Source organism: Syngnathoides biaculeatus, chromosome 2, assembly GCF_019802595.1.
Source record: "Syngnathoides biaculeatus isolate LvHL_M chromosome 2, ASM1980259v1, whole genome shotgun sequence".
In the NCBI taxonomy this organism is placed as follows: Eukaryota; Metazoa; Chordata; class Actinopteri; order Syngnathiformes; family Syngnathidae; genus Syngnathoides; species Syngnathoides biaculeatus.
Genome location: NC_084641.1, coordinates 867,112 through 925,115, shown reverse-complemented (window position 1 = coordinate 925,115; position 58,004 = coordinate 867,112). Strand labels below are relative to the sequence as shown.

The 58,004-nt window shown below is 41.3% G+C and overlaps 1 protein-coding gene across 1 annotated transcript; it reads right to left on the bottom strand.

Moving 5' to 3' along the window:
* Nucleotides 1-2,619: 2,619 nt before the first annotated feature.
* On the bottom strand, nucleotides 2,620-45,081 carry opn7b (opsin 7, group member b). Its single transcript, XM_061811771.1, has 6 exons — nucleotides 44,619-45,081; nucleotides 23,523-23,610; nucleotides 23,091-23,253; nucleotides 22,539-22,666; nucleotides 9,538-9,872; nucleotides 2,620-8,264 (listed from the first exon to the last, which is right to left on the bottom strand). The coding sequence occupies exons 2-6, from the start codon at nucleotides 23,608-23,610 to the stop codon at nucleotides 7,767-7,769; spliced, it is 1,212 nt and encodes a 403-aa protein (XP_061667755.1). The 5' UTR covers nucleotides 44,619-45,081; the 3' UTR covers nucleotides 2,620-7,766.
* Nucleotides 45,082-58,004: the final 12,923 nt, after the last annotated feature.

Sequence of the window (58,004 nt, the reverse complement as noted above, 5' to 3'; positions counted from 1 at the left end):
CTGTTGGACCAAAAATAAAACTGAGCTAATATCCTGTTTGAGTGTGTGACATGTTCACATTTGAGGAGACAGGATACAAATGTTGAAAAAAATGAAATTATTCATCCTGGCAAAGCTTTGTAACTTGGCTCAACTTTCCATGCAGACTGTTGGGAGCAAAGACAAGGACTGTCGGACTGAATTAACTATTTCTTTTTTCAGTTCGTCTGCCCATGGGCGACAAGTGCCTGGCCTCGGCCTCCTCCAGAAACATTTTCACATTACGAGGGGATCATTAAGATCAGTGGGAAAAGAACATACGGGACTTTATTGGGCTAGACATCAGACCATTTTATCAAGGCAATATCAAGGATGAGACATGTACAGAGAAAGAATATGGCAAATATCATTTTGTCTTTAATCAAAAGAGGTTTTTTTGTTGATTATATCTCATCTTGCCACCAAACAAAGTATTTGCCAATCACTATTTGTGTCTATTATATGTCCTTATGGTAATCTGAAGGGGAAAATAACTCACACATACGGTAGCTGTGAACTAATGACAAACAGATGGCACACCTTATTATGCTCAAATCAAATTCATAAGTGACATAATCAAGGCTAATTAATGTACTGCAATACATAATAGTTTACCTTTTCCCTTATTGTGGAACTGGCAAGGTGTAGTGGCAGATGGTGTTCCGCAGGGTTCTGCTAAGGTGAGGATGCCGGGTGATGTCCAACTATAAAGTAAATCCTCCCGAAGCTGCCAAGTTAATACGTTAGGCTCATTTAGCAAAGGATTTACACCCAGTTACAAATAATGCATCACCTCTGAGTCATAGAAACAGGAAGGATATAAATTAGCGCCGTAAACATCAGCATCAGATGAAATTTCAGTGGGAAAATCCAGGGCAAAGTTGTGAGCTATCTTCAGGGTCACGTAAAAATGGGCTCAAAATGTTTAGTTTAGAAGTGCATCGTATGAACAAGTATGAACATATAATTGTTTCTTTGGTTCTAAATTATGTTATTAATTATTTGTTTCTACAGGCCAGATTAATTGATTACATATCAATTAAACATTATCCTGAGTGATATGTCATGTACACATTGCAGTATTGGCACAAACCAGCACATCCGATTGGCATGAACATGTGAAGAATTAGCTGGAAATAAAAATTATTGGAGGTATGGATTAATTTACTATAACTCAGTAAAACGTTTCTCTGTTTTTTCAACTAACGCTTTCAAACTTCATTTTGTGCTTGCGGTGCATTCCCGAGCATCAGTTACCTAATGTACAAAACTACTTTTTTAAAAAAGTATGTCACTTTGCACCTCTTTTCTGCTTGTTTGCCAAAAGCATGCTCAATCTGTTAAAGTGAGTAAATCCAAATTTTCTTGTATACATGCCATCTTCCATCCACAGTGATGGTTTCTTTTCTTTGATTTTCTTCGTTTCATTTTCTTCGCTAATTGCGTGGAGTCATTGTGCACATGAACCCAAACCTAGCCATTTTAAAGTGTAATTATGCGATCAAATATTGTAACTGACTAAAATATTCTGCAATATTTTTCCAAAGATAATCACAGAATCACAATATCAGAAAAACAATATCTTTCAGCACGTGTTTGTACAGCACTGTGAACCACAAAACCCATAATAATTAAAAGCATTTATTCATTTTCATCTCTCTGCAGTATCAATTAATACTGAGCACTTGTATCTGCTGCTCTTGATACACACTGGGCGGGTGTCAGCAGTTTTTACTCCTATCAGTATTGCAGAAAAGTGATTGGTATTTTTGCCTTGAAGGAAGAAGGTTTATAATTTGTGTATGTTTACATGCATGTGTGTAGTTTGTGCATAATCTCCCTGTATTTGCTCAGGTTATTAAATAATTTCCAGTACGTGTGTTAACAGGATTGTCAAACGTTGTTTGTCTGGATGCGTCGCCACATTACGGACACAATTCACATGCCAGCGGACAAGGTCCCCAACTGTAAGTCTGCCAGGAGAGACCACCATCTTTCCTAGCAGGATAATAGAAAATAGATTAAAGATAATGAACAGATGAACGCATTTACAGATGTGAAAGAAGAGGCATTATTCTGGAACGAGGGCAAAATGGAAAGCTAATTTGGATCATGTAGGTCACATCAGAGCAGCTAAACTGAAATTCGAAAAAGTTCACGTAACGACAAACGGCAAAAAAAGTAGCCTTTGTCCACTGTATGGAAAGAGTAAAAGTACTGCAAGCTTGTATTTTCTCAAACATGTCGAAACTTAATATGCACCACAAGCTGTACATGGCTGCCGTGACAGAGATTTATTTACGATCTCCAGCCATCTATTTTGGATTACACCGGAAGCCTATCCCGGCTGACTTTGGGCCCCATCCAATCACAGCTACATACTGTGCTCTTGATCACTATTGACAGATTCAGCCGGTGAGGTTTTGATATTGTCAAGATAAGACAGACAATACCGCTTCTTGTTGCTAACATGTATTTATGATCATTTTGGCGTGATGACTAAAAGGAAAAAGTCAAGGTTACTTCTATGCAGTCAGACTGCGTTACAATTTACCGCTTTGCTTGTGTCAGGACAAAAGAAAGAAGTCGTGAAATTCATGGTATTCTTTAAGAAATTTATTCACCGTTCAGCTGCACTTGAGACGAATGAGAATTTGTCTTGGCCTTGGATCCTGGCTCATAAATTCACATACCTTGGCAGAATTGGGAAATATGACAAATATCATGCGGATGCCTGAATGGTGACCATTTCATAGTTTTCCTTCTTGGAAAGTTTTCTATATTGATTATGCGACCCCCAAAATGTCATACAGTTTTATTTGAATCCAATGAGATATAATATAAATGTAGGGTATGTAAACTTATGAGCACAGCGCTTTTTCCATCTGTAAATGTTCTTTTAAAAAAAATAAAGTACTAAAAAGATGTTTTTTTTTCACAGTGCAACTGAAACGTCACTGATTCACAACAACAATTTGGATAATCATAATATCATAAACATTTTGTTTCAATATACATTTTTTTTCCCCATATGCAAACAAGGTTCTTACAACACATCACATTCCGCCTTGTTTCCGCCATAAAAATTGAGTACGTGCTTCCAAATATCGGTGTATTTGTATTTACATATACACGTATGATACAATGGAGTACTTTTCCATTTTTTTGGCATATTCACAACACAGTACTGACATAAGGTTGAGGTCTTAAATTGGCTCGATGGCCACTTTTTTTTTTGACAGAAAATTTCAAAGGTAGCATAGAATATTTTTCTTAATACCCTGCTTGTTTGTGCGACAACAGAAGACTTTTTGACAGTGGGCCACATAACTGGATCATGCGTTTTGCACCCTTGACATTTCAGCACAATATCAACGTTACAAAAAGCTCGATTGATAGTCTTGACAACCGATACATTCAATGATAAATGTTAGAGGTAAAAAACAAATCAGGCTAACAAGCGCGGCTAATATGTTTTAGAGAAAATCTCTTCGCATTGTAAGCGGTTGATTTAGGTGATTTGTAGTTTCAGCTTCAAGTTAAACAAACAAAAAATGTTCATGATTATGTTTTGCGGTTTTTATATCCATAAGGCCCAAGTCTTGATATGATTGATGTTAAAGTTGACGTTCACACGTCTCTGGACAAGCCCACCGCTGCCATGTTGGAGGTCGAAAAAATTGGGCTCTATATTTATGTGAATCTGCAAGAGTGGGGGCAGGTTACACTGGATTGTCTTCCCTGCGCCGACGTATTTTTAACAAAGGAACCTGTCATTGTTTTGTTCTAGTGCTTACTGGGAGGGGTAAAAGTCTTACTTCATCATTTACTGGTGCCAATTTGAAATCACGTTAAAACGACTAAAAATTTCTCAGGGAAAATGTCAAGGTTGGGGCTTTCGTTAATCAATCAGAATTACTGATCTCACTTAGGCCAGATAGACTGTCCATTCATCTTTATTTGTTCTGAACACTTAGTTGAAGCTAAGATTTTATGCTCAACAGTGTTACAAATCAAGTTATATATGCCAGAATCACTCTTTTCCTGTTTAGAATTTATTTAAATACTCTCAAGTAATACAATTTTATAAGATCTTTACAATATCTGTACAATGTCTGAATATCATTGCTGTGGATGATATGAAACGTATGACGTCCATTGTAGGATTCCTTTGAGCTGACACCTGCCATGGTAACTTCTATATAGCTTTAGAGCTAATGTTAGGCAAGGTCAATGCGATTATAGCTAAAGTACACCAACATGTCAACTATTCCGCGTCATTAAGTGAAACAGCCTTTGTTTTTATTCTTCTTGCTCAGTTAGACAGTTAGTTTGTTTGATTCGTATCGGTATGGTCGTAGCTTCCGACAGCCATTGTGTCGTGTTGTGGCTTTTGCCATTCAATTCACATTTTCTCTGTACTTTGTTTTAGCTTTTCAGCAAATACAGCACTTATCTTTGCACGTCTAAGGAGATTTGAAAATTAATAACGACTGGGATTCAGTTCAGGGTGTAGTCCGCCTTCCACTCAACGTTAGTTTGTATAGGTTCGAGCATTCCTTCGACCCTTGTGAGGATAAGTGGCTTGGAATAACCCAACTCATATTAACTTTTTAAGGCTGTACGGAAAAAAAAAACAAAGGAACAAAAACAAACACCAGTCAGTCTACTTGTCTTTTCAGTTCAAGACTTTAGCTCCTCCTCCCTATATTGACCCCCAACATAGTGATCACTAAAAAATATCGAGTGTAAGGGTTTAGTCTCGTAACGAAAGTGAGTGTGAGCTTTGGTTGAGTCTTATGATGAGTAGAAAATATATCTTCAATTCCTCTCATCATTTGTGAACATTCCTCCCTTGACATGAAGAATCCTCCTTTCTTTCACACAAAGTACAACCAAGTAGTGTTTCCCAAGATTCAACATGCAGCAGTGTGTGACCTTACATCACATGCTGTCGCAAGCCGCATGATCTCGTGAGAATCTAGTAGGAATTCGTTCAAAAAGAGAGGCACTTTTTCCCCAGGATGAACAGAGTTGGAAAAAAAAATTAATCTTATTCCTAAATAGTAAAATTTTTCCAACAACCTGTGCATTAATTTCCATATGAAATCCTACTATATTCTACTGAGAGCAGGCTCTTGTAAGGTACAAAATAGAACAAATATGGACAAACATTTTGTTTCATCCAACATTCTGGTAAGCATTCACTTCATAGCATAGCAAATATTGCATGATTTTTTTTTTTTATTTGCAATTGTGAACTTATTCACATGCACAGGTGTCAACCAACAGCATAGCTTGATCACACCGCAAACAACACAATCTTGTGATAATGGAGTCTATTTCTCGGATTTGTTGCATTAGATACAACCAAAGTTTTTCATTTTTTCACTGTTAATTCAAACTAATTTACTTTGTAGAATAAATACACATTACACAAAAACCTACCACACGTGTTTCAAGCAAACACAACGGAGGTCAACCAGTTTGAATTAGAAAATAATATAATATAACAGTTTGTCGTTATGGCAAAGGAGAACAAACAATTCATATGTTTAGGTGAAAAAAGTGCTTTATAATAAATGTGCACTGGGTACACACCCGAGCAGGGATGTACAGTACAGTACAGTAGATGAAAAGCCAGAGAACAGTCAATAAAAACAAATGATTAAATGATAAGCAGAGAGAGAAAGATGTCAAGTGGTTCTGAAGTTCAAGTCGAAATGTAGCGGAAACGTCACAAAAGGGCAATCTGTCCTGGAAACAAGAAACAGGCTTTGTGTTAGCAAGTCTTCTTTTCCGCAGCTGATCTTTCTGAGCGCCTGCTATTGAATGACCTTCTCTGGGCATTTTATTGTCTTAAATGGAATTCTGTTGTAATTCTCATATTTCCAATAATTACTTAGGCTAATCCTATCATCAAGGAACAATTCCACTCTTCTCTTTTAGCCATGGGAGATAATAAAGGAAGCAACCTGTATGCATGCATAGAAGCAAAGGCAATATATCTCTTTAGAATATCTTAGAAAAATACTGTATGTAGCCTAAAGTCAGTTTAACTGTGGCCCAAACGAGGATGAATGGCACAGAAAATAAATGGAGTGCATATTTATTGCTCTTGTTTGTGCACTAGATCACAAAAGCAATGATAATGAACGCCTTGAAAGTACAATATATTTCAAACCTCTTTGTAAAAGTTCATGATCCTCTTGTGTTCCTTTCTTACACAAAGTAAAACATAATTTCAAGGTTCGCTCGCTCGGATAGACAGCCAGCAAATCATGTTACTTTTCAATAATTGGCAGAATACATTATTTTAATATTATTACTTTTACTTACCCCTTCTTATTTGTTGTTTTTTTGAATTATGTTTGTCTGAATAATTGGTTCCTGCTTTCTTTCATTGTTTCCACAAGTTCCATCCATCCTTCCATCCATTTTCCATCCCCCTTATCTTCACCTTGGTCACAGGCATGCTGGCAGCTATCCCAGCCGACATTGAGAGGCGGGCTACACCCTGAACTGGTTGCCAGCCAATTGCAGGGAACATACAAACAAACAACCATTTGCACTGACATTCGCACATACCAGCAATTTAGAGTCTTCAATTAACCTACCCTGTGTGTTTTGGGGATGTTGAGGGAAATCGGGAGTACCCAGAGAAAACCCACACATGCACGGGGAGGACATGCAAATTCTTCACAGGTGAGCCCGGATTTCAACCTCGGTCCTCAGACTATGACACAAATGTGCTAACCAGTTGTCCACCATGGCGCCTATTTGAACAAGATGTAATCTAAGTATCAAAATAATAAATAGAATTAAAAAATAAAGCTAATATTGCACAAAACAAGCATGTCCATCCTCAAAACTCTGCACATCTGGTCAGATGTGGTTTTTGAGTGAGATCTGATTTCCTTGATGCAAATATAGCATACTAGCATACTCCTCCCTACCCCCCACCACTCTTATACCTCAACATTGGGCAAAACACTCTCTACGCAAAGCTTAACATAACGTTAAAAAATAAATAAATGCAAATCACAATGGGTGCATTGGGGCCAGAAGAAATATTACTAAGATAATTACTAACTATTCTTCTCCCGTGTATTCATTTCTGTTTCTTCCCAGAAAAGCAAAACACTATTTCTCTTACTGTTAACTACTTTTTGTCACAGTGCAATACAGTTTTCGTACAATTCATGATTTGTAGCTTATTATTATTAAGGAGATGATCTTTAAGAAAATGTCAAATTTGATGACTAAATCTGATTTATGTCCTGAGTTCTTCATACTAACTACATAAAGAATACAAGACACATTTTTTTTCCGGGAGACCTCCTGACAAATAAACACTTGTGGGTGATGGGTGACTCCCCTCAAATGACTTGACATCTTGAAAGAAAAATCCTCTTTTCACTTCAAGACAACCATGTCTTTCAAATTGAGGCATGCATCAATAAATATATAAACAAAACAGCATCAAATACATTATTCATAATAAATATATTAAAGGTAGTTTATCGAGAACTCTTCACTCCCAATCTCATCAACATTTCACAAGTCTTCATTAACTCAATCTATCATCCGATTTGACCTGATTTGACTTTTATCTGCTTGCATGTTGCTGGTTGCATGACGGGAACCGTGTATTATTATATTTGAGGCGTACAAGAAGTTCGTTAAACTTTGCCCTGTTCCCATCCATTGTCTTTTCTTCCCACTTGCTTGCTAATTGGCAGCTTGCTCTAGAGGAAGTCACTCTGCTGCTCATTGGAGAGTTGACTGACAGCCACCTCGCTGTGCTGCGACCCTCTGAGCATTGTGGCAGTCTGCTGAGGGCTGTAGTCGATACAGTTTTCCCTTGTAGTGGTAATCTCCGGGCAAGGACAGTGTCTGCACGTCCCGTGGTTTTCCAGTAGCCCGTTGGACAACCGCGTAGAGTTACACTCTTCTTTGTGGTCAGGTCGCCTGCACATTCCCTTCTGGGTGGAGTTTTGCTGACACGAACACCCGCAGAGCGACCTTCTGCACAGGGCTACGTCGCGGCAAAGGAACTTGCGGAAGTTGGGCTTGAAAACCAGATAGACGATAGGGTTGTAAAGTGTCGAGGACTTGGCGAAGATAGCAGCCATCGCGAAAGCCATGGGCGGCACGTTTGAGGGGTTACCAAATGCCGCCCACATGGACACGATCGCATACGGACTCCACGCTGTCAGGAAACCAATGCAAACTGCCACGGACAGCTAAAATGAAAAACAAAAATCATGCCAATTTCAAGACTTTTCAATAGCAGTCACCAAAAATTTGGGGATGTTATGTTTTGCTTTTGGGTGAATTTCCAGGATGAGCCTTAAATGAACTATAACCCCTATGTTTGAACTTAGTTTGTCTCGAAAGACGTTTCCAGCTGTTAAAGACCACATAAAGTTAATAGATTTGTTTTTGACCCAAGAGAACCCGACACATGTGACCCCATGGGTTCTCTAGGGTTAAATGTATTATCAATTTTTTAGGCACATCTGACAATACCCACCCACCCACAGGAAACAAAAACTTGAGAAAAATATCCAATGAAGTGACGAAAAAATATTTGCTATACAGCCCAGCTTTAAGCGACTAACATTCGGTTATGCTATCTAAAGTAATACATTTGGATAGCTTAGAAATGGAAGGAAAAAAATACTCTACAGCAGAGTGAGGTTTTTTGTCAGATAGGATCGGATTCTGGCTTTGCTTGCTGGAACATGGGGGGATGTGAAGGTTTACGTACGTTTCTCAGCTAAGTAACATCCATTTTGCAGGGCTTGGTAACTCTATTTGATTGACAGTTGAGCGTTACATTTCGATATCTTTTAAGATTGAAGACAGCGATTTTATTTCTCATGTGTGAAGACGTTTTTTTTCATACTTATTTTTTTTATCCTTACAATTCAGCAGGTTTGTTAACAGCACGGTTTTTTGTAGTTTGGCAAATTTACAAGATATATTTATATTTGCATTGTCTCAATGGCATAAATGTTTCAGTACATTTTACACCACTTGCTGTTCTATCGACCGATACATTTCCTGGCTCAATTAGGATTGGTATTTAAACTGTCATCGTCATCATGCTGCTCACATTCTTAGACTAAATGACATCTGAGACTTGATCAACAGTACTTCAAACAGGTCACTATGTTAAGAGTGTCAGACTGCCAGAAGCAGGATGCACGAGAGGTCCAGAGAGACTGGAGAAGTCACAGAAACGCATTGAAGTGGAAAGGTCCTGAGGAAAAAAAAAAAAATCCCCTTTTGAATTTTCAGCTACTTGCTATAGGACAGGTAGTTGTGCAAAAAGTACTGATTAAATAAATAACCCTAACCCTGTGCATTTAATGTTTTCAGGTCAAACTAAGATCTCCTGTAAAGTCCTGAAATTTCACCCAAAAGACCAATACAGCAAAGTTTTTGTGAATAGTGTATGTGTAGAGTGAAAACACACAGCATATCATAATGAATGTTGTGAATGTACAGTACCTTTACAATAAGCGCATGTGCATTTGTGATCTTGTTCTGAGGGGACATGTGCTGTTGCACTGCCTGGCGGGAACTGCGGACTGTCAGCAAGATGAACGCATACGACAGGAAGATGACAGTGCAGGGAACAACGTAGCAGAAGAAGAAAAGGCAGACGATGTAGCTCATAGCCAAGGAGTTCTGGCTGGGTGCGTGCCAGTCTATGCAGCATGCCGTACCGTACGGCTCGGGCCCGTACTTTCCCCAGCCGGACAGGGGCCCCACCGCAAACACCGCCGCGTAGCACCAGACCCCAGCAACCAGCAAGTAGGCATGGCAGTAGGAGAACTTGTTGCCTGAGGGAAAAGCATCACGGGGAGTCTCATTGAAAAACAAGTCTCACGGTCAGGCGAACACAGCGGAGCACCCTGTCTTGTCAGCTGTGTTCTCACAGACATGCTGTACAGGGGAACAGTAAGCGCTTATGGGGACATGGATGACAGGATGTCATCATAGCAAATTCATCAGGCAAAGCTCAGCAAAGCTCAAAGATTTCCTCGTGACAGCATATCAAGCGTTACCATGGGAGTGGTAAGGGACAGAAGAAAAGCAATAAAAATGATACTCATCATATCACATTGGACATAAATAAAACAAATTGAATAAATAAAAAAATACTGAAGAATTCATCTTTGTTAATCAGAGTACACAACACCTCTTATGATTGTCCCAACTCAACTCGCGCAACTTCCGGGTGAAGTTTACTGTCAAACTAAATACAAAATGTGGAAAAGTACTTGGGTATTTAAAACAATGACATAACTTTTCTATCATGACATAGTCGGCTTGCGTAATGCTTCATTGGAAGGGGACAATTTGTAGACGGGCTAACTGATGGCATCGGTGCCCATGTGTCATAACCCTTTAAGCAATGCATTGAAACAGAAACAGTACAACAACACATATAGATATATAATACAGTTATACCCATCCATCCATCCATCCATTTTATTTTGTCACTTATCCTCCTCCTTGGGTCGTGGGGAGTGCTGGAGCCTATCCCAGCTGTCAACGGGCAGAGGCGGGGTACACCCTTAACGGGTTTCCAGCCAATCGCAGGACACATAGAGACAAACAGTCCCACTCACAATCACACCTAGGGGCAATTTAGAGTGTCCAATTAATGTTGCATGTTTTTGACATGTGGGAGGAAACCGTTAACCGAACCAGTAATATTTATAAGCAAATATTCATTCACTTCTTCACTGAAGAATGACTAAGATTGCTGAGGAGCTGAGAGAGTCTCCATAATACAGTCAGTTTAATAAACAAGAATAACATCTGGAGACAAGTGATGAGACAAAAATGACTGATGCCCATGTATCACATTGAGAGGAAGCGTGGAAAGCCACTGAACTTTGATATTTTTTTTAAATTTCGGTTAAAACTTGTTATATATTTGTTTGTACTTTAAGATCATGAAAAGAAACACAAAAAGTCATTACCCTTCTTGTTAGTCTTTCTGGAAAGGCTTGCAAAAGCCATTTCTAAACTTTTAGGATTCCAGTAAACCACAGGGAGAGCAATTATTCTCGGGTGGAGAAAACATGGAGTTGTGATAAACATTCCAGGAATGGCCACCCTACAAAGATTACTCTTAGACAACAACAATAACTCATCCAGGAGGTCAGAACACAACTCCTGACAACTTCTAAAAAACTGCAGATCTCAATTGCCTCAGTTAAGGTCAGTGTTCATGCCAATAACAAGGAAGAGGCTGGGCAAAAATGGAAAATTAACTGCACTTTCTAGCACTTTATCTACACTGTCACAGTACTCAAAGCACTTTACAAAGCCTCACATTCACCCATTCACACACCAACAGGCGCCTGCTCCCATGCAAAGAGCTGCAAGCCCACTGAGAGCAAATTAGGGTTCAGCGTTTTGCTCAACGACACTTCGACATGCAGACAGAATTTGTACCGGCTGCCCTTTGGTCACAGGATGACTCACTGTACTTACTGAGCCACACCTGATTCCACAGATATTCGGTAAAATATGGACTGATGAGATGAAAGTTGAACTTTTCGTAAGGTGTGTGTGCCTCGTTCAATCTGGCGTACACATACCACATCATTTCAGAAAAAAAGAACATTGTACTAGCAGTCAAGAATGGTGGTAGTGTAAAGGTATTGGGCTTTTTTGCTCCTTCACGCCCTGGACAACTTGCTGTGATGGATGGAACCATGAATTCTGCTATTTTAATATTTAATGTTCAATCATCTGTTTATGACCTCAAGCTGAAGCACACTTGGGAACTGCAGCAGATTCGCTATCCAAAATACATCAAAAAGTCAACTTCTGCATGGCTTGAAAAATTAAAAAATAGTTTTGGAGTGGACTAGTTGGTCGAAGTCCAGATTTGAATCTGATTGAAAGTGGCATGACCTAAAAATGGCCGTTCATGCGCGAAAACCCTCATTTATGGCTGAATTCTAACAATTTTGCTAGGTAGAGTGGACCAAAATATCTCTGCAGAGATGTGATGGACTCATTGCTTCTTCTTATTCATTTTCTTTCAGCTTGTCCCGTCACGGGTCGCCACATCGTGTCATTTTTTCCATCTAAGGCTATCTCCTGCATCTTCCTCTCTAACACCAAGTGCCCTCATGTCTTCCCTCACAGCATCCATCAAACTTCTCTTTCGTCTTCCTTTCACTCTCTCCATCCTCGGCACCCTACCACCAATATACTCTCTCTCTCGCCTCTGATCATGTCCAAACCATCAAAGTCTGCTCTCTCGAACCTTGTCAGCAACACATCTCAACTTTGGCTGTCCCTCTAATGAGGTCATTTCTAATCCTATCCAATCTGCTCACTCCGAGAGAGAACCTCAACATCTTCATTTCTGCCACCTCCAGTTCTGCTTCCTGTTGTCTCTTCACTGCCACCATCTCTAATCCGTACATCATGGCTGGTTTCACCTCACCTCATGTGAAAGACTCATTGCCAGTTATAGAAAACGTCAATTTGAATTGATGCTGCTAAGGATGACCCCACCAGTTTTTAGGTTTTGGGGGCCTCTAAATCCTGTCCCCTCCTGTGTGGAGCTTGCATGTTCTCCCCATGCCAGCATGGGTTTTCTTCGGGCACTCCGGTTTCCTCCTTCATCCCAAAAACATGCAACATTAATTGGACACTCTAAATTGCCTGTAGCTGTGATTGTGAGTGCGACTGTTTTCTGTCTCCATGTGTCCTGCGATTGTACCTCGCCTCCTGCCCGTTGACAGCGGGGATAGGCTCCGGCACTCCTGCGACCCGCGTGAGGATAAGTGGCTAAGATGGATGGATGCATGGATTCCATAAAGCATTTGAGGATATGTGACTGGTTAAATGAGGTATTACTGTAAAAGACCTTTGAGTATACCTTATTGACATTCGAAACGTGCGTAATTGAATTAAATCAAGTCAGTACAGTATATGGATTTCATACAATTGTCTGGAAAATTGTTGAGAAAATGTAGCCATAAAGCTGGTTGTAACATCAGGTTCAATACTTCATCACGTTATTCTGACGGGTGTTTCTTTGCATTGGAGGACTTATTGCATTGCATTGCAGTGCTTATTGTGACGTGAGCCACGTGAATGATCACATGGATCGCATGTGGCGTTAGCCATATTCTTAATCCAAACATTTTCATTGACATGTAAGGAGAGAATTTTTCACAGTTGCCTGATGTTTGTTTACTCTTAACTAAACTGATTCTATAACAGTTAATTGTGAGCAACAACATAAATAAACTACGACCGCCCGTGTTATGAAAGCAACTGTCATCATGCTAAGAATCAAACTGTTTTGTAGTTCCCAGGCTAATGTATTAATTAAAAAAAAAAAAAAAAAACCTGCATGACATTCAGTTTATTATTTAATTCAACTGAACCCTATCCTGTTGTTGTTATGTCCCTCTGTTTTTATTAATTTTGTTACAGTCATGGGTGTGAAATGATCCATGAGAGACACTAGAGCAGCCTTAACCCATAGCCACTGACTAATTGATTTGGACCATTGCATCGCCACTGCAGAATCTTTGCAAAGGGGAACTCTGCGAGCCTTATCTGCAACACTGCCAAGCGTCTTCAGCTGCACGTCAGCCCCTCTTACTGTCCAAAAGTGAGGGTGGGGGTGGCTGATTAAGCCCTGCAGCCCACCGTGTCGTGTTATGAGTGTGTGCTTGTGTGTGTGTTTGTGGCACGCTCGTGCTGATACATATCTCTTATGTGATGCAAAGCATCATTTCGCTGATTAAACCATCTTAGCAGCACATAAAATATTCAACCTGAGCTTGTTTTAGACAGAGAGTTGAACTCAACTACAAAAAGGAAATCCTCAAATGGGTGCACACATTTTATGCAAGAATGAACTAATATCTTTTCTCCCTGTCCTTTCTCCCTGACACTCCTTATGCTAACACAACTTTCAGTCATTTCCGTTACCCCAACACTTTATCATTGTTTCCCTGCCTTTGGCACCCATTTTACTTTGGAATACAGTCATCGCACGCCACCCCACCAAACAAAACTGTCACAAAAATATGAAGACTAAAATAATGATGATCTTGTCTCAGTTTACCCACAATTCAAATTACTCAGGTTGAAATCTGGTCCTGGAAGTCAATATTTATTCAGTGGTATGAATGGCAACGGTGGATAAACTTACTGTACCTTCTGCCGTTTAACTGAAGAGCATTTAATTGTTCTGTCACTGGCATTATATAGATGAACACAGATGTATACCTACAACTTTTAAATATTTTCAGACAAATCAAGCAAACCCTATGATCTGTGGCATGACACAAAAGTTGGGAATCACTGCCCCATAAGATACTGATTACAAAAAAATGCCCATACTGTAAATATTACATTACTACAATGGCGAACATAAAGATCCGTTCCTCCATCGTCGAACAATTCCAGTTTGACAAACACTTGCAGGAAAAATATGCGTCTAAAGTAATTCAAAATCCCCCTTTTTTCCTGTGTTCTTTTTTGTGCTGGTTGCCACAGAAAGACCAGTATTTCCCAACAGTGGATACAAACTTACACATTAGATCCTATAGACCCAATGATAATAACAAAAGCTGAAATGATGACATTTTGAAAATATTTTCACACACTTGCGTGTCAATTAGGAATACAAAACATATATAAACAAATAAATAAAGGACCACTTCTCCTCAATGAGGTTTGTGCAGCTGGAGTCTATCTACTTAAAAATAGATGGATTATTCACACTTACCTAAGATTTTAAAAAAGAATGCAACATGGAAATACTGTATAGTGCAAATTTGCTTAACTGTCAAATTAGCACTGTTCTGCTCAGTGCAGTGGAAATCTTTTAACAGAGCACAAGACATGAGACTGTCATTGTTTTAGTATCTCATTTTTAACTTCGTCATGTTCAATTGCCATACGTTTGATTTTTATACACCCCCGGCACCTTCTTTTCAAGTGCTCAGTAAATAAAAAGTAGCCTGACCTTTCCAGTCCCAGCCAGCAGCACTTAACATCACAAGAGATATTCCATATTGATTGTGTTGTCAGTAAACTGCAAGCCTCCTTTTTAGTCTCTTCTATTTCTATCTTCCCATTTTCATTAGAGCCTCTAAATGGAACATGTGGCGACATGAGTCCACCAACCAGGGATGTCTCCGACTCATCCCTCCATAATCGTCTTTTTTGGACTTTGATCCTGCGCTCGCAAGTCAATCAATCAATAACCCTGGGCGTTGGTAAATTAGGCCCAATGAAAGGCACAAAACGTCTTTGAAACACTGAACTATTGTGCTCGTTTTGAGGCCTCTATTAAAAGTCACAAAAGACACGTAAGGCAGCTTTTCTGGAACTGAACAAAAACGTATTTAAAGTGGAGTGGGAAAAGTCGAAAGCTTCATCTAAATCCTCGTAACATCTTACCAGTTTTAGAAACGTAATAGTAATTTGTCGCTAGCCACACATTGAGTAAGTATTAAAATTAGAAGACACGTTACAAAGTCATTCCACTGTATACGAAAATAGTCAGAAAATGGGCACTAATATAGCTGCAGTATTTACACAGTATTGGTGATAGCATCTTGCAAGGAACACTAGAATGGTTTTAAATGCCAAATGTTCCCTTTAAAGCCTCTGATTGTTTAGTTGAATTATCAGTTGCACTTTAGAGCATTAACTTATCTGATGATTTGGAATATTGGACAGTGTAAAGCTAGTGAAAACCTCCATTATCTACCTTTATCCATGGATTGATCAGTCAATACGTCGCTACAAACACTTTGAGGATGGAGATTGTTGTGGACTGTTGACTGATGGGATTAGCATGCAGCACTTTTACAGCAGCTGAACTCGATCTTAAAAAAAAAAAAAAAAAGCAAAATTTTGTTATTATTTTGTTATTATTATTTATTATTTTCCCAACACTCACCTGAAAAACAGCATTTGAACTGTAGTGAAAGTGTGTGTCCTTTCTAATGTTTTTGCTCAGCACTCAATGAAAACAGCGTTTCTCCTTTCCAAAAATTAGAAAAAAAAACATACATTAATTTGTCAGACCTCTAATTTTGCGCGCCAGATCATTCACCACCAAAGGAAGCATGGTTTATTGAGCTACTTTTCTTCGTCCCAGTTGTGGATTGCCCAAAACAAAGTGCAAGAAAGTGAAATAAGGTCAGTGGGTTTCATCCTTAACTGGAATTGTTCATTCCTATGTGGAGTGTATATACTGTATGCAGGCGGGCTCAACCAAGACTCTCTGGCTTCCTCCCAAACTATAGTCCCAATATGTGTAAATGTATATGTTGTTTACTCGTATGACTAGTGATCAGTCAATAATGGAAACCATTTCTCAAATCCCAAGTTAGCTGGGATATGCTCAATTACTAAAGGCACAATGTCTCTTATTCCAGCTATTGCCATCTGTCTTCAATACTACTTACACTACTTACTGATTTGTATGTCAACATACTGTAACCACGGACATAGAGTGAACAAAAAATGCTTCTTTGTTGGCCTGACCCTGTTCTGCAACTCAGTGTTTTGTAGAAGTTAGTGAAACTACTTGTTAAGTGCATAAAGTAATGTCGGAACAAAAGGGCAGCTTGGCGGAGCGGATGTTAGCAAGCAACTTGCTTTTTGTACATTGTTCTTTGAGGGTTAGTCATAGGGGCATAATTGCTTGTGCTCATTTGCATTTCAGACTATTTGTCAGTCTTGTCGTCTCTGGAGTAAAGTGTTCTGTTTTATAGATGTGTTTAAAAAAAAAATTTAAAAAAGAGCCCTCTTAAAATGTGGCCTTGACTTCATTGTCACAACTGCAGCCGAAACGGACCTAGTTAGAGGCAGATGTACCACATTTCCTAAACAAATGAATATGAGCACATACAGCAAGCCTTGATTAGTTTGAGTGTTCTCTGTTAAAAAGTTCTTCACGTTCTCCCGCTGTGGTTCACCAAACGTACAAAAACAAAATTAGCAAATGATTGCTGTTGTACCTAAATCTACTTGTTTGACCAAAAACATGTTTCTTTAATAAACCTACTATTGCACACATGATTTACAATGTTGTGGCCTCAATACTCATCTCCCAGTACTAATCCGACACGCCTTTATATTTCAGACAATCACGTGTCTGATCAGACAATCACGCATCTGATGTCAGCTTTACTGCCATTGTTTTTTTTTTGTTTGTTTTTGACCGAGCAACAACCATCTTTCATTTCTCTTTGGTGATGTTTTGTTTATTAATGCTTTTCTGAAAGATACCCCCCAAAATAAAATAAAATGTTTTGCTTTACCCTTCTTGTTTTGTTTCCCAAAAATTGGACCCATCTTATAGATTCTGCCAGTCACCAAACATCTGTTTTCTGATTTACTTCATAAAAGTACGATAGTAAATAAATAAAAATAATTTGTTAAAAGAAAGTGCTTCAATTCAGAATAATTCAATTAAAATTCAGTAATACTTCGTTTTGATCATATGGCAAATGAAATGAGGCATTGTAAAAGTGCATTTAACACAGGTACAAGGGTTTTCCAGAAATATGAGGTCAATTTTGGGGTGCGTATTATACATGGGTGCACGTTATACATGACAAATTACAATAATTACTTTTTCTCACAGGGCTAGTTAATTGACTTTTTTCCATTAATAATTGTTATGGCCCCGTCACACCATGACGTTCTGGCCAGCGTCCTATAGCGTTTGAGGAAACGTTGATAGTCGCCCACGGTCGCCGGGATAGCCCCAGAGTAGCGTTGTTTCCACGCCAGTGAATGTCAATGATCGCTGGGAATCTCCGCCGGTCCGGAAAAAAAGTTTTGAACATGCACAAAAGTTCTCACGAGACCAGCGTTCATCAACATTTAATTTTAAACACTGCAGAACATTCAAGAACATCCATGGAACGTTTTACTAAGGTTCGCCGAGTGTTGCACGCGTTTGCCCATCGTTAGTCATTCGTAACTCCAGCTTTACGTGGTTGTTACTTAATCGTTTGCTTTGCCGTGAACGACTCACTGGCAACCTGTCAACGCCCACTGAACAATCCCCTAGCGCACACAGCGTGTAACCAAAGTGAAACGAACGTCGTTTGGTGTCCATTGAGCGTCATTCGAGCGTTTCCCGAACTTCCCTGCATATGGGTATATAAACCGATGCTTTGTAAAAGCAACGTCCATTTAATATTAAGCTACAGTAGAGAGCACCTACTATGGAAGATCCAGAAAGCAGCAGTTTGTTTTCGCGGGAAAACTCCACCAGACTAATCTCACCAGCCCGGTCCAGGATCCCGCAATCCTTTCTCTGCTTCTTTTGTCTATTTGTCGGACCGTCCTTACTGGGGTTTGCAAGGTGTTTAGGGTCCCCAGGGGGTGTCACATGGTGGGTGACTTCGCGGACGTGCTCTTCCTCCTGCTGTTGCTTTTCCTCCAAACACATTGCTCGTGATGAAAGAGGCTTACCTTTTACTAGCATCGCTAGTTGCTGAAGTCCCGGTTCCACTGTAAAAATTCCACGCCAGCGTAACGCTTTTGTGTCGTTATTCACCCATTGGTCACACGCTCAAAACACTCGTCTTACATTGACAAATCGCTCGACGCGCCCCAATGACGCGTTTGCACACGCTAATGGTTTTTAGGGGTATCTTATTTGGTCGCTCTTACACACTTTTCGTGCGTTACACACGCTTTTCGTGCGTTAGACACACTTTAAGTTATGCGTTAGACACACGTTAATCACACGCCACATGTGTCATCCGCGTTTGAGAACGCTGAAAAATAGAACGATTCAAATGTTCAGAGGACGTTGACCAGAATGTCATGGTGTGACGGGGCCATTAGAGAGGAGGATGCACAAGACAAGCTTATTTGGAGAAAGATGACACGCTGTGGCGACCCCTAACGGGACCAGCCGAAAGAAAAAGAAGAATTGAAACACCCCCCCCCCACACACACACATACTCACACACACACACAGTATATCAGAGGGCTGTGGTTCAGCCCTGCCCAGTATAACAAAGCCACTCCTAAACTAAGACTCCAGGTTAGGTTCTAGGTCAAGGTTTACTGTATTACAGGAAGGTTCCTGCATGTAATACTTTCCAGTCCAGTTCATCCTGTTCAGGGTGTTTGTGGATTTGAATCCTCTATTTGTATTTCGGTTGAAAGTGTGTTTTTCTTTCGGAAAATGCTGACTTTTATACCTGTTTCAGTGTGTTATGAGTTTTATTTTAAATCAACATTCAATTTTTTTTGTGCTGATTGAGTTTAAAACATTGCGATGCCAGAGGCAGGCTGGGATCTGGTTCAGGGCTCAGTTGTGTAAAGCGCACACTTATCAGGTTTCAGTTTGGCACTGTTTAAGCTTTTCATCACTTTAATGTTTCCAAACATACAAATGGTTTGGAGTGGTGAAGCATGACTAAAGACTTTGTGAACTGACTTTATAATAGGTTGCTGGCACATTCATACTAGTTTGGCGGTCCTTTGAAAAGCCACAGCATGTTGTCTTATTTTTATGTGCTATTTGATTGAAGGTGCCCATTGTTGTACTTGGGTGTCCGAATATTGCTGATGTTCTTTGTATGAAATGCAACAAATTAACATTCCATTTAGAACAAAACACAACATTCTTTTGAAACATGACTGAGCTTCCCCATTGTGTCTACAAAATTACTAAGCAGCCTAACGTACACATCATTTAAAAGCAAAGCCAAAAGAGGTCTGAACATATAAAAGCCCACCCAGACTTGCAAGGGCACGCAAACACAACTCTCAGCTTGGAACATTTGTGGGATGTGTTTCTTCCACCAAAATATATGAAATAGCCTCATTAAAATAGTTAATCTTTAATGTTATCCCTTTTACAGCCTTTTGAACTTGTACCTAATAGCAGAAACTTTTTTTGTCACAAAGATCAGCAAAAGAAAACATCCATCCATTTTCTTCGCCACTTATCCTCACGAGGGTCACGGGAGTGTTGGAGTCTATCTCAGCTGTCAACGGGCAGGAGGCAGGGTACACCCTGGACTGGTGGTCAGCCAATCACAGTTAATAAGAAACCTTTTTTAACTATGACTTCATGCCATCCTGTTCCAAGGCATCACATCACTAATGTGGAATGATATCAACATTGCTTGCCTGGATTCAGAGTTATAGAGCAACTTTAAATACAGCAGCTGAAATAAGTGTTACTTAGGTCATTTTTCTTATTAAATAGATTTGCAAAGGTGCTAGTGACAGGAAAATCTCACCAGATGTTGATGGCAACCGAAGTAATCCATAAAAAAACAAAGAAAAGATAACAAATAATTAAGGTGTGTGCAATAACGGGCAATGACACAGAAAAAAAATATCGACAACGACTACCAGTATTAGTATTTATCTAATATTATGTGCAATATTATATTGCAAGACTCCTCCTCTATGGAGACACTAGTTACATCCATTGCTCCAGTGTGATTGGATCATTCCTCCACACAATCAGTCTTCAGATCTAGATGGTTCTGTGGGATTCTTTTATGGACGATGAGTTTAACTTCTTTCCAGATATTTTCAATTGGATTCAAGTCAGGTTTTATTTTTCTTTGGAACCAGTTTAGAGTTTCCTTGGCTGTATGTTTTGGATCATTTTCCTCCTGAAATGTCCACTGTTGTGTGATTGTCATCATCTTTATAAATGGCTGTAGACTTTAGTCAAAAATGTTGCGGTACATTTGTACATTCATCCTTTCTTCAACAATCTGAAGTTTACCATTATCATTTGCTGAAAAGCAGCCCCACCTCTGAATTGGTATGGTGTTTTTAAGGTATGATGCAGTGCCAGTTCTCCTCCAATTGTGGTGTGCATCATGACTTCCAAACAATTCAATTTTGCTCTGATAGAACCAGGCAGCTTGTCCAAATAAATGTTCAACAAACTTTAAACAAGCTTTGTCATGTTTTTTTTTCCTCAGCAATGGGGTCTTGCATGATAATTGTGTACGCAGGCCATTCCGGTGTAGTGCATTTCTCACTGTTCTCCTTGTGACAACAGTACCTGCTAATTCCAGGTCTTTCTGAAGATCTCCACAGGTGGTCCTTGGGTCTTGTGATTATTCTTTTCACTCCTCTGTCAGAAATAATGCGAGGAGCACCTGATCGTGGGAACCACCGTATATGCTGGTATGATTGGCTTTCCACTCACGTATTATGGCCCCAAGCGCCTGTAACCAATGCCATTGTTATGTTTTCCTATAATAGTTTGCGATGGTCTTGAGACAGCTCTCTGCTTTTACTATGCACATCATGAGCTGTGTCTTGAGGCACACATTGTCATTGAGACCTTTTTGTAGGCCATCAATTAGGACTGAACCAGCTGATATTCATTTGCACTGACAGGGGGCTTGATTGATTATTGATGGAATTCTGGTGTTGTTTTAGCTTTCCATGCCTTTTTGCACCCCCTTTCTTAATGTGTGCAATACTTTTTACCTGTGTCATTTCAAATATTCACACAACATCTGGAGAAAAATTCACGTCGCCAGCACCTTTAGAAGTCTATTTCGTGAGAAAAATTTTGACGTGAAGTATTTCTTTTAGCCGCTGTACTGTATGTTAGTTCACAACTGCAAACTCTTCCGCTGAGCAGTAAGCAATTTACGGTGATGTTCTCTCATATTCACCTTTGAATAATATAGAAAAAGTCTCAGTAAACTTCAGTGGATTATAATGAAAACCATTCACATTGACATCGCTAAGATCTTTGAGAAGGAGTTTATCCTCTTTCCTGATTATTTTCAAACATACTCTACAGTGCAGTGATGGATTTTCTTGTGAAGGTTACTCAATTGGGTAGCATGGAGTACTACTATTCAGCACATTCATCTCCCAGTTTTGAAGTTGAATGTTTGAATGTGTGTATTTCATCTTTTCCTCGAGCTTGTGTGTGTTTTGTCTTTCTACTCTGACTTCCTCCTTCGGTTCCTGATCAAAAATATGCTTGACAGGTTCACTGAAGACTCCTTAGGTGTAAATTGTTCATCTATACGTATGTGCCATGTGATTGGCTGCCAACCGTTCAAGAATGTAACCTGGCTCTCGCCCAATGTCAGCATACCCGCAATCCCAGTGAGAATCAGAAGATGGCTGGTTACCCACGTGTAATTACATTTCCTTCTCCTCCTCCTCCTCCTCCTCTTCATTTGGGTAATCTTAGATGACAGTAAATTGATAGGAAATGTAATAACAAAATCCATGCATAATGCATAAAAAAATTTAGAATATTAACCAAACCACCGATATCGCTTCACTGTCAACACATTTGATTTGTTAGAGTCATAGCAAAACCACGCTCCTGCTCCAATTATGCAGGAAGAAAATAGCCCATAGTGCTTATTTTACTACTGAAGCGACATCTTGCCAATGTGCCAGCTCAACAAGACGTAATCTACCAAAGTGACTTCAAAATAAAAACGTGTAAAGCGTTGCCCTACCATAGTTTGGACAGCAGACCTTGAGCCAGCAGACGGAGGACAGCACCGTAAGGTTCGTTAGACTGCACAGGCCAAACAAAACGCCACAGAAAGCGTAAACGGTGCAGGTGGTCTTGTTATACAGCCACCTGCATGTGGAGAACAACAGGATCAAGAGGTGTGTTAGCGGAACAAAAAAGTAACATTTTCACGAGTGGAATATTTTTCAAAAGGTATTTTTGTGTAACGTTGAATGACTGAAGACACAGCTCGAGTTATGATTTCAGGAATAAGGTCACACCAACCTAATTGAGTGTTCTCCTGCTTCAAACGTTTTTAGCCACACTAATGTTGCCTTGTCTATGTTAATTAATATTGTTTGGATTTGATTCCACAGCACATCCCTTTCTCAACTGTTTCCCCATGTCAGTGAGTTCAAAGCCAATCAATGATCTTTCCTGCTCCAACAAAGTTTTAATACAGTCACTTTCAAATTTACAAAAAGTAGGCCCTGATATCAAAATTCTGTACTGTAGCCTAATGATGAAATACAGTAGATGAAAGGAGACTTACTTATGCGCATAGGCTGATGGTACAGCAATGGGGAAGAGGGAGATGGTCATCATCAGGTCACTGATGGCCAAGTTGACTACAAAGTACTCTGCTGGCTTCAAGGAGGACTTTTTTCTATAGGCCACAAATAGCAGGATGCCGTTACCCAGCACAGAGAGGACACCTGCCAGGCAGAGTTGCACACTTTTAATCTTAATTCTCCTGCTGCTGTATTTTATTGAGGATGATTACAGTCACGGGGAGAAAAATATCACAACTTTGAGGACAAAATTTAAGCTTAAAATGAATGAAAGTGAAAATCCCCACAAAAAGCCAGTCAGTTGAGATCACTTTTCTCAATTTAATGTAGTCATTGGTACTCCAAGCTTGTGGCATTGAGACTCCTTCAAATTGTTTTCAATGAAGTAAAAAGAACAAAGGTTAAACCCTCACCGAAAATGGTATACAAAGTCCCCATGAGGAAGTCATTGTCTTTTGATATTCTGGACACAAACAGATACGTTTCGGAGGCATTTCCCATCTGAAAGACAAATGGGAGAACAGACACTAAAATGGATGAAATAATTTTAGGTTTCCCCCCAGCAATTTATAAAAACAAACAACTTCTTTTTGGAATTTAAGCACTGACACCTGAGTCATTCAGAGCTCTAAATATAAGCCCTATGACAGATCCAATTTTTCTGATGAAACTGTGAGCAACATATCTTTTATAGTATCCGAAAGCACACTAATAAAGTATTGTGTACGACTCCATGGCTTCAGTTTCAATAGCTTTTGAAGTTAAATGGAATGGCCTGCATGCTTAATTAGCACTCTGACTACTCCATGCGTGAGTAGTGTAGAAGCCAGTACAGTACATTATATCGAAGCACCGGAATCGTTGAAAAATTAATTTTAATATCAACTGTGAACGGATGAATAGCCACACAGATCACTTCACAATCCAGGTACAGTGCAGTTCACTTTGAATTCCAGTTTTTAAAAATAAAAAGCCTTTGTAGATTGAGAAAAGTTTTGGGGACAAATTACTACTTCTCAAAAAAAAAAAAAATCGTAATCCACAGAAAGTGGGAAAGGGAAACCATCCATATTTCACAAGTAAAGGTAAGGCGGATATCACAGTTCACTTTTGTTGTCACTGTCATAAGTTCCCCAAACCAGATAGGAAAATAAACTGCTATTGCATATCAATCCATTGATAAGTGTTGCAAGATTTGAAGAAATGTGCAAAAAATAAAAAATCTCATAATGAGTTAATCGTCAGTAGAGCCTTAAATTGGGTGTGTGACAGGCTGACTGGTTACGACGGACTGTCCAACACCCACGAAGGACTTCACATTCTTTCATAATCTGGGGCTCATGCACATTCTCCTCAACAGAGATCAGATGAGTCCATGTTGTCTAGTCACGCTAATTAAATTCCGTTAAAAAATCATTTTTCTCGTGCAAACCAAGCAGTTATTTGCTAAAAAGTCATTTTTCTTTGAGACCCAGACAAGTTGGTCAGGCTTTTCTTTTAGATGTATTTATGTGCAGTGATGGCACGAAAATGCATTCATTGCATTTTATTATTATTATTATTATTAATTTACTCCATGACTTCACTTCTACTTACACCGGGCAAGAGCCGAGGCAACACGGGAAGGGTGAGATTTTCGATGACCACTCACTCTGTGGAATATCTTCAAAGAGAACCATGCTTTTTATTAGAATGATTAAATCTGTCTACATAAAATGGCTTGTAAGGCGATATAATCCAGAGCAGGTGAGAACACATTAAAGTTGCGGCTTGTATTAACATTTGCTGTATCTACGGAACAGAAATGGTGAGCCAACGAAAGATTTTCTTCGTCAAAAGTTCCCCACAGATGTGGTAGGTTTGTGTTGTGTTGAATTGGGTGTGATGCTACTTTATGAAACCCTGAATAGATAGATTGAAGTCACGTCAGAAGATGTGTGAACTGATAAATTAGACGCAAGGGTGATGAATATGCTTGTTAAAAGACATCATAGGTGGTGATATTGGAGGGCACAAGCATTCATGAGACTGCCCCTTCACTATAAATATGTTTGAATGAAAACAAAAGGCGTGTCATCTCAATGTTATTTGCTTCTCTGGTCACGGTTGACATTTAAAAGGGATGTAAAGAAAAAAAATGTTTTTCCTATTCAGATAGTCAGTTGAGTCTTTCAAGTCAGTAATTACAAAACCCAGTAAATCTTTTGCCCTCCGCCTATTTCCGATAAAATATAAAATGTGTTTGTAAGTGAAACATACAAACACGTGGCGGGATGGAGGGGGTGGGCATGGAGGCTGCTGAGGTGCAAATGAGTCATTGCTTTAGTTACCATGACCAAAGCATTACAGGTAGATTGAATTGTTTTGGAATTTGTTTCATCCATTGTGTGTTTTGGCTGGAGAATATCAGTGGCCTTTTATTGAGACAGATGAGAACTAGAAAAAATATACAGCTGCTGTAATTGTATGATTGTTGATGAAGCCCAAGTTAAAATTGTGTTTTTTATTTCTTAGCCCAGCAAACATAAGCTTGTAGTTCTCCATAGCAATTGCACTGGATAAGACAATACATCTCACTACCTCCACCAGTTTGCACAGCACAGACGCACAAGACGACAGAGATTTTCAGGAGGCAGTCCTTATATTCACATTTCTTCTTGACAGCAAAAATTCAAAATGTCCACCATAAAGACAAGAAAAAATTTAAAGTTCTCCCCAAACGCTGCGGGCGGCACCACATGCTCTGGCACATTAACACAAACTGCACGCTGAAATCGTTTTCTTTGTCTCATCCTACTACACCAGTGAAAACGTAGAACAATCAACTAGTCAAACCTGTCAGAGCCAACTCACACTCCTCACACGAGCCCTTCCCACACCTCTCTCTCCCGTGTAGGCAATAGTTAACCACCCAACACACACACACAAATATACATGTATATATTACCAACAATATAATCACAGCAGGGGAGAACAATATTGTCAAGGACAGTGACCAAATGCAGACTAACAGTATAAAAGAATGTCGGGCTGGCTCAAATGTGGGAGGGGAAATGACAGATGAGCAATACCCTATCACCCAACCTGTCAGCGACGCATGATTGAGAGGAGAATGACCAAGATTACTGAGCCAGCATGTTCACGGTATGCATGGGAGGGTTATGTAGCCCACCCTGCCTGTGAATGCCAATGAGGCGAGAGGAGAGGGGGTCCCTGGAGAACTCAGATTGCATTTCTCCAGAAAATGAGGCTGTTGCCCTGGCCGGATTTTTTTCATGCAGTCAACATAGCCATTGTGAGTAGAGTATGAAGGCTTTTCTCGTTCTGCGTCCTTTGGTTCCAGTCCCTGGTACACAAGTAGTTTATCAGTGTCCCGGTCAGCTGGGACAAGCCTCAGCTCCAGGATGATCATTGAAGAAGGATTTTGTGGATTGACAGAAAGAAAAATGATTTCATGTTGTGATAACTATCAATGGGTTGTCAGATTTGCATGGGTTTTGGCAGTTCCAACGGGTTTAGAAAAAAACATTTCTGATAATTATGATGATGAAGTGACGAAAACTGACTAACAAATTCCAGCTTCTGCTTTTTTTGTGACTCATTCGCAACTGTAATTTCCTGATGGGCCAAAATTCAAACTTGGCTACTTAAATCCACCCTCATTGTTCGACGCCGCAACTCACCGAGTTGAAACACATTTTTCTCCTCCAAACATAAAACTGATGAAAACTACATACATTGCCTATTCATAAGTGAACGTTCATCTCCCATTGAACCGCAAAGCCAGGAGGGACAAAGTTAGAATACTTTGCATGGGAGAAGAAACTAACAAAACAAAATGAACACAGTGAAAACAAATGATTAAAAATACAATGCAGCATTTCACTGACTGTAGTTGTTGTAATTCGTCAGAGTCTTCATCTACAGCCAACTTATTGTCGTAGTTTTGGACCCAGCCAAGTGCTGAACAATAAAGTCGACTCGTCGTCTCATTGGTTCAACTCCTATTTTGTAGTGGTTCATATTTGATTCTTATGTGCAAACACGAATTGTGTGTAAACCGCGCGTACTGACATTTCCACCCAAGGTATCTGATATATCAGGTTGGACTTATGGGCGGAGACGTTTATACACAAAACCTTGTGCCACAACAGTAAAACTACAAATAGAAGACTCTTAAGAGGGTTGCCAAAGCCCTCAGAGGACTCATCAGGTTCTTGATATCTATGGAATTTTTAGCCCCACCTGGACATTTCAACAGGAGATTGGAGACCTTTGCAAAATTTTTCAACCATCACCGCATTGAATCATGTCAGGAGTTTTTATTCCTGGCCCCAATTTACATCCACTCCCCCTACACACATCACCAACAAGCCAAAATTCAACAAAGCTTTCCCAACATATAGTCCGAGCTATAATTGCCCCAAATTTTAAATTACAGCACGATCATGCAACAAATTCAGCTCCATGAAAAAAAAAAAGACTTCATTAAATCATTGCACAAAAACAATCTGTGATTCACATCGCCTGCAGGAAGGCACGATTCATTTATTCTTCTGAATTGCTCTGTGGGTGTGCGCCTCGTGCATTCTGCATGCAGTTGACAATGTTGACATGTCCCCAATAATGCTTGAAATATAGGTTTTCAAAACATTTGCTTGTCCTCATCCAGTTACTTCAACACAATTCTTATCTTTGACCCATGACACGCTTGCATATTTGTGTTTCTTCATTTCTTCTTCATTTCTCCGAGACTCCTCTTTGCGAGCTAGATCTGTCACAGACCTCTTACCTCACAAATCATAAATTCAGAAACATATTAAAATACTCCCTGTCCTTTAGTTTATTTTACCTGTGCCTGTTTTTAAGGCAATATTTCATCCATTCAAGAGATTTCAAGAAAGTGAAGGGAATTACATAAAATAAAATCCTCACACAGACGACATAAACAAATCTTCACACTACTGATTAATGCATAATTTACTGAAACACTTCTAAATGAAATAAAATATATGGAAAAAACAAAAGCCTCCATTTCATTTATCAAGAATATGTGGACTTGTAATATCACTGTTGTTTATTTTTTACAACAATAGAAAAACAGTAAACTGCAGCTCATTAAATTTATGATTGTTAATGACATTAGTGCGAAGTTCTAACTGGCCTCGGGCAATAATGTCATGACTGTAAAATTTTGTTTGCACAAAGCAGCTGCATTTAGTTGGCACTGGAGATGTAAAATGGATTTTATACGTTTCCAGGGATGAGAAATAATGGAAGAGATTTTTCCTGTCTGTGTGCAACAAACTGTAAGATGATTGCATAAGAAGTGTGCATCACAGACACAAAACACACACACACACACACACACACACACACACACAGTACTTGCAATACAGTTGTGTTTTTACAGTTATGTAATTTGCGGGCTTGCTATCTTGTGAGTCTTGTTAGATTCATCAAAGATTTGTCCAAGAATGAACGGCGAAAACAAGGTCCGCCCCTCTGTGAGTTTGAATCCAGCACTATCTTCCAAACGAGGAAGCACGTTGTCCTTTTAAAAGTGCTGTTGTTTCGCATTTCCTCTCAGTTTCACAGGCCTGATGCGAAAGATAAAAGAGCAGAAATGGGGTTGTGTTCTTATCAGAGCTGGAAAGACAAGCGAGCAAAACGCGAGAACAAAAGTAATTGGCAAAAGCTGTATCTCCAAGAGCAGAGAGAGACACACTTGGAGCTGTTTACAACAGTACGATTATGTAAATAGGACGTGACTGATTATTTTATTATAAGATACAGCCTTGAGCCTTTTTCCCAACACAAGCGTCCCCTGCTCACCATCTTTCATTTTTCAGGAACGTTCACTTAGCCTGACAAATCCATTGATTCTTTACTCCGTGACCCATCAATAATTGCATATCCCTGCAGTTTTTGCACAGTTTTACAAACAGCAGTGGCCCATTCTGATGATTTCCTCGGTGTTGATGGGGCCGGTAAACATTTTCAGATTTGCACGCTAAGTAGAAGATGCGGCAAACGTTGCGATTTGAAGGGTAATCCCCGCCAATGCCACCAAAAACCTGTCACGATTGTGAGTGACTCAAGTGAGGGGAGTCGCTAAATTGCAGCCAGTGTGAGTCTTCTACTCCTTTCCACTGTATGTCTTCCATCTGAGTATAATCTCAAGATTGGTGTGAATCAAATTTGACACTTCACGCATCCATTTTTTGATTAACAGGGTGCTTCAATTCAACTATCCCTCCATTTTATACTCTTGATCCTGTTCATAGTTATGCAAAAACTAAAGCCTATTCCATATAAATGTGGGGAAAAGGCATACTGCATCATGAACGTTTGCCAGGAGGGGGAAGTAAAAATAAACACTTTGGAAAATGTCAACTGTGTACAGCCATTTTGTTACAGGGACATGGGGTGTGTTCAAAATTAAGCAATTGCAATTAAACTCCTTGAATGGAATCTTCTTTCCTCCCAGAGGCGACTTGATTTTTTTTCCCCACATAAGGCGGTATAAAAAATATCAATACAAATATTTCAGATGTATTCCTACAGCGGCCAACTACATTTGCCCATGCGTTCCCAGCTAGAAAACCCTTTCAAGCTTACTCCAGGAAGGAAATGGATGAGTAATGAAACACTGCACGGGTGTCACGGTGCAGTCAGTTTCTGTATTGACAAGTTTACATCCTGTTTTCAGTCAGAAACACACTGAGCCAGAGTTTACTGACATGCCTTGAGTGCATCTTACAACAAAACTTTTTTTTCTTCTGGCTTTATCTGGGTCTGATGGATTTTTCAAAAATGGGGTTTCTACGTTGATAGTAGACTTACAAGTGTGAAACTCGAGGCCTGGGGACCACATCTGGTCAGCCGCATCATTTAACGTGGCCCGTGAAAGCAAATCATGTGTGTCAATGTCATCTTGCTAAAATACCAACATTGGAAATTGTCTCTTAACATTAAGATATTGCAAGCCCTATTTTGGTTACCAATACCCCTTTTCAAATAAATTGATTAATTGTTTTTAAAAAAAACAGTGTTTTACTGCTTTCTGATTTCAAAGTACATTTGCCATCGATTTGTCGTGCACCTGTAATAATATGAGGTCATCATATGTTTATATGGGTTCACAGTTGTCATGGCACTCTTGGGGAAACCATAAATGTAATGTGACCCTCGACAAAAATGAGTTTGACGCAGCTGCTTGAGTGTTTGTTTTCTTTTTGTCCTTATGTGCACGATGACCGGTCCAGTGTGTATGTGCCGCTCTACTAAGCGCAAGCGTTACAGAAAATGAATGGATGGATGGATACTTGTCATGGGCAAAATTAGATCGATTTATGAGCAAATCCACGGTGGAACAACAGAATGTGTTCGACTTCTGAGTGAGTGCCCACCAAATCATTTATAAATCCATCTGCTCACCTCTCTGCTTGTCTCTGACGAGCGCACTTCAAATGGCACATTGCTACAAAAAAATTCTATTCTCTGGAGTCTTGATTTTGGATTTTTCTTTAATATCTCAAGCAATTATGCTTCATTCCAAGCCTCCATCTGCCTTACTTCATGTCAGCCGACTGCCCATTTCAAACACAGACTTGAGACATTTTTAGACAGAAAGCTCTTTTTCTGTAACTGATGTAACAACAAGCAGGCTGGGTCAGGAAATCTTATCTGAATAAATAAGCAACTTGTGTTACGGTTTGCTTTGAAAATTTTTAGGGCAACATCAATATTCCATCATTTAGTTCACTATGTTTGGAGCTTGTGGAAGACTGGACAATTAGCGTGCTTCCTCGACTATCACGAAAGGAATCACTTATGTATGTCAGTAGCCTCAACTTTGCAGATGTTTCAAAACTAGCAAATTTTATGATTAAATCATATCCATTAGGCGCAACGGTGGTTCAGCTGGAAAGTGTTGTCCTCGTTCTGAAGACCTGGGTTCCATTCCAGATCTCCCTGTGTGGGGTTTGTAGGTTCTCCCCGTGCCTGCTTGGGTTTTCTCCGGGCACTCCGGTTTCCTCCCACATCCCAAAAACATGCAACATTAATTTTGCACTCTAAATTGCCCATAGGTGTGTTTGTGAGTGTGACTGTTGTCTGTCTCCATGTGTCCTGCGATTGGCTGGCAACCAGTTCAGGGTGTACCCTGCCTCCTGGCCGTTGACAGCTGCAATAGCCTCCAGTACTCCCTGTGACCCTTGTGAGGATAAGCAGCTAAGAAAATGGACAGATGGATAATATCCATTATGAATCATAGTATATATAGAGTACAGGTAATACATTTGAGTTGTTCTCATTTTCAACCATCTTCCATCAAGTTTTAAATTGCTTTCAGTTTCGCAGCTCTTGATTAGATCTTGTTGATCAAACTTCGTTTGTTATCACAGCTTGGAACACTGCATTCTTAGTAGAAGAAATTAAGATTTTTCATATGCTCACCACGCTTCGGAGTGCAAAACATGAGGAAAGCTTTCTTGTCTGTAATAGATACTCATCATATAATAAAATCAAGATGCCAGAAGTTTCCACACAAGGTTATTAAACAAACAGGAAGATAAAGCCACCCAGATTCCTGCATGGCACACAGCTCTCAGAATCAGTCCTAAGAAAAGAAATTATGACAAGGTGTTGCTGTGATAGGGCGGAACGGTGGAGGAACAGGGTAGAATGTTGACCTCACAGTTCTGAGGGCCGGTGTTCAAATCCCAGCCCTACCTCTGTGGATTTTTGATTTTCTCCCCATGTCTGCGTGGGTTTTTGCCGGACTACAAAATGCATCACACGGCTTTGTTTTAGCCATGCCCCAAAAATATGGAAATCTGAGCAAGTCAGAAACCCAGTTCCCAGTTTAGTGCTTGTGCACTATTCATTAAAGATATTTAGCAATTACCTTCAAATATGTATAATGTATTTGGAAACAAAAATCTAAATTGACAGGGTCTTTGAGAAAATAATGAGAAGTTGTCAAAATGCTATGAAAGGCTGCATAGGCTGCTCCGGAACTACGTACACTATCTGCTGATTACACTGCATTACGTGTGCACAGGATATATATATATATATATATATATATATATATATATATATATATATAATATATATATATATATATATATATATATATATATAACAAAACATAGTCATTAAGGAGCACAGATAGAGGTTCATCATCTAAAATTTAAAAAATGAGTTGCAAAATCGAAAATCATTTCAAAATAATCATTTTTGAGGGCCTCTCAAAGCTCTTTTCCTTGAAGATATCTGGTTTAAATCCTTTATTAAATTGCACCAGATTCTCCTGTCAAAAATCAACTTCCAAGTAGTTGTTAAGGTGAAACAGAAAGAAGAAAGTGGCCACCTGTGTCTCATTTTGCGCGGCTGTCCGTCCCTCCATTTACTTTTTGGCTCCACAACAATTGTGTCATCCCTGCAGTCCAAATGTGGCAGTCAGAATCACCCATGCTGTCCTGGTGCCAGACAGCAGTCTGTAGTGGCATTCAAACCGGTGTTGGGCTTTTCATTATTTTATCCCTTTCAATCCCCAACCCTCACAATCAAATGAGAGAGTAAAACGGCTATTCCAGGTGCACATTTGCATCTGCAAAGCAAGCACACAGCATCTGCCAGAGCAGTGATAATCACCGACCAGGATAGAAAGCTCAGGTGACCATGGTTGGGGAGGTTCTTGGCCCACAGAGACAAAAGACATTCAGTGCTCTATTTTTCTAGACTCCTCAACATGTGCCACAGCTCACATAGGTGACTCAACTTGAGTTTTCTGTAAGCGCAAGTTTCGCTGGCATGTTTAGCGATTTGACAGACCAGTATCGGCTCCAACGTACATGACAGTTGGTGTCACTTTTATACATGACCATACCTTAATTTTTTTTCTTTTTTTATCACACTTGCAGGACTGCCTCCTTTCTATCGCCCTGATATCATGTGATCTTGCAATTTTGCTCCACTGGTTTCATGTCATGCTGCTGAGAGCAGTGGCACTCGGTCACGCGGCGTACATGTGTGGCCCCAGCACACATTTCACTGGGAATGGCGTTGCGAGCTGTGTCCATCGCCACCTTCCCGTTGTTCCTCGCATGGGTCTCAATGTGCTGGGTCATTGAGATGATGCCTTGCCTCAGGGAGGCCCGCAGCTCTGCGCTTCAACTCTGGATGAGGCCCCTTCAGCTTTAGTTAATGGACAGCTGCAAACATTACTCAACATATATCTGTCAGTCTCTATTTGCATCTTCTCTCTCTGTGCTGACAGAATGGTGGGTCTCTGTACTCAAACACATTCATTGTATGGTTCCAGGAAAAAAAGGACACGTAAGGATTTGAAAGCTAAAAATGTATCTTGAGTATTGCTTTTGATTATCAGTCCTTATTAGTGAAGGTTTTTCCGTCAAGTTTTTGTTAGAAAAAGCAGAAGGCAGTCTATATTTCTCTCTTTCTGGATTTGGTTTATTTTCAGGATTCTTGCTTTGTGCCTGACTGTTTGAATATATTTACTAAGAATTATATTACATTATGTTTTGCAGTACTTAAAAGTTGCGGAAATTACTCCAAAATGTAACAACCTGTGTGATCTGTTTTTCTTTGTCAAAATGCATTACTTCATTTAAAATATTCATTTCAAAATGTATAATTTGTGTTCATTGGATATGAAAGAAAATTACATCTTCACTTACGGATAGCAACATTGATGGATGGCACTTTATTACCAGTATACAGCTATGTAGAAGGCTGAAGAAAGCACACGGTCTGCAAACCATACAGAGAGTGAGTTTAAACATTATAATTTTATAATTTTAATTATAATCTGACTTAAACACTTTATGGCCCTGCTTGCTGCTGTCTACTTAGCGAATAAAAATTCTGCACCTTTCATTCGTTGATTCGGGAAATTGGAAGCCAAAGAAATGTGATGGACAGTTAATTACTAGCAGTGAACACTGACTGTAATCCCGCAATTCTCTAAATATATTCATTAAAAATGATCAAGTTTATTCCAAAGACTTCATGAATAACTGAAAGTAAATTCAAAGAAAACACCACAAGAGGCCACTTAAGGTGTGTCTGTGAATCTTTCTAGCAAAGACTGAAAGCTAGGTCAAAGCTGCTCCTGATCAAAACAAATTTTTGACTTAACAGAGAAGAGGTGTCAGAGGGAGGCGACTTGGGGCCCAAAAACTGTTTGTGGCTCGCTGCCCAAGTGCTCATTGAGATACACTTGAGCCTTCTGTCATCGCGTTCAAAAGCAAACACCTTACAATCCAAGCTACAGCTTTATCTAAGAGATGTCCATCTAGCCATTTTATACTCCGCTGAACCCGTTCAAGGTCGCAGGTGGGACTGGAGTATCCTAACTGACCTTGGCCGGAATTTACGCGGGAGAGATTGAATTCAATTCTGTCGCTGTAAGAGATCCTATGCCAGCTGCAAAAAAATCTTACATTCTGTTAAAGTTGAAGGTTTTCGGACAGTCAGCATGAGGCCACGTGGGGGGCATTGAGCTTCGAAGATTGATGACTGCGTTTCATGTGATAATTTGTGAAATACACAGGAGCAAGAAAAAAACAGATGAAGGAATGACAGTCAAGTTGAAAAAGAGATGATAAGGAACTCATTACTTGAAATATTTACATGGTTCACTTTAGAATGAATAGTTGATGAGGGATTATTTTTTACTTCAAGAACAATGCTGAACAAATGCAAGACACGGAAGCAGCGACATGATTAACACTGCACTGGCCCGCCACAGCTTGGACAAGAGTGGGTATTAAGGTCAACGCCTGTGGGGCCACTTTTAAGCGCGATAGTCAAATCCATTTGAATAACCCCACATGAGAGAAACGCACCCACGTATTCTGAGTTCTGGGATAAAACAATACACAGTGGGCCACTTCTTGACATGGAGGACATCAAATGGTTACGCAAACACAAGAGGTGTCTTTCAGTATTATGGACTGCTTTTGACAGAGATCCAATCCTCTTAATCACAAGCAAGAGCACAATAGCGATTGTGAGTTGTTCAAAGTGGCTCTTAAGAAGGAACTCACCCTTATAGCAAAAGGCATGGAGATGTGACACTCACAAGAACGTTTTCCAGCCTCATCTGAAGACCAATTTTGCATCTATTCACGCAATCAATTGACCTTCCGTAGTAGCGACCGTCCAAGGCACTGTGGTGTGGATTTTTTAGGGAGCTTTCCTGCGATTTGTGAGCTGCCTCCCCCAGCACAAGATTCACATCGACAAATGTTACTTCATCCAAATAGCTCTTTTGTGAGGAAATAAATGTGACCCAGCCAATGATAAAATGCGAAAGACATGAGTTAGTGCGTTAAATCCCCTTGTGCTTCAAGTAAAAGTATAGCTTGCGTGAATGCATGACATACTTCAATCGTTTCCATCTGCTTGTCGCAGAGCCAGAAAACAACAACAAAAACATTGAACACTTCAACATGGACTATTTGAGATCATTTTCTCAAGTTTTTGAAAGTGCTGAGGCCCAAATTAGGGATGTTAAAATGCTCTACGCGCAATTTGTTGAAAGGGAGCAAAACAGCAATTTTTAAGCATTTCTTGAGTGCAGCAGTTTTCAACCTCCTTTGGCTAATAAAAATCAAAACACTGCTCTTGACAGTACTCATTTAATGGTTGTTTGCACACTATAACTGGATATGTGACATTGTAAAATATGCTTAAAGGTCATGCAAATTATAGTAAATCCTCATAATACACAGCACGTGCACATGTAGTGTTCTCCCTAATCATATCACATATTAGTGCAGAAAGTTGGTTTTAATCAACCATAGAAATTGAAATTTCTTGAACTTAAACAAGGACTTGGATAAAGTCAGGTTTCCGACCTCATCACATCCTAGAATCAGCTCTTATCAAAGTGCTGAATGAAATACAGCACGTGAATCTCAACTGAACTCAATTTCATTTATAGAAAACTTCATAAAAAATACAACTACAGTAAAAGTCCTGACATTATATAAAAACAAAATATTTAAAAAAAAAACACAGGTGGACCAATTAAAGTAATAGATTAATAATAATTTTTAAGAAATAGAATTAAAAAAATGACTAAAACAGTTCAGAAACTTACCAATACAATATTACATCATTTGAGCTTATAAAATTATATTAAAAATAATTATTAATAATTACTTCCAGGCGTGATGTGCTACTGCAAGAAAACAATTCATGCTGCTATATATAAAGAATAACATGTATGCATATTGGGTGTACTTCTTAAATACAAAAAAAATCTTTGTTTTTTGTATTCTGGTCCCCACCCCCCACCTCCTCCAAATAAATAATACAATATGTACTGGCCTCTGGTATTTTCTTGCAGTGTATTCTAAATAAATAAAAAACAAAACAAAACAAAAACAAGTTTCATTCTAAAAGTAAAAAGTTGTAGAAATAAATAAAGAAATAATGAAAGCATATAGAAATGCACCCCGGAAACAATGTAAAATCTTTTTAATGACCTGCTGATCGCTTCCATGGAGGGACAAATAGATGCAAGTGAAGAGTAAGCGATTTAATGAGGTTGAGGAGACTGCTCAAAGAGCTCATAAGACAAGATTGTGGCACACCAAGTTTAAAACTAAAATAAATCAAATGCGCTCACTTGTTGTTGCCATGATCACAAGACCCTTGATGATTCTTGGATGGTGCGTCAAAGGAACCTAAGAACAAAGCTAAGAACGAATCCCACATGCCTCCTCCTGAGAATGCTGTACAACAATCACAGACTCCAGTTTACGAGACCAAATTTACTATTTATACACCAGTAAGTACTCTGTACTGATGCAATTTCAGGAGAGGCAACTGGAGGGTAAAATTTGGTGGGGAAACAACAATGTAACCACAGGTGCATATTCAAATGATCCATCCAAGTTGTGACGGGGGAAATTTAAAAAAAGAAATCTGGAGCTAACATTGATTAATATTATGTGCAGAACCAAAATTATGTCAACAGACAATATTCCCGATTATTCACGAGGGGCCACACTTTCATTATTACTGTGTCCATTTTTACATTGAAAGAGAGAAACCGGTGACATTTGCTTTTTCTGTCATGCCATGTCAGCACTTCCGCACTACAACAATACCAACAATAAGTTTGATTACAGATGATGTCAACACAGGTCACTTGTTCGTGCACAAAAGCCCATTTCACACTTGCATCGCGTGCAAAAGCAGAGGAATGTATTTTTTGATCAGCCATAATTACCTCAGTTCTCTTAAATTTTTATCATTAGCTAGCTAGCAATCAATCGATCGATCGGCTGCGTTACAAGGACAATACAACAATAACAAAAGTTTTTGTTCCCCACTGTTACGAAAATGTATCATCAGCTGTATATATGAAATAATTATCTGTTGCTGTTTAAAGTCAGGCAGCACGGTGACTCACCTGTAAAGCATTGGCCTCACAGTTCTGAGGACTGGGGTTCAAATCCCGGCCCACCTGTATGGAGTTTGCACGTTCTCCCCGGGCCTGTGTGGGTTTTCTCCGTCCACTCTGGTTTCCTCCCACATCCCAAAAACATGCAACATTAATTTTACACTCTAAACTGCCCCCTGGTGTGATTGTGAGTGTGGCTGTTTGTCTCTATGTGCCCTGCGATTGGCTGGCAACCAGTTCAGGGTGTACCCCGTCTCCTGCCCGTTGACAGCTGGGATAGGCTCCTGCACTCCCCGCAACCCTTGTGAGGATAAGCGGCTAAGAAGATGGATGGATGTTTAAAGTCACTGAAACTTCTCTTCGCATCCTTACTACATTTGTAGTACTTCAGCTACATATACAGGATCTACACTCATGGCCAGATACAATTGTACGAAGATATGAGACTACTGCATTTGAGGTTAAGAATCAACCATTAGGGTATTCTCTGACGTAATCATTTGGACAACACAAATACTGTAGAGGAATCAGTGTAGCAACCGAGGAGATTTTTAAAGAAATCATTTCAAAGTTAATCAGTTGTGAGGGCTCCTTTGCATAATACACATGTGGGGAATTTGCTCTAAGGATGTTATTTAAATATGAATGCATTTGATGATGTATTCTTGACACGTATGCATGAACTTGTCAATGTTCGCCGTGATGTATCCCCACTGATCTTGGACAATTAAAAACTGAGAGGACTTTAAGGCTTTTGTGCCATGGATGACGTTTGAATGAAAGCCCTCTCGTGACCTCACTGCAGTCACTTCAAAAACGATTCAGATACCAGTACATTTATGTTATCGTAATGTGAAAAAGGGTTACTACAGGGCACCACTAGAGTCATATTCATAGCAGTAGAGAGAATATTTTTGAGCTACTGGGACTATTCGCGAACTATAAATTTAGTCATCGCAGAAGTTGTGTGATACAACACACACTAACAACAGGACACTTGTGTCGCTTTACGACAATAGCCGACGCTGGGTTAGGAAACTCAATTGGAACCCTGATGGTTCACTAAAGAGAAAAACATGCGCAAGGCTCATCCTAATTACAATGACATTCTGTTTAATGGTCAGTTTGATTTTTTTTTTTTTTGTCTACACTAGTCCATCAAAATGTTTTTTCACATGAAACTGATCAGTAGCAGAAAAAAAGTTGGTGGAACGCGATACTGTGTCCTGTGATGAAAAAATGCCAATGATGTTATCAATTAATGGTCTTTGACTCAAGACATTAGGGTCTAATACAAAACATCTCTAATCGTTTATTCCGCATACTGTGCATTGACACGTGCAACCTATCTGATACTTTTGTGTGCAAGATTCCATAAACATTGACTAATTAGAGTTCTACAAAAGTTCTGAATGTAATCACGGCAAATTTATTGAAAAGTCATCAGGTTGTGATGTAGTTGGGATAAAATAGCCCACAATTCTCAGTTTGTATTGTAAACTTTTGAATCCTTGCAAGACGACAGATGGCTAACTTTTACATTATGCCAGTCAAAGGTGTAACGGTCTTAATTTTGCTATATTTTTCACCACAGGCACTATGCACATTTTGACTGTAGGACAGACTGCAGAGTATTTCATATGATTGACAAACAATGTCATTTAAAATTTAAATCCAGCTCCTCAGTCTTCGCACAGACACACACCATTGCAGTGTGAAGCAATCTCACCTCTCCTAAATTTTCCACTTGCATGTGCGACACGCGTAATACATACAATAATACATTTACTTTTACATTTTTTTTCTTCACGTTTGTTTTGAAAAATATAGTTGGTCCAAAGTGTAATCTGAATGCATTGTGTTTAGCCTGTTTCTTCATGGCCTACAGCAATGAACACAACCAATTAATTCAGTGTCCATTAGCCTTCCAGCCAGACTTGCTAATTACATCCATGTTTTCGGCGATGTGTGTGTGTGTATGTGTGTGTGTGCGCGTGCTGTCAACTGGGCCTGAAAATGTTATACATAATGCATTTCGTACTTAAGAGGATAGCTGACATTTGGAAACAAATATGTTTGTCTTTTGGAATATGTCTTTCCTGGGGGCCAGACCATACTCAATCACTCAAGGTTAACCTCAGCATTATCGAGTATCGTAGAGTTCACTTTGCACACAGTGCGGGTGCAGCAATGTATTACAGGTGTTTGACGGGCCTCTAAGGCACGGGAGAAAATATGTTTAATGCAGCCATTATAACATCTTCTTCAACCCGGACTGAGGGGTCTCATCTATGTTTCTGGAGTGGCAAAACAGCTCTTGGCAATTGTAAGTCCAAATTGTTCTTCAGACAGTTTTCAACCCAAAAAAATTGTCTTTTTGTGTGTTAAATCCTTCTTTAACACCCCAATGTTTATGTGATCAACATGTTTTGTCACATTTTTTTTTTTTTACATAATGTTTAAAACTATCCATAAAAAGAAGTAAGAAGGCATTCAATGCAAGACACAAAAGACGCAGTAAAAAAAAAGTATGAGAACTTCACAGACGTCAGGAGAGAGCAGGTGCTCGCGTGGCTCACTGTTGGAATCATATTGATATTTTTAAACCAGATGAAAAGTAAACTAGAGTGCACATTGGTTGGGGAGTGGAAGGGGGGTATGACTGTGTCACAACACAGCCTTGTTACAGTAGTTTCCCTTCAACATTTGGTGTCCCTTCTGATATTATTGTTCTGAATTTGCCTAAATGTTTGTGCTTTTTTTTGTTTCTTTTATGTGGCGCTACTTCAGGAACTGGAACTTCACCAACAAGAGCACTAAAATGTTAACTTTCTCTGTAATGCGCAATGAGTCGAATGTGATATCTCTACTATGAGGGCAATGATAATTTTGTCCATGCCCTACATCTCTTCAAGTGTCATTCTGTTTCGTGTGAAGTCGTAATAAACAAACATAAAGGGATCAATGAACCTCGTGAAGATTTATTATCTTTCCAGTCCTCCAACAATTTACATCTTAAGATGTTACACTGTATACCTAACCAGGCGCCAACTTGTTGAATGGTCTAGTTTTAACCTCCATTTGGTCTACATTTGGGTGGGCACATACTGTAAATCCCTTGCTGTTGTGGTCAGTGCTATTATTTCTCAATGTACCACTTATGTCATCACTTCATTCGCATGGCTGTAGTGGTGCGTGTGCTTTGAGATACAGTAATTTTACCCCCCCAACCCCATGTCCAACATACGGTAACTTGAACCAAGATAGATATTACAGAACTGCCAGCTGAAAGGATGAAATTAAGGGAAGCACTGAAATGAGAATGTGTAATAAATTTAATGCACCGTGCTGGCATTCACTGGGGAGCTACTGTAAAGGCTAAGCTCGCATAAGAAATTTCAAATATATTCTGATTTTATTTCTTGTTTAGTAATTGAGAGAAAAGGGACACCTTGTCGTTGAGCTGTTGAGTCCACATATGTTGACGACTAAATAATGCTATCTAGTGCAACATTCTCCACCAATGAGCAGGTATTCTCTTTTGATTACTTTTTGAAAGATTAACACCTGAAATTAATGTGCAGCACAACAATTTTGAGGTCAATATGTCGAAGATGCGCTTGTCATATAATCAGGTAAGTTGTTTGGAAGTTTATTTTTGACCTGGCCAGTGTAGTCCAAAGCTGCATAAAAGACTATTATGTAAAAAAAAAACACATTCAGACACCAAAGCAAATATCTTGTTTATGCCACTAAACGCGCAACAAGTCTGATGTACAATCTTTGAGTGTTGTTCAGTCACCACCACATCCATGTTCATCCTTATCTCAGGGGAAAAAATTGAAAATTCCTAAAATAACGGGATTACTGTTCAGCAGTCAAACTTGAATGGATGCAGTTTCCATGACATGCTAACTAACAATCCTGCAGTACAGGTACCTTTTTAATGTTTGCAATTCTCACATCAGTCAAACAACTTTCACATTATATTTTATACCTCGAATTGAATGCATCAGAGATGGCAATATGACTCCATTTCTAATTAAAAACCTGAATAGAAGGTGAATGGTAATATGTCATGTGGTTCATCGGTGAAGTTCTCCCTTTTTTTTGCATGGTGTTCCAAAAAAACGGGGGGGGGGGGGGCAGAAATGCAAGTGAGCGCTTGACATCCTGCTGCTAAGAAGATTACTTTAATTACGTAATTTTTTTTTCCACTTCATGGTTGTCAGATGGCCTAACTTTGACTTGGAACAGTTCAAATCACACACCGGGTTAGGGCTACTATCACCGATAGACATCTTACCGACACAACCCGTAATGGAAATGACTCATCAGGATTTGTAGCTCCAAACCGTACATTGGCAAAACAAAGTAAGACGCTTTGTGGAAACATGAATTCAGTCTCGTGATTGAATGATGTGTGATATGCTGTCCACGTTTGCTGCCTCTCACTCACATCTGATAGGGTCGACTCGGGCCTCCTCGTGATAGTGAGCAAACTCAGAGGTGTACAAAATGGATGGGATGTTAGGAGGGGGAAAAAACAGATGGAAACATCTTATCTGGTTGTTAAATTCTCCAACCGCAGATGAAGATTAAAAGCCCCTGTGTTTGACATTTAATCTCTCCTTGCAACAACATGGCAACAAACACAGCAAGTGTCTTAACAGGGAGCAATAGACGGTGTTTTTTCTGGAGCAGTGTGACCACCTGAATGCCGAAAAACAGCAAATGCACAGTGCTCTGATCAAGCTTGACCTCGGTTATTTGAAGCTACAAAAGGCAGTCCTCCTTGAACTCATCCAATAACCTGTTTGTTTACAACTCTGGCCTGACATCCCACAGAAAAAAAAATGCCTTCCCTCCCACACATGTGGAAACTGTTGCACAGTTGTAATAACTGGGTTGCATGAATGCCGTTCATAACATATATGGAGTTCATACAGAACGGGAGCATGCTGATGTGGATTTACGAAATGAATTGTGCCACTACCAATTATGACTCCATTATCACTAAAATTATTTTTCTGCAATTGTCAGAACATTGGGTAATTGAGTGGCAAAGGATGTCATCGCATTGTTTTTTTTCCCCTGACTAGTATTCATGAGGCATCCATCCATCCATCCATCATCCATCCATCCATCCATCCATCCATCCTTCCATCCATCCACCATGCAGGTGGCACTCCAAATATGGAAGCACAGACTTACATACATCTCCCTCAGCCACATTATCCAGTCCTTCTGGGAGATCACAAGGTGTTCCCTGGCCTGCAAAGAGACACATTTTCTCCAGTGGGATGTGCCCAGAACCAATCATCAGGGAGCCACTCAGGGGGCATCCTAACCAGATCCCCGAGGTACCTCATCTGTCTCCTAAACTATACTTTGAGACCCTCCTGGATGAAGGAGCTTCTTGTCTGAAACGGAGAGCCTGTACACCCTCCAGGGAAAATTCTTTTCGGCCACTGATCTTGTTCTTTGGGTCATGACCCACATCATCAAAAACTTCACCTGTAAGGTCAGCAACGTCTTAACCACAACAGACAGGTGCAGGGTGTGCATACTGTAACTAGAAACTTTGCACTGATTCACCTGTCCAGTGCTTCATTCTTCCTTTACTTGTCAAAATGACTACGGGGTCATATTTGGATGTGCTGATTCTCCTCCTATCCACAACTGAAATCTGAAATGTTGTTTTAAGAAGTAGTAGTTAATCTTTTCAAATTGTCTATACTCGAAAACTGGAGATGATGTTTTCTTTGTCATTTATGCGTCATAATCTAATATCCGCTCTTGGAATTCACTCAAGTAGAATTTACTTGTGTCGTGTAGTATCTTGCGTGTACTTTCCTGTTCCTATCAATGCAAGGGAATTCTGATGCCTGCTTTCTTTCATGAAACCCAGCAAACATTGTGGTCCCCATTATGGGAATAGAAAATACATTTGGCAAAACAGGATGTGGTACCACGTATATTTTCATACCGGCAGCATGACTGAGAAATCTTTCATCTCTCTTGAGAAATATAGGATGTTGGCTGTCATCACGATACTGTAACTGGTAAAACACTTTACATGTGTCACGAGAGACTTGATGCTGTTTGTGACTCAGCCAGCTCCGGTGCTGTCATTGCAGACATCCATCCATTTTTAAATCTAAATGTTTCATAACACAATGTTTGTACCTGCGATTTGGGAATTTACCAAGATTTGGATGTATGGCTTTCATTCAGATCAAAAGTGAATCAGAGTTATGTGAAGAATGTTGCTTTTGTGTTTAGTTTATGTTACCATCAAGCCCATTCTGTTGACATGACGGCCATCACTGAGACTGAAAAGCTGTCAAAGACCAGGAATACAAAACCACACACGTCAACAAACACCAATAAAAGAGCATAAGAAGTCATTGGTGCTTTAGAAGTTAATTTCACCTTGGATGGAAAGGGAAGATCTGGTTTGGATGCTCATGTCTGAGACAAATGTGTTTGCATGTGGTGTCAAGCCACGTGACAGTTACAGCTCATGTTACAAAAGCAAACGTACCAATTTAGGATTGTCCTTATTTTTGTGAGCAAGCGAGCGGAATGAGAAGCCGCATGGAGACGGGGAGCATTTTGTTGCCATTGATTTCCATCTCAACTTTTCACCGGACATCACAAATGCGCTCAGAGAAACAAGAGGTCATGGTTAAGTAATCCACATGACAAATTCTAAATAGCTGTTTCTTCGTCCTCTGCGCTGTGCACTCCGTTCAATTTCATGACAGGTTTATCTAACGGCTACAGCAGTGAAGGGCTCATGAGAGCCCATCACGTTAATCTTTGTGAACAAGCCACAAAGTTGCTGTGACACTCTGAGCTCAAAAAAAGGTAACATTTAAGTATGGTAATTACTTGGTTCTTCTAAACACGGCGTCCATTAATTAAGAGAGCGGGCTGCGTGTATACGAACAAATCATTATTTGAGGCAAGTAATGTAATCATAGTCTTAGATACAGTTGAACAGTCACTTGCAACACGCAAAGTTAATTAAAGGTAGTAAGAACTGTGTGCCTACCTTAATGAGAGGGTGTGCTGACTTGGGATCATTGGTGTTTCAAGTCCAGATTGAACGCATCGAACCTTCAACCCTTTGTGGCACTAAAGGAGGCAGACGAGAAGACCTGCTGCAATCTGTGGGCTGCGTGCAGAGCCACAGAACCCACCCGCAGCCAGCAAGCAAGCAGCAGCAACCCTCCAGCTGCGCTCAGGTCGTGGAGATCCGAGTGGCGGCAAAACGACAGAGACGGGCGGGCTGCTGCTGCTGCTGCTGCTCTCGCTCCTCCACTCTGCAGCTCGCAATGATTTCTGCTGTTCACTGTGCTCACCCCCTCTCTACTTAAAGCTCTTTCTCGTACACACACATGGATTCTCCACACTGCATCATTCGCTCCACACTCTCTCTTTCCGGCACTTACACGCACACACACACACACACACACACACACATCAAGCTTCTCACTATGGGTGTATTCCCCCAATGCAGATGGGATTTCGATGATTTTCTTGTTTTCATATTTTAAAAAGAAGTCATTTCATGATCATATTCTCAGCTTTCAAATGAATAAGCCCAAGGGTGGGACAAAGCAACCAGACGGAGGAGCTAAAGGATGATGACCAAATTCCCAACCTGCTCGCATGAGGGTTCCCGCAGGGTGGGTGAGGGTGACACGGGTGACACGGCTTTGCTTTGAAGTGCAAGTGAAATGTCATGCTGAATGTGAGCTAGTGAGCCCAGATAGTTGCCAGTGGCAAATGTGCATATGTGTGTGAGCCTATATTCGCATGTGCCATGTTGTATCTAAATGTAATTTTTGAAACATCCAGAAGAAGTGACTGCGAGCACAATTCATGAAAGAAAACAGAACACAGAATATCTACCATCTTTGGTCATTCCTGGGCTGCAAGGTGGTAAGTGAGTGAGTGTGTGACCTTTAAGATTAAAAATTCTTCTGAGGTGCACAGTGGTAGAATGCAAATACCGATTCATGTTTTTGAATGTAAAACCAGGACTTCATATATTAAAGAGTTGTCACAACATAAAGTGCATCAAAAGGAATTCATGGGTTCAATCAAAACAGCTGTGGAGAAAAAGAAAAGAGAAAGTCATTAGAATTAAGATAATTAGGATCACATTTCAAAGCTAGACAATTCACTATCATGGATGTAAAATAGTTATTGTTGTATGTAAAGTAAGTCAGTCTAAATTCTTGAAATGTGACATATTTCTGAATGAGATTTTCATTGGGACTGTCCCCATCATATCTTTTCGGAATCAATTCTACAGTTGACTGTTGATCCATTAATTGAATAATAATTCCCCCACCCACTCTTCCATTGCACATAAATTGTCACGTCCCATCGGAAACGAGAGTAGGACCCAAATGCAGGAATTCGGAAGACGCAAGGTAGTTCAAGAAGACACACGTTTATTATATGCAGAGGTAGGGGATCGAGCAGGCAGTCCGGTGCAGCAGGAGTCGGTACACGGGAGAACAATCAACGCAGGCAGAAGTATCGAAGGAGTCAGGCTTACAAGGTTGGTCGGAGAACGGACGAAGGTCGGTACACACAGGTTCAATCAGGGATACCGGAGCACACGAATGGGACATGGAGATCATACGAACTGGCGCCGGCCAGTTGTCATCGCGGTCATATAAATCCATAGCATGATCAGGCTGCATGAGGCGCAGGTGTACACCTTCCAATCAGCGCACCTGCGCGGACACCCGCACAGCTCGTGCTGAAGCGGCAGGATCATGACAGTACCCCCGCCTCAAAGGCACGGCTCCCAGACGTGCCTAAATGAAAAAACGGACAATAATTAACACAGGCAGGGGTGGGCGGAATGGGGTCCGGAGGAGGGCACGCCCCCCCCTGAACCCCAGACTGGTGGCCATCCAGGCCACCAAACACGAGGCGTCTGGGTGGACAGGTCAGGGGGACGACCCGGGCGCCAAGCACCAGGGTCCCCATGGGGCGATTCGGGCGGACGACCTCTGTGAGGAACCAAACGGCGAAGCAGGAACCAGAACGAGGCAGGCCACTGCCGTCGTTGCAAGACGACCAGGGATTGGTCGCCAACGAGGCCAGCTCATGAAGCGGCTGGGAGCCATCTGGAGCGAATAGGATGATGGAGAGAAGGACCAGAGCAATGACCACCACCATCCCGTAGTCTCTCCAGCTCCAGGGTGGCTCCACAGAACTCCCCAGCTCCTCCTGGACAGGAATGTGAGAAGGCGGCGACCCCATCGCCCCCTCCTGGACAGGAACGCGAGAAGGCGGCGACCCCATCGCCCCCTCCTGGACAGGAACGCGAGAAGGCGGCGGCGCCAGTACCGCCCCCTCCTGGACAGCAATGTGAGAAGGCGGCGACGCCATCGCCCCCTCCTGGACAGGAACGTGAGAAGACGGCGACGCCATCGCCCCCTCCTGGACAGGAACGTGAGAAGGCGGCGACGCCATCGCCCCCTCCTGGACAGGAACGTGAGAAGGCGACGACGCCATTGCCCCCTCCTGGAAAGGAACGTGAGAAGGCGGCGACCCCATCATCATCACCACCTCCTGGACAGCAACGTGAGAAGGCGGCGACCCCATCGTCATCGCCACCTCCTGGACTGCAACGTGAGAAGGCGGCGACCTCATCGTCATCGCCACCTCCTGGACTGCAACGTGAGAAGGCGGCGCCAGTACCGCCCCCTCCTGGACAGCAACGTGAGAAGGCGGCGACGCCATCGCCCCCTCCTGGACAGGAACGTGAGAAGACGGCGACGCCATCGCCCCCTCCTGGACAGGAACGTGAGAAGGCGGCGACGCCATCGCCCCCTCCTGGACAGGAACGTGAGAAGGCGGCGACGCCATCGCCCCCTCCTGGATAGGAACGTGAGAAGGCGACGACGCCATTGCCCCCTCCTGGAAAGGAACGTGAGAAGGCGGCGACCCCATCATCATCACCACCTCCTGGACAGCAACGTGAGAAGGCGGCGACCCCATCGTCATCGCCACCTCCTGGACTGCAACGTGAGAAGGCGGCGACCTCATCGTCATCGCCACCTCCTGGACTGCAACGTGAGAAGGCGGCGCCAGTACCGCCCCCTCCTGGACAGCAACGTGAGAAGGCGGCGACGCCATCGCCCCCTCCTGGACAGGAACGTGAGAAGACGGCGACGCCATCGCCCCCCTCCTGGACAGGAACGTGAGAAGGCGGCGACGCCATCGCCCCCTCCTGGACAGGAACGTGAGAAGGCGACGACGCCATTGCCCCCTCCTGGAAAGGAACGTGAGAAGGCGGCGACCCCATCATCATCACCACCTCCTGGACAGCAACGTGAGAAGGCGGCGACCCCATCGTCATCGCCACCTCCTGGACTGCAACGTGAGAAGCGGCGACGCCATCGCCCCCCTCCTGGACAGCAACGTGAGAAGGTGGCGACCCCATCGTCATCGCCACCTCCTGGACAGCAACGTGAGAAGGCGGCGACCCCATCGTCATCGCCACCTCCTGGACAGCAACGTGAGAAGGCGGCGACCCCATCGTCATCGCCACCTCCTGGACAGCAACGTGAGAAGGCGGCAACCCCATCGTCATCGCCACTTCCTGGACAGCAACGTGAGACGGCGGCGACCCCATCGCCTCCTCCTGGACAGCAACGTGAGAAGGCGGCGACACCTTCGCCTCCTCCTGGACAGCAACGTGAGAAGGCGGCGACACCATCGCCTCCTCCTGGACAGCAACGTATGGGCGTGCCCGTCGCTGACAGAGCAGGAACGGGGAGCGATCGTGGGCCAGTCGCCACTGCCACTCCAGAGCACGGACGAGAAGCAGCTGTGGAGACGTCGCCACCTCCTGGACAGCAACGTGAGGCGGCATCGGGTCGGTCCCCACTGCCACGTGAGCTTGCAGTGCATCCGTTGAAACAGCAACGTGGGCGTGGCGCGGTGGCGAATCCGTTTCCAGGGCAACGTGAACCTGAGTAGACGGAGAGTCAGTCGAAACTGACACGTGGTCGTGTCTCGGGAGCGGGTCAGTTCCAACTGCCGCGTGAGCTCTGCTCGGAACCGCCAAAACCTCGACGTGGGAATGGCGAGGAGGCGGGTCAGTCTCCACAGCTACGTGCACTTGGCGAGGTGGCGAGTCTGTTCCCACTGCGGCGTGCACTTGGCAAGGGGGCGTGTCGGTTTCCACGGGAACGTGAACCTGAGTAGGCGGAGAGTCAGTCGAAACTGACACGTAGGCGTGTCTCGGGAGCGGGTCAGTTCCAACTGCCACGTGAACCTGCGTCAGCAGCGAGTCCGTCGCCGTTGCGACGTCAGCGTAGCTCGGCTGGTTCGCCAATCCTTGCCGGACCTGGGCCGTGAGAGCCGCCAATTCGGCGCTCTGCCGCTCTATCTCCGCCCGCATTTCGCGGCGGAACGCCTCGTGATTTGGCGACTCCTCCTCCCTCTGGGCTGGAAGCTTCGCCACCAGCTGTTGCCGTTGCCGGCGAGGAGTGGGAGGACTGTGTCTTAGTTGCCGCGCAGCGGGAGGCACAAGGGAGCGCCCGGCCGGGGCGTCTCCTCTGGCCGCCACTCGGAGGTCCCGGGTAGATGGCCAAGCGCGTTCCCTCGTACAGATTGGTGTACTTGGACCTACAGGGCGAAGTCGCTCGGGTGCTGGAAACGCGGGGAGGTGAAACAAACTGACTGGGATGAAAAGAGATTCAAAATCAAAGTCGTCGGAGTCGTACTCAGGCAGCCGGTCATACAAATCGCGGTCCTCCTCATATTCCGAAAAGTCAGAGTCCAGAAAAATATGAGGAGCCGGATGGGTCGTGTTCGGGACGTATTTATACCTCGCTGGCGGAGCGTAAGACACGGGAGCGGAGGACATCAGAGAGCCTACCCGGATCGGACAGGCTTGGTCCTCCGGCAGACGGTCTACCTTGCGTCGGTCCCGGCGACACCGGGTCTTTCCTGCTGGGTCCTGTATTGGCCAGTTCGTTCTGTCACGTCCCATCGTAAACGAGAGTAGGACCCAAATGCAGGAACTCAGAAGACGCAAGGTAGTTCAAGAAGAGACACGTTTATTATATGCAGAGGTAGGGGATCGAGCAGACAGTCCGGTGCAGCAGTGGTAGTTGGGACGACGGGCGAAGCAGGAGTCGGCGCACCGGGGAACAATCAAAGCAGGCAGAAGTATCGAAGGAGTCTGGCTTACAAAGTTGGTCGGAGAACGGACGAAGGTCGGTACACACAGGTTCAATCAGGGATACCGGAGCACACGAATGGGACATGAAGATCATACGAACTGGCACCGGCCAGTTGTCATCGCGGTCATATAAATCCATAGCATGATCAGGCTGCATGAGGCGCAGGTGTACACCTTCCAATCAGCGCACCTGCGCGGACACCCGCACAGCTCGTGCTGAAGCGGCAGGATCATGACATAAATGTTTTTTATAAATTATGATTCATGAGGCCTGAACTTTAATCCCTGAACTGCAGATGTTGGGACTGAGTGTCTAAATTTGCAGTCCAAAACTTGAAACGGAGACTTTGATGTCGAAGAACAAAACGCCAAGGTAAATGTTTTGTTTATCTTTGTCCATGCTTTTTCCCCCCATTTTAGGCAATAGACGGACTACATTTATCCATACATCCATTTTCTATACCTCCACCCTCATTAAGGTGGCATGAGCTTATCCCAGTTGACATCTGGGAGGGTGGACTCATTGCCAGCCAATTGCAGGGGAAATATAGACAAACTTTCACAGACCCACCTACAGTAAACAATTAAAATGTTTTGTTTAACTATCCACAATATGTTCGCATGTAATCAAGTAGGTCCAGTAATTATACCTGATGTTGGTGTAGCTCATGGGAAGCGAAAGAGTAAAAAAATAAACATCGAGTTAGAACTCACTCAAATTCAATTAGATTTCGAGCAGGGCTTCTTCATGCTCTTCTGTTCCTTTTGGGCCTTCTATACGTGTACGTGAGCAGTAGGGATCGCAACCAGTTACAAATAACCGGCTATAACCGGTTTTCGTTTTTTTTTAAAACCGGAACCGTAATCGGACTTTCGAAATTGGTTATAGTTTCCAATCATTTTTTCCGGTTCCGGTACTCCACATTGCGCTATTTTTTCAATATAAATTCCTTTTTTTCAAGTTTCGCTGTTAGAGTAAAGTTGGACTCAAAAGAACATTCAGTTAAATCAAAGAAAAATCAGACATGGCATCGAGAAAACGCTCCAAAGTATAGGAGTACTTTACAAGAAGTGGTAGCGCCGGAGAAAAAGGAGTCGTAGGCCGAGTGGCGGACACAGGAACAAAATTTGTTTAATTTGGCAGACATCAAAACACTACTCAGATAACTCTGTGAACTCGTCACTCTGGAAGAGCAACAACAAAAACAGTCCCGCACTTCAACTCGTGGTCCCGCGGGTGAATTATGTAAACACCACAATGATACCGGTTTTAAAACCGGTTAATCGTTTTTTTGCTACATGTGTTCGGTTAAAAACGGTTACGAAAGTAAGTGGTTTTTTGCGATCCCTAGTGAGCAGCATTCGGCAAAATCCAACTCTTGTTCTTTGTTTTCACAGTGCACCGCCATTGCGTGGCATCCTTCACTTTCACTCTTCTGCACCATCTCGTCATGTCTTGGATGGATCGCGTCCTGTTTGCCGGGTTACTTCAGTGCCCAGAAAATGGCCACTTTGCGAAAGGCTCAACCTATTGTAAAATTACTAGAAGTATATTGCTTGATTGAACAATACACAGCATAATGATACGGCAGATTCATCAAGCCACAATTTCATTAATCAAACTAACATATCTTTGAAATGAGAGTAAAAATATATTCGGTATCTCGGGATAGCTCTCTTGTTCGGTCAATCAGTTTGTTCATGGCTAATTTGTCAAGTGCACGAAGAGGCAGGCCATTTAGTGTGCGCTGAGGAAATTGGATTCAGCAGGAGGTCATACCTATTAACACCAGAGACATACTTTTAATTATTTGTGCATGAAATAACATATAGCTGGAAAGGTTCATGTTGATTATTTTTTTTATACGCATCTAAACAGTATAGTCGATGTGATACAATATGATAATACATTAGAATGCCAGACATAGAGTATATTTATTAGAGAATTGATTGTGCCAATCTCACACTGTTGTACATTGTATTTGTACTTGTAGTGCTCCTAGCTGTCAACAACCGCAGAAACAAAATAATGAAATTATTCAAACCCAGAGTCCATCAGTTAATTATAATATTAGTACCTTTGTAAACACATATTTTTTAAAAACTTCTATTCGATTTTACTTTTTTTATTTCAATTGAACTGTCCTTTGAAGGGTAACTTGAATTAAAATGCCTCGTCAGTGTATTGTGTTATAATGATGAAAGGTCCAAATGGAGAATTTGTTTTCAAAACGCGACATAGGCATTTTTTCAGATTTACGAAACTCGCGCCAAAATTATCCAGCTCCGAATGGTAGTTATCGGGATACTCTGATTTTTGTTCAAAGTGCGGCATATCGTTCTATATCAGCCAAAGAAGATCGCGTTTTATTTCAAAATGCGACATATCGAGATCTTATTTAGAGCAAAATGCGACATAATTTCGTTCAATCAGCGTGCACTGCTGAAGCAAGCAGCATCCAATCAGAATTCGTCGAGAGGGAAGTTCCGGTATCTTCCACATCATCATCCAAAATGGCTGCGCCCACGTTTGAGAGAGAACTAAGTCTTGTATTTTGTTTATCAATGTTTAATAATATCGAATAAATGAATCAGTGATTGTGCTGGTTTACTTGAAGGCTGTCATATTGTGAGGGTGCTTTTCCTATTTAATTTTAATTCTTTATGAAATTATTGCAATTTAATACTTCAGTTCTCATCGAAGTACCATTGTATCTGAATGTAATAAACATACTGTTTTGTCTATGATTGTGTAATGCTTGAATAGTAATTTTGTTCAAAATATTTCACCAACAATCATTAATGAATGAAGATTTTTTTATAATTCTATGCAATCTTTTTTTTTTGCCATTTTTTATAAGGAAAGTTATCGGCTATGACTTAAGAAAAGTTGACATTAAAAGGAAATCAACACCCTTGGAGTAGACTCAATTTCTGTCTATGAGCATTATGAATACTGTTATTATTACTACAGAGTTACATCCTATTCTGCAGTGTTTTTTCCCCCGACAGCGACAGCTATAAATAAAATCAAAAGAAGGCAGACTCAATGAGTCAGATTTCAAACAGTGAATTTGTGAGTTTGAAACTGATTTCATTTTGGAGATGTGTGTATGAGACCGACTACCTGTTTTTTTTTCTGCTGGTATCCCTCGCAACCCATATTAACCTTGGTAGACTGGTTTGAAGCAGTTTACTTTCTTCATGATCTCACATCAACTTATAAACAAAATTAATCAACTGAGTGACACAATGCCTGCAGATGTCGGATTGCAGAATCGCATACAGATACACAAAATTACAATGATGTAAACTCAGCCTTTCCAAGACCTCATACTGAACAAACAAACAGTTTCTAAATAACTGAAAAACACCTTTTTAAAAGAAATTCCCATTTTTTCATCTCCTTTTTCAACATCTGACATTAGTGAGCTAATTGTGAAAATTGTAACTGGTGACTGACCCTCATTTCTGATACCTAACTCTCTAAATGTGGTGGTCATGGTCTTAAATATTATTTTAAAATGCTTGAAATGTTGAAAGGCAAATAGTTTTCATGATTGCCTATCAAAAGCAACTGATTTTTTTAAAAAAATACAGCTGCTCCTGAAGGTTTAAGTCGAAATTTGGATATGTCTCACTTTGCCAAGAATAGAATGTTTGGATATGTCTCATTTTGGAGAAAAAATGAAATTTGTCATCAAAAAAACTCAGTGAATATTAAAGCCAATTTTTTTTTTGTAGTATGGTGTTTAGTTACTTTTTAGCATCTCTTTCCATCCCCCATTAGTTAGAAACATAAATTGAGTTCATTGTTTTCACTTCAATACCAAGCCCTTTTCTCAAAATGAAAAAAACAGATATGTCTCATTTTGAAAACAAACTCTTCAAATGTTCCATGGGTCGTATTTACTTGTTTGCCCTCCCAGGATTTGTGGCTTTGTTGTGTGCCCTTGAGCACTGTAAAGAGGAATCCAACTGAGCTACATCATGCTGCTCGCACGCCCCTGTGGCCATCTCTGCTGTGTCTTGCAAGCCAGTGTGACCACACACACACGTACACACAAATTACAGTCTCGGTCCCTGTATTTGGCAAAACAAAACAAAAAAAATTGATTTACAAGTGCAGATAGAGGCACACATATATAGCAGTCCCTATGTGCGGTATGTACACATGGGTATTGTGTTGCACTGTGCAACCAAGACACGCAGGCCTCTCCGTTGTCATGTTTTTGGGCTTGTCATCATTATCGTTAATTTTTCATACAGACTAAGTGGCATGAACAGCAGAGCCACTACCTCAGCATGCCTGCAGGGCCCAACTTATTAGATTAATCATCAGATCTACCCGCCCTCAGAGGGATAAGTCACAAGTAGCATCCAAATCAAAAGCTAGCCTGGGGCTGATATTAGTAGAGCAGCTAGCAATTCTTTATTTAGGTTATTTGTTTTGGTGTTCTTTTGGTTGTGTTCTTAGAGCTCACGTTTTGAAGACTTCCCACTTTTTAGGTGCAAATGTGATGTCTGAATACTGAAACATTGTGAAAACAGGAAATGAAAATAAATGCTCATACACATCCACTAATAAGCACTGTTGGTGTCGTGGTACATTTGCCTGACTCTGATACAGGTAGCTTGCAGTCATTTCCCAGTCAGTGACGATGTGAGTGTGGATAGTTGTTCGTGTTTACATGTGCCCTGTAATTGACCAGCTCAGGGTGTAGTCTGCCTTTCGCCCAAAGTCAGCTCTGATAGGTTCTAGTGCCACACAAGACCTAACCAGAATAAATAGTGCTAAAAATGGATGAATGGGCACTAATAAGGAGCCCAGGCCAACAATCATCGCTAGCATACTATGTATATGCAAACTTTTTTCTAGCTTTCTTTGAGACATAATTGAGGCTTCATAAGGATTGCCATGTACTGTCAAGGTCACTTCTTCATCATTGCCTTTAGGTATTAAGAAGAACTCAGTGAATGTATCACAGTCTTAGATGATACATTTTTTAAATATTATGCACTGTTTTTCCAATTACATCCAGGCTTTCTGAGACAAGTCTGCTTGAAGCTTTAGGCTCCATTATATTGTAGATATTGTATGATAGATATAACATACACACATTCAAGGTTCCCAGAAAGTTCATATTTAATATAGGTATGGGCAACAATCATTTTAATCTAAAATATTACTGAATATCTCTTGCTCTTCATCTCATGAGCAAACACTAGAATTTATTATTTTTTTTTTTAACCAGCACTACACGTACACTCATAGAAGACGTTATATCTTTTCACTTATGGCTCCTTGTCAAAGAGCCCAGTTAGACTCAAATATAGTCCAAAATACCTCCTCAGTACCGGCTTAGGCTACATGCTTTCGAGCCAACAAGAAGAGAACAAAATGGGAAGTGGAATCCCACCAACATCAAAGAACTCTGTCTCAATATTTTTTGGCTCACAATCGGAAAAAGTTCCATCCAACCATTTTCCTCTGCTTATCTGGGGTCGGGTCTCATGAGGAAGTAGATTTAGGAAGGACGCCCATTCACAGCCACTTCCTAGAGCACTTCTGGGGGGATCCCGAATCATTCCCAGGCCAGGAGGGATATGTCGTCTCTTCAGCATGTTCTGGGTCTTCCCCACGTTTCCTCGCGCTGGAATGCGCACACAACACAACAATAGCAAGGCGTCCGGGAGGCATCGGAATCTGATGCCCCTCATCTGGCTCCTCTCAATGCAGAGGAGCAGCAGCTCTCCTCTGATCCCCTACCTGCTGACCGAGCTTCTCACCCTGTCTATAAAAGGCGAGGCCAGACACCCTGTGAATAAATTTCATTTTGGCCATTTGTATCGGAGATCTTTTTCTTTCGGTCATGACCCACAGCTTGTGACCATACACGAGGATAGCAACATAGATTGACCAGTAAATTGAGAGCCTGGCCTTTCAGCTTAGTTCCTTCTTCAACAAAACGGAACACCACAAAGTCCGCATCCTTGCAGAAGCTGCACTGATCCGCCTGTCGATTTCGCGTTCCATTCTTTCCTCACTTGTGAACAAGACCCCATGATACTTGAACTCCTCCACTTGGCAAAGGATTTCATCCCTGGCTTGGAGAGAGCACGGCACCCTTTTCCGACTGAGGACCGTGGTCTCAGAATTGGAGGTGCTGATTTTTATACCAGTCGCTTCACACTCGGCAGCTAACCACTCCAGTGCGAGTTGACGATTACGGCTTGATGAAGCCAACCAAATCACACCATCTGCAAAAACCACTGATGCAATACTGAGGCCACCAAACTGGACCCAATCTACGCCTTGGTTGAGCCTGTCCATAAAACTAATGAACAGAATCTGTGATAAAGGGCAGCTTTGTCTGAGTCCAACCCTCACAGGAAACAAATCCGACTTACTACTGGTAATGTGGAACAAACTCTGAAACTGGTCGTACAGGGACCGAAGACCCTGTTAAAGTCATTCCAAATGTATAATATCAACCAATAATAATGTAATAATGTGAATTTGAGTGTGAATGGCCAGTTGTCGCTATACCAAGCACAGTTTTAAGAGACAAAAAGAAGTTTTTTTTAATGAGTCATATAAAGAATGCATAATTGAGCTGCTACACATTTGGAATCACAACCCCATTAGAAACCCTGCTTTGGACTGCAGGGCTTTGATTTTACGGGCGCACTTAATGGAGGAAGGATTTGAATGTGTTATCTAAAACAAATTTCTATTTTTATATTCCCATTACACAATTGCCTCATGAAGCTTTTTTTTCTAACCACAACCGTTAGTAATTTTTGTCAAATTGATGCCCGGCGGCTGTGTAGCCGGACCAAGAGGAAGAGAAAATGAGAGCAGCTGTGTAAAAATAGAGATTTGCAACACTTGCAGCTAAAGCGGTCAGTGCCCTGGCTTCATTCAATTATGATGGAAAGGTGGTGCAGGCCTGTTCAGGGTATTTGGTTCAATAGCAATTTTTCTATATAGGTTAGGCCAGCTCGCTCTAATTGGTACCCACACACTAACTCTGGCTGTTTCCCAACCTGGGAGGTGATGCTTCACCCATAAAGCCACTTTACAATGATCGGGGTCAGCAGACCTAGACCTCCAATATGTCCTTCAGTTTAGCCCTCATCCTGTTGCCAAGAGCTAAACCAGAAGCTGCTGAGTGTATTGAGTAGTTGGTGTGTCATCATCTTCAGCCATATCGCAAGGGATGACTAGGTTTACAGGATCTGTCAGAAAAGTTGTAGGACTGGTGTCAAAAATGATATGTTTCAACACAAGCTACAAGTTTCCCCCTCAATTGATGCCCTGACATCAGAGATCCTGTATGTCTTCTTTATTCCATACGTGAGAAGAGACAAGAATTGTTGCAGGACAACTCCTGGATGCATTGCCTTGCTTGTCCAAAAGTATTACTCCGGAGGAAACTGTGAAAACGTGCTTCATTGAGCACATCTGTCAAAATGTGACATGCAAGCTAACAAAACAAACATTGACGGTCCCCTACATATGTCGCGTTAGGCTGTCGTCCACCAAAAGGACGCACATTTCATCTGTGAAAAACAAGGGAAAAAAAACTGGGAAGAGTGAAATATGTGCACCGTCCAAAGCTAAAGAACAGCCACAAGCTAAGATAGCATTAGCATGTGTGTTTGTTTTGGTCATTTCCAACATGTGCTATCCTCTTGTCCCTAATCTGTGAGACCTGAAAGTGAAGATGATCTTGTCATCAGCCTTTTTGCTCTTTGCCCCAGCTTCCTTTCATTTTTGCTGGACTCAAACAGCGAAAATGACTTGTTTTGCTGGGGAAAAGAAAAGAGGACAGTCACATGTCAGCTCACGTTGGACTAAATCAATTAACATGTGGCGGGACCAGCAGGGATTCGACACAACGTAAGCAGGTCCGCTTCCTCTCATGTCAAGACATGATGACTGTGACGTTAAGCGTCTACGCAATGTGTGCTACACTGAACCTTTGGACAATTTGTATGTGCTAGCGTTACATTGTGCAATCATCATCACCTCAAACAGTTATTCAATATTAGCAATGTTAAATACTTTGTGCGCATCAGTGCATCAGTACCACGTAAATGATTTTGAAACCATTTTCAGGAAAATGATTCAAAATTATTGATTGTTGCTAGTACAACCCGAAATTCAGTTTTGTTCATTTGTTATACATTAGCAACCATAAAATTCATCAT

Coding starts and splice junctions, on each gene's coding strand:
- opn7b (XM_061811771.1), bottom strand. CDS start 23,610: ATGGGAAATGCCTCCGAAACGTATCTGTTTGTGTCCAGAATATCAAAA. Junction 22,667..23,090: donor CCATCAGCCTATGCGCATAA/GTAAGTCTCCTT, acceptor CTCCACATGCAG/GTGGCTGTATAACAAGACCA. Junction 9,873..22,538: donor GGTCTGCTGTCCAAACTATG/GTAGGGCAACGC, acceptor CTTTTCCCTCAG/GCAACAAGTTCTCCTACTGC.